Raw genomic sequence first — 72089 nt, 5'->3', positions numbered from 1 at the left:
AATTGTGACTTGAAATGAGTAAGGCCCACGTTGATACAATTGTACGCCCCCTGAAAAACCATGAAAACAACATAGTACCACTGAAAATGTTCAATTTTCATTTTCTCTGATCCCCAAAGATATTGAATATCGAGTTTTTTTTATTACTACCTTGTTTAGTTTCGTCGTGGGTCTGAAAGGGATAAATAGCTGCGAAGTATACACAATTTCATTATATTTTGTAACCATTAGAAGCTATTTTGTGTCATGTGAATTCTTTGTTATGAGGAAATGATTTAGTTCATAATATTTTTCAAATAATTTGTGATGGAATCACATCAAATTTATTAACACGTACGCTTATGTTATTTATAAAAAGAAATTCTAATAGCATTTGTTTAAAGTATTTTTAATTACTCAACGCTAGAAATAAAATTGTCTTTTACAACATTATGGTGCTTTTACGCCCTAAAAATAAAAATTCATAAAAAGCGGCATCTATCGGCACTATGTTAAATCACATCGCCTAACTGCTCGAAAGCATGCTATGCGATAGCACGCGAGGTTGCACTGCCACCTATGAGCGCGCGTCCGAATTAAAATACAGCGTCGTGCTAAATGCATCGGGCGGAGTTTTTAGTTTTGGCTTATGACGAAAGAGTCCGATAGTGCTGCGGTAGGGTGTTGAATTTCAAGTGTTCAATAATTTTTGGAACCAGTTGAGTTGAGAGCCATTTTCAATGGTCGCTGAATCAACAAGATTTCGTAGATGAATTTAGTAGTAATTTCAGTTGAAATTTAATTTTAGCTCTACAAAATAATAATAAGATTTAAATGCAGGATTTTTTTTGAGTTATAGTAGGAGGCCTCGGTAATTAAAATTTTATTTAAATGGTTTTATAACGATATTACATAATTTAATAAAGTTTAGATTTACCACGTCTATGGCATATTTGAATTGAATAAAAAATAAATTAAACACAAAAAATCTTTAAAAAAAAAAACTCTACGAAATGGTTTCTCTTCCGGACCTATCCTTCCACAAGAAGGTGTCCAAATTGATGTTTTGTTTACATTAAAGCAATAAAATAGTTACGACATGTTGAATAATCGTTCCCGTTTGAGTGACCATAAATTTGTATATTTTTAAAGTCGCGCAGTTTGGAGTTAATAAAAATTTAACGACGGCAAGGGACTCCGATGATATTGTTACGTGCTACGGGACTTCTTCATGAGGGTATTTATTGATTTTTTAGTGTCTAACGTTTACGTTTTGGACGAGGTGATGATTGGTACAGGTAGGGGTGAATTGGGGACATACTAATAAAGATGTGTCAATTGAATCGATATTTTATTCTAGTGAAATGTTATAGTAAAATATTCACAGCGGCATTTTAGATCGTATACATCCTGTATAAGAGTATTATTTGCAAAATAAATAGGTACTCTATGTAAACAGAATCCTAAGACTTTATTTTAACGCTAAGGTTGCGGTATTTGTCCATGGTTGAAGATTATAATTAATTATTATCTGGCGATTGGTAGGGTCTACATTTGTTTCGGCCTCGGTCTCTCTCTTTCAGGTGAAAAAACTTAAAGGTTAATCATAATTATTTGTTGACTGCAGTGCTTATTATAATAGTGAATTTGGAAGGTGATGTCCGCCAAAATTTAATAATACCGACTCATTTCGAGTGCAGGTCCGCAATTCGCCGCATGCCCATAAATAGACAATCGCCGAGTTATTCCTGACGTTCGTAATCTATCCGAGGCCTCACCGCAATATCGGTTTCTGAACGATTAACAGAGGGCGTGCGTGCCCTTCTCTTTTACTGCATACTTTTACGAGCTCGTAAACTCCGCGGTAAGGGCCCATAATCTTTTTCCGCGCGTCTCCGCCCGCCGTCGCCAGAGGGCGCTCTACAGAAAACTCGAATCACTGTCACTGGACCAAATGTTAAAGTTTTATTGTTTGTTTCGCTAATATGGTGTGAAATTAATAGGTAATAATGCCTTTATGGGTGCTTCGAATGGTTTATAGTGGCGTAAAGTCGGCAGGTGAATGCGGGTATTTGTTTTAAGTTGACCGCAGGTGTTTTCTACCATTTTATAGTTACGATGGAGTTTATCAAGCGTTTACGATGGAGTTTATAAACTGAAGAATGTCACGTTCACACTTCAAATAACATTAGCAATGAAATTACCTAATACTGAAATGAAAAAGATGTAGAAAAAAAGACAAAATTTTATCGGTATCATTTAACAATTCATAACGGTATTCAAAATCACAACTACAAAACTCCAGTATAAAAAATACCTAAATTCAATGATGAGCGGAGCTATTAAGCTTATTTCGTAGCATTGCGTTTCGTCGTAGCGCATAGCCTCGTAGTCATGGTCTTCTGTATAAAGTCACTTACGCCCGTATTTACAAACGATGTTTGCTTAAATGACGCAGCAAATCGAACGCACAGCATTGAATAGAACTATGTGATTGGTTCGTGTGTGACCCTGTGCATCCACGCGCACTGTGAGATCTCATAGTAATGTTTGTGAATACGGGCGTATGTAACATTGATCTGTAGGCCTAGGATGCGCGCCGCGATAAGCGTTATTCGTCTAAAATTATCGATAAGATTTTATCACGATACGCATCCTAGGCCGGCAGATTGATTTTTTTTTAGGAAAGATTTTCTTTTTTCTAACTATGATTTGCTTTTATTCGTACAATAGGTATGTAATTTAGCATGTAATAATACAAGTCGCATTACAGGCACTTCAGAACTCTATCTCCTGGGTGTCAGGCATATTTATCTATGCAATCAAAAATCTACCCTACACGGGATTAAGCCGTCGAAATTCCTCGCCTCTCTCTACCCACACATCTCACCTCCATAAATTTAAGTAAGCGTAACTTTAAACTGTCATTACAATATATTTTAACCAGGATCGCGCCTGCCATTACGCACTTACAACTTTACCCGTCTAGACTAAAACTATTCTGCATTACCCCCAATGATTACGGTATCTTGCCTCTCTATCTCACTTACAGGAATTTAAAGTGAGAGATAAGGACAACGCGAGCGAGGAAGAGTCGACCGCTGAAATCGGCCGATTTTCCGAGCAATTGAATAAAAGACGTTACGGTGTGTTGACGTCACATGGGATTTTTATAGTCACTTATTCTGGTGCAGTCGGATATGGGTGCGAATATCCGACTGTATAAAATCACAATTGATGCACTTTGAAATTTTAAGCCAAGAATCTTGGGATTTCAGGCCACGAACTGCTAGATATCTATGCAGTAGAAGGAAACTACTCCACACTCCTGCAAATAGTGTATGTCTTTTCTTAGTATAAGTATTACCAGGTATAGTGAAGGAAATTTACTCTCCGCGATTTACAATTGTAAATCGCGGAGAGTAGTTCGTGAAGGAGCAGTCCATCTAATATCCAATCACCAAATTAAAAGTTTGGCTTATGCTGAGATGCACCACCTAACTTTGACCGTAACTATAACAACAGCCGGTGTTTTTTATGGAGTTTGACAGATTTTTGATGTTTGTTCAAGGTAAAGGAAGATGGTGCAACTCAGCCTTAGTTTCTTATGTACCTACTACCTAGGCTTTTTTGTTGCTTAAATTTTAGTATTTAATTATTCTCATTGCTAAAAAAGGTGTTATTACCAGCCTATATAATTGTGTCGTGAATGTAAATACGACATTAGGGCTGGGGCACACGCGCACGTTTCCTGTAATGGCTGAAACGGCTCCGGCGTAAAAAGGCGGGTGTGCATTATCCTGATATTAATGTCGCAGTCGGATTGTATAATCCGCCGTTTTACATTACCACTAGGCATTTTACATTACAGCTCTGTTTTGTAATACGGCGGCTTAACGTTTAGGCGGATTGAATACGGCTGAATGAAAATCCGTCGGAATGTATTCGGCGCCAAACGTTCTTCAATACGGCTAGCCGCTATGTAAAACAGCGTGTCATTACCCGCCGCTTTGACAGTTTTTAGTTCCCATTTTCAATAACGTGGCGCTGTCTGACATAACAACAACAATGGCGTCGGATGCAGAAAATGTGTTGCTAAATTACGGAGTTATTTCTGAATCTAATAAAGAAAACGTTATAAATATGTGTGTCGACAGTGAGTTTAAGAACAATTTTAACTTGCAATTGAATAATTTCTATTCTTCACAATGTGGAACAGTCAGAAAACCGTGGACAAGGGACGGAGTTTTGGAGGTTATCAAAACCGCTAAAGTGGCTATGGATTCTGGTGTTCGGCGGAATCCTACTAAATATTATCGGTGCAAAAAGTCTAAAGCCAGATATTATCATTTCTTAGAATGTTTAGAAAAGTTTAATTGTTTTGAGATATATTTTATTTCAAGATGTTTGTACCTTGTGATTACTCATTATGTTTAATAATAATAAATAAATCTTTAATAAGAAAGTTTAAATGACTAAAGCCAAATATACAGAGTGTTAGGTAAATGGGTATATGAGCCGACACTAGCCCATGTTAACATGGTCATATAAATGGTATGGTTTCAGTCAGAAATTTAATTTCATCATTTTAATTTTTTCAAATTTCATACAAAAAAAAATAATTATAAAATCCGATTTGTATGAAAATTAAAATAATTAAAATGAAGATATCAATTTTCTGACTTCACCATACCATTTATATGACCATGTTAACATGGGTTAGTGTCGGCTCATATACCCATTTACCTAACACCCTGTATAATTTACTTACTTACAGTAACGAAGATAATAATTGTTACTTAATTACTAAGGAATATCGTGAGAAGAAATCTGTCTTATTAAAATTAAAATTTATTTTCATTAAACATTGTTTTATTTTGTAAGTATGGTCACCCTACAATCTAAATAGTAGTACGATGCGGCTAAACGTGGGCCGCCGTATTGAAGAACGTATCGCAATGACAATCCGCCTAAACGTTGAACCGCCGTATTACAAAACAGAGCTGTAATGTAAAATGCCTAGTGGTAATGTAAAACGGCGGATTATACAATCCGACTGCGACATTAATACTTCGTTCCAAAACACCATTGGCGGGATTATTACGGATTTTTCCAAATACACAAAATGCTGATGGGCTAAAAACGCCGCGGGATTTTGGGGATTTGACATTCTTGCTAATTTTGAAATCATTTTAGTCATTTTGAAAACATCGAAGCTTTTCGACGAGGAAGGCTTTTTTCTGTAACACAAATTTCGAGTTAAAAATAATATCTAAAGTAATACTAAACAAGTAGTCATAACTATGTATCTTGTATTCGAATATTATCATAGTTAAGTGTAGGTAATTGCCGTTATGAGTTAAATTTTACGGGACTGTAGCTAAAGTACGCACCTTAGTAAGTTGTAATAAACTAAAAAGGTACAACAGTTTACTGCAATAAGCAATAGTGCTTAAGGGACTACCTACGTGGATACTTATTATCATTACACTATGTAACTAAGAACCTTAAATGTTAACAATTACCAAAGCTCTTGGCAAAACTGCCCTAATATCATTAATTTTCATTAGCAACTCTTCCAATTTGCATTCAAAATGTGCGCTCACGTATTTAGTTCCCTATATAAACACAAACAGCACCCTATAGTAAAGTAAAGAACCGTCCGAAAACGCTGTTATTTTAATACCCTTATCAAAAAACAAGGCACATTACAAAATGGCCGCCATTTTCATGAGTTTGCGCGGGAAAACGCTCGTGAGCCCGCCTGGAAAATTATAACAAAAGGCATCTACCGCTATCTTTCTAATTATAGTAAATCACCTTGCTACAGGCGAGATAAGGCTGGATACGACGCGCGGTAAAAAGCCGTAAGTGCTGATAATGTGTGAGTAGATACGCCCTTTTTGAGTTGGACTGGGAAATTTTCGCCCGGTTTGAAAATGGAAGGTCGTATGTCGCAAGTTAGTGTAAGGGCCCCGAAGCGTTTGTATGCGGAATTGTGCCGGGAACATTTTGGAAGGCGAAACGGTGCTAGTTGGCGTGCGTTTCGGTTGTTTTACGACGTTTTGTTAGTGGGCCCCCAACTCGTTCGATGAACGGACCCTCGCTGTGTACAGTCGCATCGAAATGTCCTCGCGAACGAGATAAGAGCTAGAACAATTTGAATATGTAGCACGCTCATACATTAGAGCGTCGTAAATCAAAATTGGCTGGCGTTTTCAGCTCAAATTTGGACTATTTCAGCTCAGACAGAGAATTTTTCTCGAACATTTTTCAGCATAATCGTTCCAATGCTGTTTGAATTGTAAATTGGTTCGAGATCCTGCTTGATAACAAATAAGTTTTTCGTCATTTTCTTTATAGAACAATAAATAATGGACAGATATGCAAATAATAATGTATTGACGTATCTTTGGATCGTTTCAGCCAAAGGATTTTTATTCTGTCATTTGACTGACACGTTCCACATCTATAAAAAGAAACAATATGGTCTCTATTAGCAAAAAAAGAAAAATGTTTTTCATGAATCTTACGAAAACTTTGCGTTTATTGTTTGTTACTTCTCAAAAAGCCTTTCTGCTGGCAACTATCAAAAATCGATTCATCACAAAGGTTTTTATATCATGTCAAAAACGTTCAAAACCACTGAATGAAGCGTAAATAGGTACGTTCAAATACACTTGGACTTACTTCAGCTCGTAAAGAGCTTTCGACGATAAAATACCTATCTGACCGAGAACTAGGTCAAGGGTGAACCTTAGGTTTAAATATTAAGCTACAGAATATGTTAAGATAGAGAAACTATTTACTTTTAGCTTACTCGTACTATTTAAAGATTCGATAAGCCATTTCTATTCAATTATACTTTGCGATCTATAGCTACGCAGATATTCGACGGTGCACCAAAACACACACATGGAAGTTCACCTGTAGTATTCATTTACACACACATCCTAATATACCCCAACCAGTCAGTCTAGGCCTTTCCATTCCCCCTTTAGCTCTTCAAAATTAGGCGCGCGAGGGGGAGAAAGGTATAAGGTCAAAATGCCAGCTTAGATTGGTTGTACGATTTCTAAGGGAGTGTTTACATAGCTAGATAGCACTTGCTAAAGAGTCGTATTTTAGCAGATGTGTAACTTTGCGATAGGCGTGTGAAAGAGCACTGCAGTCCAATGAACTGATGATTAAAACAGAAAAGCTGCCGCTACTAGAATACTTGAATTTTGGAACAAATTAAAGAGATATACAGGTTGAGACAAAATTGTGTTATGTATGAATAAATCCCAATTTTTCAGCACCTTGCGAGTCGACTTGAAAGCGTCAAAGGTCGAACTCACGGGTCATAACGAGGTGCTCGGGTTAAGACCTTTCTACGGCACGGGAACCGATTTGAATGAAAATTTTATCATGCCTAAGTGTAACCGTTACTTTTAATTTTGCTTGGTTGATTTACTTCTAATCAGGTTTAAATCGTCCTGTAGCGAGAAAGTCAACTTGAAACCGACCCGGGTCGGACGCGCCCCGGGTCAGTTTGAAAGAAAGAAAGAAAGTTTCAAGTCATATTTCAAAACAAGTTGCAATCGTAAATTATGCTTGGATATAAATAACGAGTGAATTCTTAGTTTTTTAAAAACTAATAATTTTCCTATTATTTGAGTCGTTTACACTCTGTGGAGGGCGAATTGGCAGTAAACCGACCCGGGTCGAGTGTGCCCCGGTTCAAAACGAGCTGCTAGTCGTTACTTTGTACGTCATGGACATGAATTTTTTAACGTCTACTTATGACTATTTTCATCAAATTTAGTTTTTGATACTAGCGTAGCTGGTGAGTAGAGAAGAAACCAACCCGGGTCGAACGCACCCCGGTTCAAAACGAGCTGCTAGTTGTTACTTACATGGATAGGTAAGTATGAAGAACGATTAATCATTTTGTCCTTTTTAATGTCAATTACTTTTTTTTATTCATATCTAATTCTTGATACTACCGTAGCGGGCGAGTAGAGTAGAAACCGACCCGGGTCGAACGCGCCCCGGTTCAAAACGAGCTGCTAGTCGTAACTTGTGCCCGGATAGTTAACCGTACGAATAACGCCCGATATTGCGCCGCGGCTCACTCTACGATCTGGTACGTAACACGATCCAATTAAATTGGTACGAATTTATGGGTGTACAACACCCGCGGGAGGTGTCTCTAATTTCGTTTGTTTTAGAATTGATGGCACCGTAATTGTGTATTTTTGTCTTTTTAATCGTTTTCGACACGATAGAAAGTTTTAGATTGGCCCGGGTTTGAGCGGTCCCCCGACTTTTTTGTTTGGAGGGCTTTTAAATGGAATTTCACAGATCTGATTTTACTAGTATTTCCTAATGTACTCTCGCCCTCTCTATTTAGAAATGTAGAACAGTTCGTTAAAGGATTGGTATCCACTGTGATTTTTGTCACAATTTTTATCAACCTTGATAAATATGTTATGAGTTGAATTTAAAAATTCAATGGATTTTTGATTAGTTAAAATGAAGTTAAAAACAAAATGTTATTAGAACAGACTTTAATATAACAAGAACCAAATACATAATTATAATAAGTACTTTCCTCGTTTCCCAATTAGAATCAATCTGAATTTTCGTATAGGAAAAGCGTCGTAAAGGAAAATGTGGTCATCCATTTCAAAGACCCTTTGATCGTGGCATATATAAAATTACAAAAGTCCTCCTAATCTTATTAAAGAGCAATATCACTTCCAATTTCCTTATTTCCCGTATAAAAGGCAGTCGACCGAGGACAGTAATATTTCCTTTTTGTGATACAATAACGGTTTTCCTTCCGAATGACAATTCGTCGTCATCGAGCGTAAAGTACGAACGGTGGAAAAACGAACATAGGTAATAATATTATAGTTATTGTTATACCTACCCCGTAACCTAGCGTCGGTACCAAAATCTCTCAAAATTTGCGTTGACTCTGCAATGTTACCTATCCATCGCTCGCCAAGAACGTGCAGTCAAAATTGGTAGCGGCATTCTATAAGCAATGTATACTGAGTTCCTCGATTTGGTACGTTGATTGTGGACTCCCGGAAAGGCAGTAGGTTTGCACGCTCCGACCTGCCTTCTATCTGCAAAATCAATGTGACTATTAGCAGGTTTTCGCGCAGTCGCAAACCGTTCGTGAACAGCTACTGGTCAGAAGTTAAAGTTCGGACGTTTCATGCAGATTTGGTAATGGATTCTGTGGAATTACGTTCGCAGAGCTCTCGTGTTTCGCGGTACGTTTATGGTATGGGTACTTGCGAAGTATATGAGGGCCGTACGCGTATTTTAGGGTTAATATATTGAAATGTTAGGATTGATTCCAAATACCTATTGCTGCTGCGTTTGAATTAATCAAACATTTATACAATTCAGTATTCTGATTCATTACTGGATTTGAAACATTATTGAAATAAAAAAAGAAAGCTTATTTTGATAAAGAAAAACTTTTTATTACTTACGTTATGTTTAAGTTACGTAACTTAGTACAGACAGGAAATGTTATACATATTATTATTATCAATTACATTATGTAACTAGCACATAATTATTCCAAATCAACTAGAAATTAATCCGCTTCGTAATTCGATAACTAATAAATAATTTAAACAACAAATTAAGTGACATAAAGGAAATGCTAATGCTTATTTAAATTTGTTAATCAAAATGAGATTGTTAATGTTCTAATAAGACATAAATAAATGAATGACAATGATTTATTTGCATGTTACGTGTATTAATGATTCAATGTTGTGTTAATATTCGGATAATATGACGGATAAGATTTATAAAATAATTATTAAATGAATAAGATTTTATCTTGTGTTCACAATTTAAGAAATCTACATGAAATTTTAAAAATTGTTAATGTATCTATGACTTAACGTAGTGAATTAAATATTTATTATAACAAACCCATTGTACCATTTGAAAAAGCGAAACATTAAGGAAGAACCAAATTCTTATGGACCCATTTCCAAGCAATAGGGGGATTTTCTTCAATATGTTTTAGCGACTCGTCAATCTTAAATTTTCAAGTAACATGAAGCTTGTTAGAATAAAAAGCATACATTTTCTCGATTTTGACCAACATGAAGCTCAAGTCCCGACTTTCCAAATCTGCGTTTCAATTTCAACCTGATCTACTTAAATATCAGCTACTGAAATACCAACTTCACCAAGGCACCTTGCTAAAAATCCAGCGAGTTTCACAGCCCCTTTCTTGAACTGCTGAATGTTTAAAGGCACTTTTATAAGTAGTTATGTACAGAGAGGGAGAGCGATAACCGCTGTCCAAATCGATACTGCATCGGCGCGTCGGAAGCTACCTTCCCCAAATCCTCTGTTTTAAGGATAATTGTATAGGTTTACGATGGAAAGGTGTTTTGCAAAGGTATTTTTAAAGTTGAATGTGATGAGGCATTTATTTGTATGTTATGATGTGTATCTTTTAACTAGAGGAGAGGGTTCTTTTTACATTCACAAAAATATTTCATTGACAAGTTTAATATGGTTTTGGAGCTTCTGTAGCGGGGAAAAGATGAATATAGTATAAGTATGGAACTAAATAAAAAAGGACTGCTAGAATCCGTGCTGAAACTTCGCTGACTTCCTGAAGCTCCTGAATCTAAGGAAAAGCTTTGAATTATTAGGCCTTTATTCAGAACCTTCGAAGCCATTCTATTCGAAGTATGGCTTTAATTTCATTTTACTGAACGACAATGTAATACGATGATGTGATAATTACGATTGTGATTGTGATAATTGGGGCTAATACCACAGATGATAGATATCATGATTCAGAAAATAATATAATCTCGGATCGTCTTGCTACTATAATATCAGACGTATTACTGGAATGGTCTTCTGTCGCTGTCAACCAATAAGAGAAGACCTAAATTAGTGTTCTTTTTATACCAGCATAATTATTAGCTTCGGCTTCACCATTCGTCTGTAAGACTGTAGTATAATCGCAGAAAAAGCCCCAACTTCTCATGGACTCGTAAAATAGAACATTGATGTGTAAAACATGTAAGTTTCGCTTGGCCGATGTTATAAGCAAACCATTTCAGTAAGCACTAACTTGTTGATCGTAAAAATTTATTACAACGAGAACGTTGCCGATCGCTCTTGTAGTTAGCCCGGACTATTTAGTTTTACTGATTTTCTGAACTTGTTGTTGCTTAAAAAGTGAAAACTATAAAATAAAAAGTTATTGCGCATGCAACAATGTTAACGGTGAATAACTCGCAACGACGAGCTCGGAGTTATAGTAGAAAGATTTCTTTTTATTTAGAAGAAAACTGCCTAAGCCATGTACTAGGTATTTAGGCATAACCTTTCATTGCATAGTGTAATAGGGTGCGAAGAGTCTGCTGGTGGTTCTCCGCGTGTGTCGTCAGCCAGGAGTTTGGTAGAGTTGAAGACTCCCCGAGGGACAAAGATTGAGGTGCTGGTGGTAAACGCCACCTCGATAATATGAACAATTTGACCTTGCTCTTGATTCTTGTCATCATCAGTATTTGTAACAAGAGATTGTATGGATACTCTTTTTGATCACTAAGAAAAACGGTCTTGGAGTAACCAAGCCTTAGTAGCTATTGCAATGGTACTAGATGGGACCTAAAGTAGGGATAAGTGAAATAAATACTGTAGACCTAATTAAAGAGAGTAAATATCCCTTCATTCGAGACAGTGTGGTCTTGTTCAATAATCTTGCAATTCTGTGATTAGCGTGAATTTTAGTTAAGTAAGAAATTATTACTCATATCGATACGATACGAAATATCTCTACATATACTATACTAGATTCCGATTCCATACCAGGTGCAAATCGAATAACATAGCAATAAACAAAAATCCAATTTCCACGCAAGCACAAAGCCTAGCTTCTAAACATTCCAAAACTATCACGTTGTAACATTGTATTCGGTAGTTCTTCGTGTTTATGAAATCGGCTGAAACGCTCGCCCTTCAGCTATTAGCGCGGATGCGTTACCGGTATGGGCTGGCCAATTTCATGGTCTAACGCTCCCTCCCTGCACTGAGGGCCAAATACGTGTGCTCGCGACAACTGTAGGTACACAGATAGAGCCCTTTCACATTTAGGCGATTTAGCAGCGCGACAAACGCGCGACCGACGTGCTGCCGAAAATTTCATACTACATATATGACAGCGGATGCATGCCTTCACATTATAAAAACGCCGCTGCCGCGCTGCAGTCGCGCTACTAACGCCCTAATGTGAAAGCGCTCTAACACACCTAGTTGTTAGGACAACAGACTACAGTTTTGTTACGAAAGTAGCAAGTGCTATAACTACCAAATAATACGTGTTCAGTTCGATATACTGCGTCTGCATATCATTTCCTGCATTCTTCCTGAGATATTAACATTTTAGAAATATCAAAATAGTGAAACTGAATTCCCAACAAAAACAACAGGACTTGAATTGACTGTTTTTACCATGCCTTACTCATGCCTTCTGTGGACTTCTCTAATGAAAATAGCTAGAAATATTCTGCTGAAGGGTTTCGTAGCTTTTTGGTTGTAAAATGCGCCATTATTTGTCGGCCGTTTGGTGTAGTGGTTTGAAACGGACTACTATTCCGGAGGTAGCGGGTTCGATTCCCGCACAGTACAACCATTTGTGTGCATGAACATAATTTTGTTTGTATTGGACTGGGTGTTTTCTATGTATAATAAGTATGTAGGTATTTACAAAAAAAAAGTATTTAAGTATGTTTATATCCGTTGTCTAGTACCCATAGTACAAGCTTTGCTTAGTTTGGGACTAGAAGCGCAGTGTAAAATGTCCAAGGATATTTATTTATTTATTATTATCAGTTAGATCGACCAAATAGAAAAGTTGGCCAATTGTGGTCCACACCAATGATGAACTAACAGCACCAAAAACAATTGAATGTTAATTGAATAGCCTAGCCTATATAGCCTATAACTTCCATTGAGACCATTTCAAAAAGGGATTTCAAACCCTACACGTAATACAGACCCTTCGAATTGAACATGGCGACTGCGATCCGCTTGCAAACTATTCCGGATACGATAGAAAACTCAATTCTTTTATTTTATTTCGATTTTGTTTTTATTCTATTGGAAAAACTGTTTCGTTTCACTCTGTAAAGTTCGATTGGAAAATTAGAGAGGGAAATAGAGTTTTCTGTTTTTGGTGGCGTTTCGAGAAGATCCTTAGAACATTATGCTTTAGGAGGACATTTTGTACGACAATTTGGCGACTTAATTATAGGCAAACCTTCATAAGAACTACGAAACAAAGTTTCTGAGCTTCTGTGCCAAATATTTCTGGGCAAGGTTGAAAGATGGCGCCGGACCAAACACTTAACCACTAACTTGCTATTTTACATAAAACTCTAAAAATTATAGCATCAAACATATGTATAAGTACTAAATGAAATGTGCTCGACATATGATAGAAACAATAGGTACTTGACGAACATCATTACTACTAAAGTCAAAATTAAATATTTGCTCTTAGAAAACATTAAAAACCATTAACTCGAGGTATTAAATTCACACTTACGAAACCAATATTTACCATCGAAATTAATTTTCCAAGCAATAACCTATGGGGTCAAAGCCATACACTTCCCATTACCGTTAATCCAATGGCAACTGAATTGGTTTTGGTTGTAACAAGCGACTCTAGCCACTTCTAACAGCCATTAGAATTTGCCATGATCACTCTCAGAGATATCAGGCGCCATTAAGGTAATGTCTTAGATAGGGGTAGTCGAAAAAACCATCAACAAAAACTATAAACGCACTGTAACAGATGAAAGGTCGACACAAAAAATTGTCTGCTGATTAAGTCCAAACTCGCTTGCACATCGCCAACGTATTTCACATGTTTTGTTTCGGAAAAAGGTCGAACTGTCACACGATTTTAGATTTACCGTGGCACGGTCCCACCTATTGTGAATTCTGTAGGTCTGATATTTATTTGACAGCAGCGAAGTCTGTGGAGAATGGAAAATGGCGGAATGGCAGAATAAATTGCATTATGGATATAACTCACGGTTAGTTTTTGGCGGGGATCCGACAAACGTTATTGGTATTTAAGCCCGTTCGTCTATTAGGGTGTTGTTTTTTTCTTTTCTTTATCGTGAAATATGTGACACCGTTTGCAGTAAGAATAGGTTGCCGACAGAGCAGTTGTTGGTTACGGTGGGAATTAATATTGTTTTAAGTATGTTGAGGTAGAAAAAGTCAAGTGGGCGGGTGTGCAAGCGGCTAATGTTTCAAATTAATGGTGTTTTTACCGACATCAACTTTCTACTTTGAACAAGAGCGTAACAATGCGAGATTATATACCTTGACGGTGTTTTTTAATTTTATACACAATGTTACTGGGGTTCTTGGAGTGGACCGACGATCTGGTGAAGGTCACCGGAGGTGCCTGGATGCGGGCGGCGCAGGACCGGTCGTTTTGGAAATACTTTGGGGAGGCCTTTTTTCCAGCAGTGGACATCATTTGGGTGAAACGAACTAACTGGGGTTCTTTCACCATTAAGTTGAAAAAAAAAATCTTTTTTTTCCATTTTACACAATTATCATTAAATATGTTCTAAACCTCAACGCAAAACACGTTCTTAATGGTAAAACTGTTTAACGCCAACCTAAATGACAGTTCTATGGTCACCTCATGCTTTACCACATGCTTCCCCATAGCAAAGCAGAAACATTGTCTCTTAGGTCACAGCTGTCGAGTTATAACGGTGTACGATAGGGCAAACCTTCCATGGTTTTCATATGATCAGAGTAAACGTTTTAGTCAGTATACTTCATTAAACTACTTGATTTTCAAGATTCAAAGTTATAAGTAAGTCTGAATCATAATGGACTTTTATAAAGTGGGCCGAGATTTTGTGCCAAAAAAACATGTAAAAAATCGACTTTTTGAAATTGAGCTCTTTCAGTGGTCTCAATATAAGTAGGTACCTATTTCAGTACCTTACTAAAGTAAAAACACGATGTCTTCCAATCCTCTTTGTCGATGTATTACTTTTAAATCATTAAATAATTTCTCGTAATTCAATGGATAGACCTTGAACGATGATTCCATAAGCAAATGATGAATTAGAAATCTCCTCTTGTGACATAAAGTTTTTTATTTCTGACTTATCAAAAACATATTATTTCAATTTAAGCACTTCTTTAGTACCTTACTGGTTTATTCAACCAAAAGTTGCAACTTGTTTTTTTTCCATAACACATTTTTGTATATCTTTCTCTAATTAATGTATTTGATTTTCAGTAATTAATATTAGGTAACTATTTCAATTTTTCGGATAATTGAACAAGCACATTTTTATTTTCACCTGAATAACAAAGTCAGCCTTCTAAAAACCCTTACTCAAATTTCCTGAATTGTTTTTATTCAATTTTGAACAAAATTTGGCACTTAAGATAAATGATCATTATTTTCAGTTCGGCCACCACCGCATTGAACCCATAATTCAACATGATTTTCTAAAAATAAGAAATCAGAATAATTAAGGTGATTGTCTCACGTGAGTTTAAGGGTGACGTAACTATGTATTTTCGTGAAGTAAAAGTAACGTCTCTACATTACTCTTAATGCAATACATTATCAAACTTCACATGACTATGAAATCTTTTACAATAAGGTTAAAATTAAAGCCTTTTACTATCAAGATAGAATTTTCCAATTTACGATGAACACTTATTAATTAATATTCACTATACGTACTTTGAAGTACCTATGTATAGGACGTAATTCAGTTCCCAGTTATTTATATAAAGAACAACAACGTTATGTAAAAAGGAAGGGTTTGTGAAAAATGACATAAAAAGAAATAACCTTGTATTTTTATTAACTCTTTATTCTCTTGAATTTTTGAAATTAATATTACAATATTCAATGTGGGCTTCATATACAATCACCCAACTATTTGCTTATATACCACGACACAGTCACGTTGAGTCGTACATTACGTTGCACTTGGCCAAGCAAACTTGAATCTTAGAATTAATGCGACAGAACCTTCATTCGTCTGTTTTTCAAAACGATACTACATAGTTCAGCATAGTGAAGGTAACCGTATTCATAAATCTGACCAAATATTGACCAGATGACGTTTTTTACTTTTATGTGATTTTGAGTTATAAATTGAATGCAGTCATAAATGCAGAAGTTTTATTCATAATAGATCTTTATTAACTCACTATTACGAATAATATTACGCTTCATGTATGACCACTTATATTGTTCTTAGTCCATGACATAAAATATTTTACTGCTTTTGATATTCGCCGACAAATGCGGCTTTCAAGTACCTATAAGAAAATTCAAGGGTTCGTTCGCAATGCTGAACAGTAAGGTTCTGATGTTAATTCAAATTACTATGACCAAGTGTAAATACGACACAAATCCCATTACATAAATACATAACATAAACAAAAAATATGAACAAAAAATAATGCGCCACATAAAACTTTCACGACTATTTACAGTTACTTAACTTTAAGACGATCTCTAATTACTATATTCAAAAATATAGATATAGGTACATACATACATAGCTACAATTATATTAAGATAAAAATGATTATTTTAATACATAAAAACTAAAAACGGAAGTCTTAACATGTTCACAATAAGTGTTAAAATTTAACGTGTAAACATAAAATAATCGAACAATGAATTGTATCGAAAAGGGAAAGGTATAAAAATAAATACTGTAGTAAATGATCAAGTTAGGTATATAATAATACCACGACTACAAAAACACTAGCATTATGGCAAGACAGCAATACGGATGGAGGACGTATGTATATAACTATTTAGTAAATTGCTCATTGTTTCACATGAATTACAGTTCTTTACGAGGCAGAAACAATAAAGAGAATTGTCGTAAATCAATGGACATAGCTACATGCATTATCTTTACTATGTCGACCGCTATTGTCGGTAACTCCACCGACCTAGCGTCCACAACAACTTGCACAGTCCCACGAAAAATAACGATTAAAAGCAAATAATCACAACGGAAAAACAACTATCTTATAGGGTCCATCAAATGCAGAAACAACAATTTATTCGTATACACAAATTGTGTCAAATTCAACGTCATTGCAAAACTGTGTCCCATTTCAAAAGCATCCTGTTCACGACGCGTGTAATATTAAATAATTTTAAGCGTTTTCAAATACTAAACATCGGATTCATTACGCTTATTTATATGTGTCTACGATATTTACTATGCATCTTTATAATTTATAAAGCCTACTTATATCAAAGTTACTTAAGTACATTTTGTTCGATTTTCATTCTCGATTTCATAGTTAAAAATAAGATGGGATAAATCTCTATGCTAACGACAACCTTATTTCGTAATGTTAAAAGGGTTTTATGTCCGCGATGGCTGAAATAAATAAAGTATTTGGAAGGTTTAGGCCCGTACTTTATGCGATACTCAAGTACGAGTATGAATCTGCACTGAAGAATAAATGTATTGTATGCTTCAGTGTGATTGAATTTTGAGTACCGATTAAGAATACGGGGCCTAAACTCAAGCTTAAAATCCTAATTATCTCATGATTATTTGAAAAAAGATGATGGAACTAATGACAAAGAGCCACATCAAGTTGAATGTTTGTTGGATGGTCTCTGACTTTAACTGATTCAAAAATATCAATTACGGCTTTCGCGAATCTCTTACAAACTACCGAAAACTTTACCTTCACTAATGATATCACGACATTGATTCACTATTTACCAATAACACAGTGGACAGATATTCAGAGGTGATTTATCAAAATTAAGCGAAGAATCCAATTTTAATACAGATAATTCTATTAATTTATTTCTTTTAATTCTACCCTGACATTAATTTACGTATAATGGTGACTATAAACACTAATTTTAAATTTCTAATTTTTGTTCAGTTATTACGTATCGAGGAAGAAATGAAAGTTCACAATATTTTTGTTTGGACGCGGTAGAGACAGTGTTTTACGCTAAGGATAAATTACATTTTGGCACAATACGGAATTAGAAATAAAATTACAAGGGAGAAGTGAATCTATGATAGCTCGTCGAATGTAAGGCATAGTTCATACAACCTTAGCTCCAGCGTTATTCATAGATGAAATTATATAAGGTAAGGTAAAAGTCTAAGAAGTAAGGTCTTGATGCTTCACGCCTGATGCTTAGTGACATCAGTAATTAGCAAATGAACAGTTAAACGAAGATCAAGTGAATGTAATAGCGGCCACTGTTAACACTACCATACAGGAGTTTACGTAACCTAATAATCTTAGCAATACTTCATACAAAGTCGAACCTATTTAAACCTATCATATAATACACTTACGCTATTCAACTTTAAAATTAGGTGTAAAATTTATATTTAGTCACATTATTGTAATATTATATGTATCATCGTTACGTATATAATTTTGAACATCAGATGACTCGGGAATAGGGACGATACCGCTTACACACGGTATAAGTCCACCTTTTTTGTTCATGGTACTATTTCGATAAACTGGACATGGTATTTTTTAACTAGAAATATCAAAAAATACCGTCTAATTTTATATTTAATTGTCACGACGACAAAATATAAAACATAACGTTTCGTAATGACGAAGACCTATTTATTTGCAATTGTACTTCCATACGTATTTTGTTATAAATACCTACATAATTTAAGTTCTTACGGAATTAGCTACGCAGGTAATAATTAATATTTCTCGATAATTATTACTATCAGAACTGGGATCAAATCATACAACAATTCACGGGCCTTAACTACTGAAGTGAATCACAATCTGGTCAAATAAAAGCAACACTTTTGAAATCAACTGATAAAATACAACAAATTTTACAATTATAAAAAAAATGTGTCCGTAAAACATAACCAGTCCACTAGTAGCGGACAAATAATAAAATATACATCAAAATGTACATAATATAATAATATCTATTAATTAAAAAAATATAACATAATGCATTAGAGTAAGTGGTAGCAATAAATACTATGAGATTCACAGATTTAAAATCTTATCTAACAATACCGAAGTTCACTCGGGCTTCTATGTAAACCTTAGAGCGATCTAACTCTTTTGTAAATTTTAGTAAAATATTATTGCAATAAGGTGTGGTTATGGCAACAAAATAAATGCTTAAAGCACATCACCAGCCCGTCCACCCAGCGACACCGAGGCAACTCCTTGCACTAAAGGAACATAATTAAAATAAAGTCACTGCCTCCACAAGAGGCGCTCCTAAACCAGCCGCAAATAAAACTAGTGGATACGAATCGACTAACGCTGCCCGCAGTCCCCGTGGACGCAACACTTCCCTCATGTATTCACACTATATGATACAGAATCAGTCAGGAAAATTTCCTATGAGGTGGCCCGGGCACCTTACGTGGGGACTTTGTTCACTTTGAGGAGGTCATTGGAGCCTTTGTCGATAGGCATCTTCATGGGGTCGTGGTGGTGGGTCACGTGGTGCCCGTGGTGCTGGCCCTCCAGCTTTGCCTGCTTCTCCTGTTGCTGCTGCTTCATCCGGTCCTGCTCCTCTCTCTCCCGGCGCGCCTGCTCATTGATCTCCTTCACCGCGCGCAACTCCTTCTTTAACTTCATGCGTCGATTCTGGAACCAGATCTTGATTTGTCTCTCTGTGAGGCAAAGCGCGTGCGCTATCTCTATCCTGCGCCGGCGTGTCAGGTAATGATTGAAGTGGAATTCCTTTTCTAGCTCTAACGTCTGGAACCTCGTGTAAGTTTGCCGACCCCGCCTCCTTGGGCAGCCGTTCGGTCCTGGAAAGAAATTAAAACCAATTTAGTTCATGAACGTCGCATAAGACGCGAGACATCAACGAAGCAGTTCAACAGCGAGAGTTACAGTTATAGTCGCGTTATAGGGATTTTAAATCGATTTATTGCATCGTATATCACAATCGTACGCTCGCGTTCGGATTCGCAGCGCGAACACTGCGGGCCGAACCCATTAAATTTCACTCTTATACCATCTTAGATTTTAATGGCTCATTAAAATTTTATTGCCGCAATAAAGTTAATTTTAGAGTTATCCGCTACTGAGACCAACCTCAATGTAGATTAATCACCACATTTTATATGTGGAGGTGAGTGAAGAACTAAATGTTCCGACTTATGTACGCGAGTTCAAAGGATCCGCCCGAACGAGCGGATCGCCGGAGCAACGATTGTATCTGCAGTAAAAATAAGTAAAAACAATCTCTTCGAAGCAAAAAAGTAACGGAAAGGGTTAGGAGCAAACGGTCCGCGAACTAACAATAGAGTATATTCTATAGAGGTACTGCTACAAAAAACTCAGGGATGCGTAAAGAAGGGTTGCGCAACTTTCTAATGCTATGTAAGGTGTCTCTTTATTCGTTCGTTCTTAGAATCCGAGAAAGTCGGTTGTGATAAAATATGTGACTTCGAAATTGTTGTTTGTTGACTCTACATTAATTATTGCTGGTGGCTTTATCACATAATTTCTCACGTACGCCCCACATAAGGTCGGCACACATAGAATGTGGTCGGAGCGAGGCTCTGACTGGTTTCGGAGTCAGCCAATAAATAAGGTAAGATAAATGACGTTCCCATCTAGTATAAAATTGATAGCGGACCAACGTCGAGGAATGTCCGCCGGTGTAGGCCGGCCTTAGTACCTGCGCTGGTAACTTATAGACATGAATGACCGATGGATTTATTTGTAATTTAAATCAGTATAATCTTAGGTTAAAGTAGCGTTTATTAATGGTTGGAGTTATTTTATGCTAATGAGTTTGAGCATTATTAACTGACGACTCTAATCGCATTTGGTATGCATTATTAATAATAAATTAATTATTCTTAAGTTTTGACTACGGAATTATTTTCAGCCTTAATAGAAAATACCCTGAATAAAATATTTATTTCAAAAGTGTCTTAATAACATTCGAATAAAATAACCAGATCAATCAAGACAGACGTTTATTATGTCTAGCAATTTTTATTGCTAACCTATAAAAATTACCTGGTCAAACCAGCGTGGGCCGACATAGTACCGTTATAGTAAATACGTCACTACAACCATAATTTTATAGTTCCACAATCCAAAATTTACTAAATCATATTAATTTTTATACCACATAAAACGATATTCATATTCGTATTCCGTGACAGTTTTTACGTCGTAAAAAATGCGCGACAATATAAATCATTTACTCGCCCAAAAGTAGTATGCCGCATTTACATCAGCCATAAATTACAAAAACTGCATTTTTACTGCCTTAATAACGTTTACGGCCTATGCTTACTTCAACAAAAACTTAAAATCTGTTTAAAATGTCATAAATAGAGAATGGAATAATTATACAAGTGTGGTTAGAGCAGATAAGCTGTCCAACTTAACGGGCGCGACAGAGATAGAGACAGCCATTCTAATTTTAAAAAGCAAAGATGGAACCCAAAACACGATACACGCGTCCAAATAATGCTATTAAGGAGAAAGATCGTAAGTGTTGTTTGATGACGCGTGAAAGGGATCCTTCTGGTTTATGGGGTAGAGTCCAAAATCTGTGCGATGGGGGTGAGTTCGGCCGTTTTTTGTTGGGGTCGGTGATATGTTAGCAGGGCAGGTTGGCCACCCTTCACGGTTGCCATGACTACGGGCGTTAAGGCACCTCCCGTCAGCTGGCTTCCATTATTCTCTCCGGTATTGTAGTCTGAGAGGAGGTTGGATGTATTGTGTACCTGTAGTTTCTTTTTAATGGGATCGGCCGTCCGTTTCCCATGGACTGATAAAGATCTGATTGAAAATCGCACAGGATATGCAGTTTAATTTGCATTTTTTAATTATTTCTGATCCGTTCGGATGTGTATTTTTATCGTAGGCCACGGTAAATCGTTCCTATCTTTCTATGTTGACATTCTATAGCGGCTTTTACTCGTAAGCAACGCGTTTGTAACTTAATATGAGTACAATCCGAGCGTGTCAACCGTCGCCATAATTCAAGTGCGCGGCTTTGTTTTGTTCCAAATTTAAATTGAATAAGTCACGATAAGCGTGGAGTTTATTCGTTAGGAAAGAAGTCGCCGAGCTGAGACGCAATAGAGGCGCATTAATTAGGTACATCTGAGACGACACAGGGACCGCTATAAACACATTGCGACAGGACCTGGCTCTTACTTCGCCTCCCTTTTTCTTCATATAAATCTCACGGAATGCCGCTCCTTAGGTGTATTTTATTTAACTTTGTACAGGCCCGGCCTTTGTGGAAACCTGTTTCGTGTAGTTTGATTAATACGCGCTCTCTGCATCGGAATATTAAATGTCCAGTGGTGAATTATAAGAGTTTTTGTTTGGTAAGATCGTTATTTATCGCGCGGTTTTGTACCTGGAAAGTTATTACGAACGAAAGTATACGAAAGAGATACGACAATGTCGGTATTAAACAGCAACATAGTAGATCTGCGTTATTAAATTGTATTGCGAAATGATTGTATGCGGACCTTGATCTGGATTTAGTATGAATTTATGGTTAGATTGAAATTACAAGATATTAATTTATTGTGTCCTTTTGTAATATTATCATAGAATTTATTGCTTACTATTAATATTAGACGTCTCTACATTACATCTTCTTTGGCTAGATTATTTGTTGTTTCCTGCGAAAACGAGATAAATTTATGCGACGATGAAAAAATGAATAAACAAGTTGATGGTATTCATTTAGCATTGACAATCGATAATGATGGGTTATTATCAATTAATAGGTAGTTAAGGAGTTACGACGAGACGACACCGCTCTTTATAGGCCATAACTAGCGAATCGTAAATTGTCGGCTGTTTGGGACGCGCGCCTTAATAGATCATGTTCGGTATAAAATAGTGGTGTCGAATTCGAGATCGAGTCATGTTAAAAACAATTGATGGGATGCGATTGGATAGTCATTTGTTTTTTTTGGACATTAATAGTGCGCGCCTCGCGACTGGCGATTGTTTTTTTCTTTCATTTCGTTCTGAATTCGAAATTTGAAGCTGCGTCGAAAAATTTAAAAAGTTTTGCTATTTAATGGTCAATTTCGATAGACTTTTCAATTGATTTTCGAACATAATATTTGATGCCCTTTTCAGCGCAAAATAAAACAAGAGAAGGAAGTTGGAAGTTAACTGCAAAAAATGCTTCAACAGCTAATTTACTAAAGGTCGGTTGCCGTGATTCATCACGATAAGAAGACCGAACGTTGGTGTGAACAGGGAAAACAACTTTGATGGACTTAACAAAAACAAAAACGAGTTTTCGTACCTTAAGGTTTACCCTTAAAAGTTTTACGTAATTAATCCTTGTTTAAAAAAGTAGGATTTTGCTTTTTCTCTTGAAAATTTTGCAGTGCACAGCGCGCATTCATGAAATTTAAAACGATTCATTATAACAATCTGATAGAAAGAACTATTGCGTGTTCAATGAAATGCGTGCCGCATGCCACTAAGGCATTGTTTTTTTAAATAAGCCATTAAAGTATCACGGACATACTTCAAATATCTTCCGAGAATGTTTTGGTATGTTAAAAGCGTCACTGTGTCAGAATTTAGAATACATTTTCTAAATAAAATTCTCCGCTCTAAAAAGAGTACGATGATAATGTCACTCATTCATGCCAATTTTGTTTGATTCACACTAAAATGGTTATTTTTGTAAGAAAAAGTCAATTTTTTCATAATAATATTAAATATCTTTTAGCTTCAACGCAGAATTATTATAAATATCTATTATGATTTCAACAATGGTATTACTGTAAAAAAATATCCTCATCAAATTACATAGTGAAGTGTTCGATTTCATCACCAAATGTAACTAAACAACTGTTTCATTCAAGTTTGATAATAAATAATTTATTAATACTTTTATCAAGTGCCCTACCACTTGTCGGCCTCACGCCATTAGAATTAGAAAAAAAAAGTGCTGTCAATTTGTCTGATACTTGTAATAAAAATAATTGAAACCCGAGTTGTAAATTCAAATAATTATACGGCCTTATGCCATTCGAAATAGAAGAAAAAGTTAGTACTGCAACTGTGAACTTGTCTGATATTAGCTACAAAAACAATCGAAAACCAGTTCCAAATTCAAATAATTCAAGAAGTGTTTGCGGCCAGTTTTATGAATCGTAATACACGCATACTCGAGTAAAGACAAAAATCTCTATTAACAACGCGTATTAAAATTGTTTCGGTCGAATTTAATGTTGGGCACGTTTATTATTCGGCATCACGGAGCCCCACCGCTTAACCGGCAGTTAATATTAAAGTAACAGTGTTTGTGATACCCGTAAAAACGTTTTAAGATGATTAATTGATAAGCCACATTTCAAGAGGCTTTTTCATTGTTTAAAATGGGATCAAAAAGTGTTTTACGTTGAGAAAACATTTGTTAGAGACTCAACAACATTTACTTATGTAAAGCATGCTTTGTGAAATCTACATCCATAATAATAAAGTTAAACAAAGTCATCTGTAATACCTGAAAAGATTTTTCCCACGTCAATTAGATAAACGCTACAATGTTTCAGGAAAATATGCGGATTGTACTCGTATTTTTTTTAATAAGATCGTATATTTATTTACTTATTTAAGCCATTTAATTGGTATATAAGGTCTTAAAACATTTTTTGCCAGTTATCCTTGTCGCTATGGTCACCAAATGAAGAATTTTTAACATGGCTGACGACGTCCAAAAAAATATTTCTTCCTTGAAAACCTAAAATGTATTGATTTATTTTTCAAAATAATTTTCAGTGCTGGATGCTCTAAAAGCTATTTCCCATCCCAACAAGTTAACTACGAAAAAGGGCGTAGGAGCGTAAAATATAGGCTGCATTAGCACAAAGCCAATATCTCAGCGGTCGGGAAGGACTATTTTCGCTCGTCGCGGGAACGTGTTAAATCATCGCGCTCTGCCTGCGCGCGGGCAAAGGACATTGGCTCGGGGCAGGGCTGGCGAGAGAATATACGGCCTGAATGTTTTGCTTAGGCACTTTGGGCATGTTTTCCAGGGTAGACAACTTTGAACAGAATTTCTGCAAATTCGGTTAATTTTGAAATAAACATTTATGCACTACATACCTAATATAACGTACCTTAAAGGATGGTTTTAAAAGTTCCTGCTTTTTTTGGAGGATAATTATTGGGGATGATTGAAACTAAAATCAATTATAAGAGTGTGGGAACGATGAATGCAACCATAATTTTTAAACAAACCATACGTTTGTTAAAATTTATTAAATAACAAAAATTTAGAAAGATGAGGTAGACGACGTCACATCAAGTTAGACATTGTGGGGCCTTATTATATTTGTAATAGGGGGGTACAATTATTTTTAGCAATAGGATTGAATAACTTATGAGACTCAGTCTCTACCATGCTCTTTGAGCTATGATGACCATGCCCCATCTGAATAAAGTAGTAAAGAAAACACGTATTTTTTGCACCACCATAATTATGGTCAATTTTCACATACACTTGTTTTCAGTAAACACCCGAAGGTAAGTTTCGATGACGATTTTTAGAAGGTAAGGTAGAGTAAAATTAGAAAAAGTAAGTTTTGATGAAAAGTAAAGTTTTTCTTCCTTAATAACATTATTAATGATGGAAAAATTAAAATCATAGAATGTACGAGTACGTATTCAACAACCCTGCCAGCAAGTACAGTCGCACACAGTAAATAGTTGAAGCGAAACGATCTTTGATCCAGGACGGCGCGCCTCGCTGACGTCACGATTTATTCATCCCGATTTCATACTGTACACTCATCGAAAAATTGCTTTCGGATATTGCAATTAAGCAAACGTTCTAATATGCGACTTTACACCAAGTTATAAATAAATAAATCTTTACATCAATCTTTTATTGCATCCATCAAATACTTAACATAAAAAAATATGGGTTTTGTAGGGCATGACAATTAGAAGAGAGGACCACCTTAGATCAGCTGGGTTGCATATCTCTTTTTTTTTCTTTTTCTCTTAAAAAATTTTGGTCAGTTTTGACCCAAGCACTACCCAAATTAAGGTAACAGTGAACAATATTCGACCACCCACCATTAAGGACTTGATTTTTAAGAAATCAATATGTAGTGCTGTAAAGGTAATAGAAGAATCTCTTAAGGTGATAATAGATATGAGGTATCAGGTAATCGACTGAGAACTCAAGTACGATAACTTGAGTACCTACACTTAAAGTAATTAAGCTAACATATTGAGCAGGCGTGTTCTTAAATGGAAACTTACTTTGTAGAACATAGCCAAAGAATACTTCAGTGTATCAGTGATGAATTGAAGCACAGTAATTGTGATAGTATCATAACATACACAAGTGATTCAAGAATAAGACTTAACGAACTAAGTGGTGCGCATTCTTTACTGACGAATTTTCATTTTAAACCGGTTATAAAATAGGCGATGAAAGTTATTTTCCTACAAATCTAAATAACCTGTTTCATTGACAATCAGCTTGGTATTTTACACTTACATCGTATTATAGATTTGTAGGGTCATTTTGGCTGAAACTGAACGTTACCTTATAAAAAGCTCAGTCTGTTTTGAAATCCTATGAGTCATTTAAATTACAAGAAACCACCAATGATACCATCATCATCAGAACCCTGTAGATTCTTAGAAGAAACAACATGCAAGTTGCAAAATGCAATAAGTACAAAAAACGCTTTTTTCCCTGAACATACCCTCTAAATGCCTAACAACTCCGTATACATCAGAGAGGGACAAACGGACGCACGATCAACCGCAGACAACCTGATTTAAACGGGGTCGATGACCCCTCACATGGACCTAAATTACCTATGGTTATGTCAATAGGGCTCAAATTATTTTTAAAGGGCTGGTTTTTAACTTGGACCATGGATTTTCCCACGAAAAAAGCTCTATGTGGAATTTTTTTTTAGAAGAGTTGACCAGTGATGGAAATTATCTACTGAAAATTTGTTTAGAATTGGAAGCCTACATGACTGTATTTTATCTAGCATTTCAAAATTAATGATAAATATGTTTCACAGGATTTGTAGCAGTTAAAACGAGAAGTGGGAAAAGTGCATGTAAAGTATGGTCAGCACAAAACATAGTAACACCGCCAATATTGGCAAGCGCATCGTGGCTTCAGCAGAATTTTGTGGTTGATAGCCTTCGCTATAGAATAGTAGAGGATTGAATACAGTATCTTACAGTTATAAGTATCCAAAACAGTCAAGTTATAATAAAGCTATTTCTGTATGTTAAGAAAACGTTTTGATAAGTAATCCTCTGCTAACTGTACCTCGTATAGCTATTTAATGTTTCTGCGAATCACCTTAGTCTTTGGAAAACAAAATACCAATATATTGCCGGTAAATTAGTGATCCTTTGTTATGTCTAAGTAGCATTAGGTTTAATTATTTTGTCATACGGCTGACGATATTTACGTTTTTATATTTATTGCTCATAGTCATGTACCTAAAGAGTTTTCATTTGGATTTTCCAATAGCGTCATTTGTAAGAGGTTAAGGGGGATACAGATTAGTTATCTAAAGCTAGGCACATAAAAAAACTATGCACTAAGTTTAATTTAACGAAGATTCATTCAAATTCATCTCTCTAAATATTCCAAATAACATTACTATGTATATACCTTTCAATAATGGGTCAAATGGGGTAGGTAATCAAATGGGTAAAAGCGTCAATTTCAGTATCTATGTCCATTAAATTAGGTGCGAATGTATAAAAAAACTGTTATTTACATAATGTACTTTTAAAGCGTAGTCACAGATATGACATAAGTAATTTCTATCACTCAGTCTCCGTTTCTACATTTCCAATGTTCAACATAAATAACAAGCAGAACAACTATCTCATACAATATAAGAGTCCTTTATAACCAATGGCTATATAACTGTCCACATAAAACTCTTTTAGACTATGACTCAATTAATACAAACACACACTGACTTAAGATCAGTGCACATTCACTGTGGCCATAAAAGCTATTTATTGCAAACATATACATTGTGGATATTATGACAACATTTATTGAAATTGATGACTTTATCCAAGATATAGGTCAGCCGATATCACAAATGGCACATAACGTTCGATTTAATTAGTTTGAATGTATCCATTATCTCCGTAACATACACTTAACATATAAATATGTCGTATTAAAGTTACGTAACTCCAAGTTGAAGATAAAAATGTTAAATTAATACTTACTGCGTTCATCGAGCACTATCTATTCGTGATTTTTTATTAATAAACACCATAAATAATTTAATTTTTCGTCTGCCATTGATCAAATCAGCGTGTGTTTATCCTTCTAAGGATTAAAAATGACGTTATTGTTTTGTTTTTTTTGTTTATCTTTAAAGGTCACATATAAGGTCAAAGCAGGTAGCTTTTGAGATAATAGGCGCGTTAATAATTTTTATTTAAAAAACTGGTATCTTTATGTGCGAAATCCAATACATTGTAGTACAATAGCCAATAATTCGGTAGCCTATATGTAAAGCTCAAACTATTTACCAAGTTAAGGCTTTTAAACTTATTTTTAACCAAGTAATTACACTTTTTAAAGTAAACTGGGTAGCGTTGTGTAAACCGCTCAAAGGGGGCCACTAAACGGCTCGAGCTGAGAGCTTTCTGGTGAATTTTCATTTTAATGCCTCGGTTATCTCAAAAACCTCCATAGATCACTGTCTTGGGTCGTAAACGCGTTCGCGGTAGCCGGCCGAACCGGTTGCTGCATAGGCCACGGCACATAATGCACGTCGAATGTGCAATGAGCCAACGCGCAGGTCTGAGCTGTTGTTCCAGTGAGAGAAACGCTTGCCAAACAACGTCCGAGTGGAAAAATGCCTAAAAATTTAGCACAAACGTACTGAACGTCTGAGACAGAAAAATGCCTCTAAAGGGTTAAAGAACTGGTATAGAGAAAATATTTTTGATTGGTTTTTAACCTTATGGTATCTAACTAAAGTTCAAAATATGGTGGCATCATTCTACTAACGTGATGAAGAAGATGAATGTTTAAGCCCAAAGCCCAAATACTGGCAACGTTATGCGTAGATACGAAGACCGGTCGATCTTTGCAGTAACTAACTAAAGTAACTGAAAATTGTTGGGAAATCTCTTCAGCTCTGCAAATATTTAGATCATATCCCATCTTTATGATTATTTATTTTCAAAAGTAATTTAACGCAACTTAGGGAAACGGTCTTCTAACAGCAAACCACCAGCATCTAACAGCATCAGGATGTCCCGAATCCCCAATCAACCCTGAGCTTGTGTCTTTTATTGTCTTTTTTGTCAAAATTTCAGGAAAAAATGTTGATATACAACAATGATAAAGCGAATTTGTAGCCTAGCTTTACCTGAGCACAGACCTAGCAACGATGCATCGTAGAGCATATAAAACTGATTGTGGCGCCATCTGTTTGTGGCAGATAAAAAAATTGCGCTTTGTATAATATTTGAATAAGGGAAGCAATATAGATGTCTGCATTTGCATCTGTATTCTCATAAGGATTTAGTATTATATTACTTTTTGAATAATTCCTTAAGTGATGTCAGGTTAGATGCATAGGTTAAAGTACAACATTTACGCCCTTATTCACAAACATTACTATGAGGTCTCACAGTGCACGTGGACGCACAGGGTCACACACGAACCAATCACAGAGCTCTATTTATCGCTGTGCATTCGATTTGCTGCTTTACTTAAGCAAGCATCGTTTGTGAATACGGACGGTAAAGTCTTATACAATACTAGCTTTTGCCCGCGGTTTCACCCGCGTGAAATTTAGTATGTCACAGATCGTCATAAATTATAGCCTATATGTTAATCTGGGTTATAAACAGTAATACTGTAAAGTTTCAACAAAATCCGTTCAGTAGTTTTTGCGTGAAAGAGTAACAAACATCCAGACATCCAGACATCCAAACATCCAGACATCATGACATCCAAACTTTCGCATTTATAATATTAAGTAGGATAGTAGGATTAGTAGGATTTTACAGTAAAGTAAAAGAGAGTTCTTGTGATCACCATGAGTTTACGTTAGATGAGCTCTTTAGCGAGTGTGTTAAAAATTATATGAAGATTTTATTTCTTGATAGTAGGCGCTAGAGGTGCTGTACAATTTGTCATACATTAATGTCTTTTTTCACGCAGTCGTATCGAAGGAGAGAATCTGGCAGAGACAGCGTTTTAAAAATGATGTTTTCGTGATGTTATTTCTTCGTGATAGAGTTCTTTCAATAGGCATATTATTGATTTGAAAGAGATAACATGCTGCAACGATTTACAATAATGCTTTTTTAAATAATAGAGTTCATTTACTTTAATATTGATCGTAAGTAGGTAGACTTCAGTAATTTGCATCTAAAAGTACCCACACAGGTCAATTATCTAAGTCCAAATCTCGTTTGTATCCAAGCCATTATAATTAATTAAACTATCCCAGTTCCATTGTAATTTAATTTAATTAACATTTTCAACTCGACTCTACCTCTAAGTTTTAGCTGTAACTGTTCTTGGAGGTGTTTGAAGTCGACTTTTAGTTTAAAATGGTTTAAAGAGTTGTTGTTGTTAACGCAAGGTTAATAATAATTTTAAAGTTAAGAATTATTGGACTAGTGGTTCTCACCAATGAAAGCTTAGTAAGATTATGTGGATGTATTTGAATGGAGTAAATGAATTCAATACTTTACCAAAAGAAACATTTCACTTAAGTCCTTTAGGTGCCAATTAATGAATGGAATTTAAACAACGAAGAGATGTATTTCATTTGTTTAAAAAATTACGTGACACATTAAAACTCTGTCATCGATGTTTGTAGTAATTTAACAACGAATTTTAACACCTTTCGTTTACCAATTCCAGTAACAAACCGCTAAAACGTAGACAGTCGTATGAGAAAGTTGTAATAACATGGCGTCCCGAATCCCAACACGCGCAATTACGAGTCTGCGCGGGATGCATTCCCTTGAAAACACTATGACATGCAAAAATCGACCATAGCATCCACGCACTAGGTTGCTTTTAGACTGCAATCGGTAAAGCCGGCTGAGTAATAATTGCATGGGAGATACAGTTTGGTTTTTAACCCTAAACCTGTATAGCTAAGGTTGATATTTCCACGGTGGTTGTATAGAGAATTTCCAGTGAGGATTTCCCCTATCTCCAAAAGTCGGAATGGACAACGAGAGCAAAATAAGCGCATGCTGCATTCGTCCGCCCACCGCAGTGCAGGGATTAATTCGCTCTGCCTTTGTGATGTTTTAATTAAAAACTTTGCAATTTAACCTTTTTTGTCGAGTAGTGTGGGCTTTAAATTTATTTAGGCTTACCGGTAGCAAAAATCAAGGTGAAAATTATCAACAATAAAAGAATTTTCAAAAGCGTAGAGGCAATGGGATTTTAAGAATCGACTAATATAAAAGAAAACCTATTTAATTATGGCTCATGAAATCAAAAGAGTAAAGCTACGAGATGTTTGATTAAAGCTGAATACTTAATAACAAACGCAAATACATCAAAAGGTGTTTATAATAGGGCCTTGTTACTCAGAAGTCATATATCGGCTCTATTTCGGCTATCCGGATACAATTGGCTTACAGAGCTTTAATTTTTCCCTTTGTAATTATTTACACAAGAACCCCACGTGTGAGTACTGAAGCAGGATGTTTGTAACACCAAATTCCCCTGCTTAGTACATACTTTATTTCCTATAAGACATTATGGGTGTATTGGTGAGATAAGAGGCCGCTCACAGCGTTATTTTGATAATATATTAATGTGAAGTGGTCGTATATTCTCTTAGCAAGGGCCGTTTTATTTTTGAAAATGACTCCATCAGTCACAGATAATGCGTTGGGGCGTCAGAAAAAACTGTTATGGTACGAGTAACTCGTGTTTCGAGCTCTCGACTAAGGCCGGGTCCTCATTGGTTGATGCGTTAGAGATGCACCATCTGTCGCGTCTGCGCTTTACCGATATCGATCTCATATTCATCATAGAGACAAGTAGGTAGAAATTCTGAACATATTACTTAGTGTCAGTTGTTGATTATTGCAATGGCATCTTAAGTTTAAACACCATGTTCGCATATACCTATAACAAAGAAGTAAAAGTGTCAAAAATTGTTTTCAGTTGTGATCGAGACACAGTTTTCAGCTGTGCTTCAGTTGCAAAAGATTGGCAGGGTCTTATTTGTTATCGTTTGTACCTATTACAGCTACAGATTTTCACACTTTAAAAAGATGGGAGGTTAAATGTCTCTTTCTATGTGCATAAACACGACATCGGCATGTTGCATCGCAATGCCGCAACCAATGAAGAATCATCGTAAAAAATATTGTTTAGAACTCCGTAGATATTTCACTGACGCTTTGGTTGGAAGCCATTCACCTAATTTACTCAAAGCAACATCTTCTTAATTGTATTTCAAAAGATCAGAGAATTTATGTGTTGTTACTAGGGATTCCGCTGTAATCTGTGCCAATGAAAAGAAATATACTGCCAACTTTTACAGATTTTCACGAGTAAATTGTGGTATCTTTGAACCCTTGGGTGCGTAATTTTTCATGCGAATCTATAACCGACCCTACTAAGGAAATTGAACCGATCCTTTCTGAATCGTATATTAGGAAGGTTATGTTTAAAACTGTATCGTGGATTTCGAAATACTTTTCCGCCGGCCAAGTTCTTTTACTTCACAAAGAAAACGATATTTCAAATATCGCGTTTGATCTAAGACGTCTAACATCCAATTAGTTTTAATTTTTTTGGGAAAGATATATTTAAAATCACGATGATTCTTTTCTTAATGAAATGTCAGGAAAAATAATAATCTACAGAACCTGTAGACTGATATTTTAACAAGACTTAATGATTGCATTATTTATAATCTTAGGCATAAATTAAGTATGTCTTTAAAAATGTTTTTTATTGTAGAAACTATTATGCTTTATCATGTTAGTAAATCTAGTAGCATATTTTTTTATTAATTTTGATTGTTCCTTGAAGGGTTTTATTCCTGAAAACGGCAACCCTGCAACGGAACTATACACACCGGTCGCACAATAAAAGAGCTTTTAAAAACATCGTGCTATCACAGCGGCCATTGAAGCACTCGTGTTACGTTGTTTTCAAAGCGCATACCCTATTCCTATTACGTTTCGACGAAGTGACGACTTCGGGTTACGTTTTATATCGACATTTGAATCTCGCGCTCGGATGTTTGGTCCGAAACGCTCGTTCATTACCATTTTATGACTGATACGACCGATAAAAGTGTAATAAGACGCATTCAGCGGTTCATATCATGTGATAGACCGTCCCGGCCCGCCACGCAGAGGAAGTTGGCACTACGTTATTGGCCTATACTCATTCGGATCGACGCATTCTGATTCTTTGAATGGGAATTATTGTGCCTTTCAGATGTTCAGTTGTCTCATTGTTTGTGCTCACGAGCTTTATGAGTCATAAGGTGGTTTCGTTTTGCTCCGCACTGATTTCGAATATGCCTATTCTTACAGAGATACGCGTGTAAGACGTTTAAATTGTTTGTGTGCGTGTGCCAGCGTTGGCCAAATTTTAGGAACGTTACGCATTGCCATTTTATTGGTTGTTAAATTGCGATAAGTGTCTCAAAAACGGTGCAATTAATTTAGTAAGGATGTATTTCTTTATAAGGCATATTGGGATATAGTCACGTATATTGAGTGAGTCAGTGACAGATTTGTTGGAGGCCGCGAGTATCAAAACATGTCGAATTCAAACGGTGTTTCGCAACGAAATAATTTACCCGCGTACACAAATATGAGTTTTAATTTAGTATGATATCATACTCTTTGCGGGAGCGTTCGCGTCATAATTGCTTCATCGATGCACTCCTCATGAACGAAACATTTATAAACACGCTTTCGGTATTTTGGGCATTGATTTAGGTATTCCTTTAAGCCGAGAAAGTTTGATTAAGTTGTTATTATAAGCTCTATAATTTGCAATTTATCATGTATAAACTTGTTTGACAACCTTTTCTTCGCGTTAAAAAGTTTGATTCAGTTTATTCTAATACTATTTTTATTAGCATATAAAATTCGTGCTCAGACTTAGTCAATGAATAATAAATTTGGCATTGAACTAGAAACATCTGGTAGGTATTGAGAATCCGTTTCTATGCCTTCATACAGATGGTACTTAGACGGCGCGAAATCTATTTTTAATCCTAGCGCGAGTGGTCTAACAGAGTTCTCATTCAAAACGCCATCGTAAATGTCAATGCGTGTTTTGAAATCAAATTTTAGAATGAGTTAACCCCTGCAGGTGAGGTCTGGGAGCCGTGGCCCATCTGTCCCAGCAGCGATTGTCCACGCAGCCCCACTCCACCCCATGACATAAACCAACATAAACCAAGCAGACCAGGGGCGCTCCGTCGTAAACTTTTTTCAGACCGTCTCTCGACAAAATGCGAATCATAAAAGTAATTGGAACCCATTCATATTAATAGACATTTACGATGCCTCCTCCATAAAACAGAGATTGTCATCGCGCCTTACGCAATGATCGTGCCTCTAAGCTATAACGCGCTATTAATTCGTGTTTTGTACGCTAGTTTTGTTAACTGTAAATCAAGTTTACGTTTTAGCTTTGGTTCGCGACTGCTTTCGATGACACACTGTGTAATAACACGAGGAATTCGGGGTGGCGATTATGACATTAATCGCTATTATATCACCGCATCTGCTCGAGTCTAACGGCGTCGTATGGGGAATGTAATATCACAGACGATATGCCCGTAATATCTACGTTTTCCCGATCACAGATAAATAGAAAGGACATTAGGCTTCGCAGCTGTCGCTCACCTCCTCCTTGGGGACTCTCGCAATTTTCCTACCCTTAGTTTAATTCGAATCCCGAAAGGTTTTCCCGGGATATTTATTATTATATCTTTATTAACGTTCCCGTTTCGTTTCGTCTCGTTTATTGCGAACAAGATTTGTGTTTGGGACTCGCGAGCCGAGTGATAGTTTTTATGTGTTGTTTTATGTCCGAAAGCTAATAAAATATGCACCTGTCTAATAAATATCAGTGCGAAACGTGTTGCGATAACAGGGTTCCGCTCTCAAAGTTGTAAATTAAGCCGGTGGGTGGAAGAGTTTGAGTGTTCCTAAATCTCAAATCCGAACTTTTGAAACATTATAAGCGCAGTAAACCGGTTGTGTAATAAGAAATAAAGCAATTCTGCGGCAGTTGTTTATTAGCCATTGCGAAATCAAGATTACCCGCGATTCAGGGCATAGCTGAAACAGAAAACCGCAACTATCAAAGCAAAATCATTTCACAATGTGATTCTAGATTGGATGTTTCTACACGCCTCACCTTGAAGGCTAAGGTAACTTTACGATCGCATTTTATGAAAAATATTGATCAAATTAACTAACAATAGAGGCACTTGTAAATGGTTGGTAAGCTACTAACCAGACATAAGTACGTACCAATTTATTTGTCTTACGAAAATTAGGGAAATTTTATAAGTAGTATTCTAAGTCAAAAAGGCATTCACAAAGAGGTTGTACACAGTCACATTGAATGTAACTTATAAGTCCTTCACACGAATCAGTCTTTGTTTACTACGTCTATGACATAACAAAGGTAATTGCAATTTTAGAGAGGATTATGTACGCATTGTTTAAATCCAAACATATTTCGATATTAATCACGAAACGTGCGGGCGTGTCTAATAGATAATCTAATTGCGAGAACCTGAGTCTGTAATATTTTATCCCAACCCTCTCTCGTCTGTTTATATCGGCTATATTTTAACTCGAAACGCAATATCGTAACGTAATTTAAAACGAATTAGTTTCCCCTGCTGGATTTGAATATTGTATGTGCGCGCCCTATCAGTTACCTTTTAAAAAACAAAGGGCGCGCGATGTTGTTATATTTTATAATTTCGCCCCGCCCGAGTCGACGGGATGCGAGCGAATGCTTCCAGAATAGACCCCTAATGTATGAAAATGTCTAGGTAGAGAGCTTCAGCGGAAAAATGGGCGCTTTTATCAGCAAGAAAATTGCTGTTTCGCCTGATAGTGTTATGAAATGCAAATGGATTTTATTCTTTACTAACTCCAGTTACTTAGATACCTGGCAATATACAATTTAGGGTAACAAATCCTTTCAGCGCTTTTGCTACAATAAAGGTTGTATATTTTTGTGTTACAAAACGGATTTAAATTTAATTTTGAGTAGCAAACAACTAAAGCTGCAGCCGAAAATTTACATTTTAACCCCGAAACACCTTTAATATTTGATACGGAAATCATTCTAATAAATTACATAGAAACCGCAAGTCACCCCATTTTCCCCTCGGTCAAGTCGTTTAAAAATGGCCAATGCTAATAACTCGCACATGGGGGGAGACGGGGTAAAAGGGGATAGGAGGGGTGTAACATGCAAATTTAATTTGTCCATGTGTATGGGCCTCCAGCTGAGCTCGTTAGGTCCTCTATTGTGCACTTATTAATTCAAGTATATAATTTATGGGTTTTACACTCGGCCGTTGGATATCTGACGCATAAATTGTTATAATTGAAACTTAATGCGGGTATGCATGCTCAGAGTCCGATGTGGCAGATAAGTTTAGATTCTGTATCCATTTAAAATGATAACGAGATTGTTTCACAGTGGCTGTCCTATCGTAAAGAGATAAAGGACACGTACCTATTTATTTACTATCATTATGTACTGTTTGAATTCATTAATGGACTTATAAAATCAATTCTGCAGTTCATTGAGTACAAGTAAACTGACAACTACTTCATATTTATAATTATAAAAGGATGGGTTATTTATTAGAAATAAACTTTTATTTTGTTGTATATGTTTTTATACCAATGCAATTTCTTCAATATTTTAGCAGCCAAAACATACATTTAGTCTTTATAGAGATAAAGGTGGTTTTACAACTCGAAATTATCAGTAAAAAGTCATTTAAGAAAATCAAGAACATTATTATGCAAATTAATAGAGTCCAAGCTGTCTAAATACCAATTTGTATTTGGATCATATGTGTAAATTGAAACTGAATATTTATTTATATTTAAATCATAAACAGTTCTGATTTAGTATAGCAAACGTTTTGTGAAAAAACATTTTTCATTAAAGTATTAGTACAAATAAAATAATGGTTTTAAACAACCCTTATTATGACAAAGTTAAGTTTTATAATCGTATACGCACGTTTTACCTGAAGGACCATGCGCCCGACGGTTGTTCATACTTAATAATTGTAAGTTTACAGCGTTTTAATTACGGAGGGCCTATTCTGCCCTCGGAATAGGCCCTAAAGCGGCAAACGGGCCTGGGCCCGGCATGTAAACTATGATAGGACCACGTAAGGTGCTTAGTTACGTTTAATACTGTTGACTTTATTGTGTTAATAGTTAGTTTATTATACTTAAAAGCTTGCTGCTCGTTACAGTAATTGGAGCTGTCATAGTAACGTAATTTATCACTGGGCCTTGATGACACATTCGAGCGCTAGGATTTGACATTGAATGAAGCATTTGTTCATCAAAATTCAAGGCATTTTTAGCTCAAATTTAGATGAACGAAAACAGAAAAGAAGCTGCATTTTTTCTCAGTTTCTAATTATAGAGTCTGGACTACTCAGGGACCTATTGTGTACTCTCGTCACGCCAGCAATTCCACTCATTTAAACAGGTCCATACAAATTGCGGGCATTAAAATACAGGAGTGCCCATCTAGGCACAATTAAGGGGCTCTTATAACTAAGGAATGTGTTTAATATTCCCCGCTCTCCCCTATTTATGGCCAAGTGATTAAATTGCGTCACTCACGCGTTTGAACTGGAGCCTTTTTCTATGGCTCGGTTATAATTAAGAATTAATCCAGCCCCTAAGAAGAGATTTATTAAAACGTTTTGTGGTTAATTTTCAGAAGCGAAATTAGTAATGAAAAACGTTTTTCTAATTGCACCAAAGAATGTAAATGTGACATATGCTTGAACTTTCTCAGGTATTTAAGCTATTAAGTCTATAACGAAGTTATTTTGAATTATGTGGATAAACTTATTAATATTACGATCTTACTTTCATTCCGCAAAAAAGAATATTGTCAAAATGTTAACGTAAAGGTGAACGTAAAACAAAGGTACACATTTCTCGTAATTTACAAATGTTTTTATAAAACAAAAGGGAAAATACTCTTATTGCCAGGTTATACGAGCGAGTTATAAGGGTGGATATTTTTTTCACAAAATGTGCCCGCGAGGAGCGTTCCAAACGTAAAAGTTCGAGAGCACCGCACGCGGTTGCGTACGCTTATATTCATAAAGCTACACGGCGAATTGCCTACATACAGTTATGTTAATGTCGGACCTCCCTCACCGGGCCAAATAGATAGGATTGCAAATTTGCGGGCAACAATTTATGACAGCGTTGCCATACCTCCCCTCTACAAGGAATAGGCCTATTGGCATTTCGGGGAGCTGGCCACGATCGTTGTCGGCGAAAATGACCCTAAACATTTTATTTGGTAGCATCGCATCCGCGCGGTGGCGTAGCCCGACTAATCTTGGGCCTCCATTTGGGGGAGTTTTCGCGCCGTTTCCGTATAAATATAGCCGAAGATTACACACGTCTGCATCGTGTGTGAAATGTTCTTAATGAAAATTGTGCGGGGTAACGTCACCTTTACTGCGACGCAACACGGTTCGTAATGGCTTCTAATGGGTACGCACTGAAATGCGTGTTCCCGCGGCGCGTTATCTGAAACTGCCTTGTATTCGCAGGGTGCATGGTAATATGCAGTAGCTACACCAATCCCTATTTATGGTCAATCAATTAGCACCATACGGGAGGCGCTTTGTTTAATTGGATCGAACCGATAATTGGATTAGCTTGCATCAACTGTATAGATACCAACATAACGGCCGTACTTGATGAATTAGAAAAATACAAACACTCTGATGCTAACGTGTGGTCTTTTTTACCCTACATCCTTTTCTATGTAGATAAGATGTTGAGTTATGTATACGGTGCGCTCAAATTGGGATTGGGAAGAATAGGAACATATTGTCCACAAAAATAAGTACTTATCTGTATTCCCACGTCGATATCTTTCCGAATGTAAATATGACACCCCATAAACTGAATGTTTTATCGGCTGCCACCGCTACACCAATTTATTCTGGTCATTTTTGTCTACTTCGAGGGTGACCAGTTTTTAGGGGAGAATTTATTGCTCCTATTATGGCGCTAATACCGCCTTAAAACCTGATAGATGCTCCTTGTAAAGTTGTTATTTTGTGACTTTTTGGTAGCAAACACGTTTATTTGATCCCAATACGCCATAGCATGAATGAAACGAGAGTAAACTTAAGAACTTTCAAAACTTCTTTCTCTTTCTTGTTTATAAATAAAATATCATAATATTTAGGTCTAGGTATTTCTTTAATTGAAAATAAAATGTAACATCCTGACATCAATGGAATCGTGAGTAACGCTTAAAATATTTTCTTCTTCCACTCGTGACCACCGCATTAAAATGATTTGCTATCAATATTTTGTTTACTCAACCATTGTTCTATTACCGTAAATTATAGCACGTGTATTGACACCCACACTTTAGGTACAGCTCACACGTAAGTTCCATAAATTTTGTACAGCTTTACAATTTATCAAGTAGACACAGATCAGTATCGTTCTGAGCTCGCCTTCCCGCATTGTAATCCGTTGTTTAGGACACGGTTCGTACCAGCAAAATATTCCGATCTCGTACTATAGTAACGCCCTCTGCCGGCGGCCCCCGCTATTTATACCCCAGTTATTGGCACTTCTTCAATGTCAGACGCACCCTGCGTTGTCCCCTTATCCACCAAACCCCGCGTTACCCCACATATTACAGAACATCGCTCGAATGCTAAGGGCCTGAATGGCTATATAAAATTATATCAATTGCATGGATTTTATTGTCGAATTACAATTTCGGATTTGGCACCTCGTTTGTTGTTATGCAGTTGAAGGGTTAGGCTGTAAGAATAGATAAGAAGCAGGCGGTCATTCTTGTCCCCAATATTACGTCCTTAGGGTCCCTATGCAAAGGATAAATTCTTCTAAAACCTAACATTACTACTAATTTTATAAATTTTTCCTTGCGTATAAAATTAAGTTCCACTTGGCATAACTTGGCAATACCAAGTGGAGTTCAAAGACAAAACCGTAGACAACTCAGAACGGGGCAAAAAGTCAACACGCTGACAGCCGACAAGTTATGTACACACATAAGTTGTAAATTATGTAAATAAAGTTATTTACTAACCGTCCGGTCGGCAAATACTAAGAAACATGGTAATGAGTAAAAAGCTATGTGCAAACATTATTTTAATTGGAGGGCTAGGTTTAATTACGCACGCTTTTGAATTAAAAATTCGTATCTCGTATCTGCTAAATAGACGTTTATTTTGTGTTTGCGATTAGAAGAAACACTAAAAATTGTGAATTTTGTGGATATAAAAACATTTTAATAGCCACTGGAAATCACGTCAACTGTGCACGAAAAATTGACTCTTAGTTATTATTTTTACACTAATTATTTACTTAAAAGATATTTTACTCAAAGATTTATTAGCAATGTTTTCTTTGTATGATATATTAATTATTATATATTATATGGTTTAAAATTCCATCTCTACATTTTTATTAGCAAAGTACCTAAAGTCACCTTACATATTAGTTTTGTTTTAATTAGCCAAGCTCGTGGGTGGTACAGACAGGCTAGTAATTAACAATTCCCAATCACTATTCCACAGTTCATTTCCATAAAACCTAGGCTATACGAGTAAAGACCACATTATATTCATAATTCATGCTCCCAAGGCAAAGTACGAATGCCTTTTTGATAGAGTCATTTAAATACAATTTAATGTTGTGCTGATAGATACTCTATAGCATTGCTGTTTGAAAATCGTTTATATTGAACCTTAACGTGTTAATTTTAAGTCACAAGTTTTTAAATAAAGCCTTCAGCGTGCAAAACTGTACAACTCGAGAAATTTAATTTCTGTTCAATAAAATCGCGTTTTAATTACACATTATTGGCAATTATTATATTTAAATCTGGCCTTAATTGGTACGGCTGAGTCAATTTTCTTAGGCCTCTATAAATGAAACAAAGTAATGGGTTTTTGAATTCAATCTCTGTTTACGTGTTAATCGTGATTCATAAGAGGATATAACTTATCGATTATTGTTCCATTCTGATTATAAAATTGTCCAAGATTTAGCCTAGGCGAAGACCACCGATTTTTATTCGGCCGATAGTTGGGCCTGATTCTAATTTTTATGAAGAATCAATCGGTGTAATTTGCGCACTTTCTTACATGCCCATACTGATTAACTAATCGACTAAACTATCAGCCGACGAAAATCGGTGGTCTGCGACTTGGCTTACCTACTAAAAATGATTCTTAACTTGACCCAATAATTTAAAGAATTTAAACTGTGTTTTCACACCAGTTAATTTCTCTACATCGACGATTTGTGTTATCAAAAGACCTCTAGATAATAAACGATGACTTTTAAACTATGTTTATTGTTTATTCATGAATATGCAGACTCTACGTATTTATTTTACATCTGATAATTCTTTTAACTTTTGAAAGTGAAGACATTGCATCAAGATACGGGTTTCTTATTTAAACGCTACTTTGTAAGGCAACTGTTCACCTCGAGTGTTTTTTTGCGTACAATTTAACAATTGATAAGTATATTTTCAATATTATTATTCAATATCCTTTCGGCGCAGTTGAGTAAAAAGTAGTTAAGAATCTCTGGAATGCACCATCTTACTTTGACTATAACAAACCTCCAAAGTCTGTCAATCTCGATACAAAAACACCGGTTATAGTTATGGTTAAAGGTGGTACAACTGAAGCTAAGAAGCTAGTAGCTATAAGTATTAATCAAACAGAGTCCAATTGAATCGACTTTCTCTTTAAAATTGGGATTAATTCCCAATGCCTTTCTAAACGCCACAAAATACAAACAAAAAATATTGCTCCAAGTAACCCGTAATAAATACTTAGCCGCCATTCTTAATGTGTGTTTATTTGACTAAGGCGTATTCCAACAATACCAGAACTTGAGGCGTTGCCCCAAGCAAAGCAGGGATGTTATGGATATCCGTAACCGTAACCGAAACTTTCGGATATCCGAAATAAAAAAATATCCGTAACCATAACCGATTTAAAGGTTTCGGGTAGTTTCGGATGTAGGCAGAGTCAAGCAAGTCCCTACGCTGATTTAATGATTGCATTTTGAAGTACAGTCACGGAATGAAAAGGTTCGTCAGTTTTCAAATTGATTCCTTCAACGAATCGCGAGCACATAATACCTTTTGAAACTATGTTACAGAATAATCTCGAGTTAGAGAAAATAATCTTTAACTGTTCGTCAGTAAAGTTCAAAATTATTCAGATCAAAGTGGTTTGACAATTTATCTTGTCAAGAAGATTATTATGATTGATAAACTAAAACCTTGTTGGTTCAACCTGCCATTATTATTTCTATTAAACAAAAAAAAACTATTGTCAATTGCTCAATGTAATCATTGCATTGCACTGATGGGATAGAAAAATAAACAAGCAAAACCTTATTCGTTAGCAAACGTCATATTTATTTAAATGTTAGCAGCACTGTTTCTTGCACTGTTATGTTGGCAGGTTTGACTCTTACAATACCCAGTGCAAGCGAAAACCGACACTAAGGTGACGAACCTTTTCATTCCGCGACTGTACATGAGTTTTTTACATAAGATAAAAGCTTTTTTGTGAGACCAAAAGAAGTTGATTAGGTACCAGGATGCCAAAGAAATCTCTTCTGTACCCATTTTATTCGTAAGGCATGAACTGTGTTGGACAACTATTGGAATTTACATTCTATACTTAGCACAGATATCCGTAACCGTAATCGAAACTTTCGGATATCCGTAACCGTACCATAACCGAAACTACATATCCATAACATCCCTAAAGCAAAGGTCCTTCGAAGGTGAAATGTCCCTTTATGTACCGAGATGTATATCAGAGATTTACGTCGCAAGCGCCGATTGTATCGGATTTATGCGCTGGAGTCGCGTAGAACGAGGTAAAGGAAAGCGGGGTTTACACGGCACGATTAATGGAAAATTATTTTGTCTTATTATTTAGTACCGTCAGAAAAACAAATGCAATCGATGTGACAAATCAGTAGTGTTGGTCAGAGCCTCCCGGAACATGGAAGTTGTAATGTTTTAAAAGTCTCGTGTAGGGTAGAATGCTTAATATCTCTAGAAATTGCGACTCTACCTACGTACATGTGTTTCTATTTAATACAAAAATGCTATTGGTTATCACAACAATAAATCGTTAATAAGAATGCTGAGTCTAGTTCATCAATGCCTTACTTAAATCACTCTTGGAAATTACCTCAAGCGATAATATGTATTATTGTGTCAGTTTTCTTTGCAAATTTCAATAATATTGTTTTAATCATAAACTGTAGCATTTTTACCTGCTCTCCAATTAAGGCTACATTAATCGACATAATGACTTATCGGATCGTGTAAACCGCACTAGAATGCAACCAGCTGCTTTAACGTGTACGTAAGTACTTTATTTACTTTACCTTGTCCAGATTTTGATAGTCAAGAGGAATTTCTACGAGTTTGTGAACAACAGCAATGAATAGTTTTAATTGTTTTGTTAATTAACACAACATTCGAGCTTATTTTATGTGTAATTCTGAACTTTGAATGTTGAGGTGTTTAATTGCCCTTAACTTTATACAGTTTAATTACGTAATCAGTTTTCTTTTTTATTACTTAGTCACTGGCTTATGTAGAAAAATGAAAAATTAGAACTAGTAGCGAACAAAAAAAAAAACAGATCATTAGTCAGTCAGAGTATTTTATTTATAAATTAACTGTTTTCTTTTATTTTGATTACTTAATTACAAAAAATAACTCAATCTGAAAGTGTAAATGTCATAGTCCACTCGCATACATTCTTAGCGAGCAAAATGGCAATAAATCACCTTCGGCGTGTCGTTGGTTTCCTTGTACGTGTGCAAGTGCGAAAATCTGGTCAGCCAGCCAATTTATTTTTATTGAGACTACCCCCGAGTTATGCAAACTGGTAGGAAAACGCTGAGCCGAGTGTAAACAAACAAAATGACCACTCATGCTTGACCCCTCTACGCAACAGCTACTTATACTCCGGTGGGTCTAGTTACATTGGATCCGCCTACCACCTTTAATCTCGGTGTTTTCACAAAGCCAGAGGCCGTGGTCAGTGTGTATAAACAATACTAAACGCTAATAGAGATATAAATTGTAAGCATTCCATTTAATCCCTTTGAAAGCGATCGACACTTATTATGAAATCTGTTATCGGGTGGAACAGACGCGTTTATGCTATAACCCGTGCGGTTTACTGTATTTACACGTAGCAAAAGTCACTTACAAAGGATCCTAAGTAAACACGGTACAAGCTGTAAGCAGGTTATCAATAATTTGCCGCTTGCGCATTGAATCGTGAAGTCTGACTGTATCGGCCGTGAGCGAACTACTCCAGCACCTAAATATTTAATTTATTGGGTCTGTTCGTGACGTTGGATTATGAAACTAGCAGTTCTATCACATCATTGATTCGATAGTATTTTTTATCATTTTTGTAATGATTTAAAAGTAAATGATTTCTTTTCCTCTGGTCTCTACAAAAAGGACATAATTATTATTGGTAGTTTGGTGTCAAATGAACTCGCAAATTTCAGATTACAGATTTTTAAAAAAAAAAATTATCCACAACGAGGAAGCTCTTGGCCTGTATCTCACCTGATGGATGATTACTTTTAAATGGAAACTAGCAGACATACTACCTTCTACATGCAACTGAAACTGTTTTTTTCTACCTACAAGTCTAGAGAGAGTCAAGTAAAAGAGAGCGTCGAGCTCTAATAGATAGATATGTTAGTCTATCTATATGAATAGCTATAGTCTATACTCATGATCGAACGGGTGATAAAGTCTCAAAGATTGAAACCTCAGATCTCAACACTTATCTTAGATGCCAACAGAAGCACATCTCATCGAAAACAACTGACAAGCGATTCGAAACACAAGAATGTCATCTAGATACGATGTAGAGTTCGTTACACATGTCTAACTACTTAATAGTCCGAGCAGCTCTGTAGGTATTGTTGGTCACGTAGCCGTGTAACTGGCAGAAATAATGGAATAAAATAACACGTTTAAGAAAATAAATAAGCAGATTTTCTGCTACAAAAATAAAAAGATCAAACCAGAAATTACTGAACGAATCAAAACTATATGTATATGGATATAAAAATACTATTTACGAACTGATTCATCTATCTTGTCGTGTTTTACGTTTTAAAGTAACAGGCACGTAACAGGAGTCCGCCACAGTTCAATAATAATGCAAAAAGTTTAAATAAAAAGTCTAATTAAGTATACCACTGTATACACACTCCATATTATTAGTCAATTAAAAAAAAAAAACAAAAAGAAAACAGAAATTAATCCAAATCTGTTTTTGTAATTTGTATTTAAATATAACGACAAATTCCACATTGGGAAATCTCAAAATTTCAAAATTCTTTCAAACTAGAGACAGATCAATAGGAAAGTCGAACATAATCTTTCAGTCTCTAGTATTATGTTATGTATAACATAGTCGGCTAATTTATGTAACGTCTAGGCATTAGCATCGGGCTTCTCAGACGAATAAAATGGATTGCCAATCGCAGACTTCACAATATTAACATATCGCACTAAGCTTTCTTGGGTTCGATGCTCCGGGGGAATAATGATGCTAGCTTGAGTCACTTTGAGGAATTAATAGTCTATGCCGATGTTTATATAAATGGGGAACATTTAATAAGATTCCATTTCGTTGAATGAGTGGCCTCTTCTTAGTAATTAGAAAACATCATAGAAGTCTAATGCCCGTATTCACAAACATTACTATAAGGTCTCACAGTGCGCGTGTACGCACAGGGTGACACATGACCAAATCACAAAGCTCTATTCAACGCTGTGCGTTCGATTTGTTGCTTCACTTAAGCAAGTATCGTTTATGAATACGGGCGTAAATATTTTAAGAAAACGTTAGTGTTAAGAGGATGACTTAAAAAGAGAAGTAGAAAAGTTCAAAATCACATAACAGTTTAAACGAAGAACTAAAAACATCTGAATAAACCAAGCCTTTTATCAGAAGTAAATTAAATTAAAATTCAGCCAGGTTTGAATCAAACCTCGAACATTGTTAATGAAACAGAAAAAAAAAATTATTCTCCAATAAACGATTCGAAATTCAAAATTGAAAATCGAACAAATCACCCATTTGCCTTCAGCGACTGAGCTTTCTCGCAGTTCAACGGTCTGAGAGAGCATCGTGAACAATGCCTCTCGTGTTGAGTCACGTACAGTCAGGGGATTAATAAATTATGGAGTTGACAAACTTTGCGAGATTTCTTCTGAACGTCTGTTTTTCTTTTCGACTGTAGCACATACTTTGGGGGACTTAAGAGTAAGACAAAAATAAGAAAAAATAAAACTTTGGCGCGAGTGCTTGTGATGTTGTACGTTACTATGGCATTAGTCATTAACACGATACTGAATTATCTAAAATGCATAGAAATCCTTTCATATTATGTGATTTTCAGAGCCAGTAATATTAAAATATTTTAAATCCCAGTAAAATTATTTCGTCCAGATGTACGATTCCTCGAATTTTGAATAAATAGTTAAAATTATTCGAATCACGTACAAGTTCTTTCCGTAGTATTGTTATCTACTAAATTATAATGGCTCCTGCTTTTCTGGAATCGGATACTTCGTACAGAATAATTCATTTTTGAATGCATAATGTTTTAATCAAGTCAGCGTATTGGATGGAATTTTTAATTCTTCTGTTAAAAAACTTAAGAAATTAACATGCTTCGTAGGAAAGGAATGTTTTCACTCCGCAGGCGTTGAAATAAATTGTTTTGTGGAATATTATGATGTGAGACAAATGTACGTCATCCATTATGGTAATTAATTACGTTTGTCTACTTTCAGTTGATGTGTTGTTGTTTACCTTTCCAATCAAAATACATATGTATGTGTAAGTAGTTGAAACAGACTTTAGTATTCGTATACAAAGTCAATGGGAGATGCTGTTTATGCTCTAAGAAATTTGGAAGAACCTTCTTTCATAGGAAAATGAACTGAAAGAAAAATGCCAGTTTTCAGTCATTTCGCTCAGATTTTTGGACTTTATTACTAACTGACTGTTAATTACAATATTTAGTTTATCTTTATCAAAGCTTTGACCACTTCAACATATTGTACTTTAAGTTGTTCATACTCAGCCACGTGTTAAAACGCGTTAAAACAATACAACTTAATCCTATAACATATCCGCAACGCATTTCACATGAAATGTGTTCTTTAGCGTAACTTACATGCTTTAAACAATACTCTGCACGATCTATGGGCAATAAAGTTTAACTTTTATGTCAACAGGATGCAAATTAAAATTGCAAAGCGACATTCGTGTTTTCCCATTAATACAATATTTACTTAAACGGTCAACTGGCCATGCGAATATAGCTTCTATGTTAATCCTAGTAAGAGTTAGGTAAGAAGAAAACTTATAAACTTTTTCTTAGAAATCTTGTTAACATCGATTCATAGAAAACTCCGTTCCGTTCGACGCAAAATACGTTTTCATTAAGTTTATTATTTCTCAAAGTAATTTAATTTAAAACATTATTATCATCATTGCTTTACTTTTATAGTTACGATAATTTAATTTTAATTGGTAATAAAGATAATTTTGCACATTATAAAAATATCGTTAGGTTTATCGTAAAGTGACATAATCTGTTGAAATAAAATGTTTTCGTGTGTTTTAGTTGGTTAACATTTGTTTTATTGCTTTTAATAGGTATTTTATGTTCCTCTTCTATTTTATATGTTAATATGAGTCACACGGGGCAAAGGCGGCATAAAAACTCTCACGATTCTGAATAAAAATACATAATACGTGAGTCGATTACGGTAACAGCAATCGATACATAGCTCTACCGATGTGCCGATAAATTAATACGAAGTTAGTTTAGATAGATAATAAGACAGTTTATGTCTTGATAATTGAAAATGTACTTTTTAGTTGCTTTTGTTTAAAAATATTTTGCATCATTAAAAAAAATGAAAGTAAAAAAAAATGGGTTGCAACAATGTTGTCCTAGTACGTACATACATAGGTACTCCATTATCGTCTCTACATAAATGTAAACTATTATTTATTATCTTCTATAAATACCTACTTAATTATCACAAAAGAAAGTCAGAGGACACAATAGTAATACTAAAACTGCACTTCTCATATTTTACTATGAAATACAGTTTTACCGCGAAAAGCGTGCTGCAAAAATCGGCAGCGCCCGCGACGCGTCGTCAAACGCACGACTTTAAAGGTCGACAAACTAAACTTTTTTCGTCATCTAAATATAGGCCTTACGTAACCAGCGAAATAGCAATAACAAGTGCAGCCTTGAACGAGTGAGTAGGAGTATGTGCGTGCATTGTCTTGTATGTATCTAACACACAGCCATCTTGTGACTAAGCGTACTACGCGAATAAAACGGCATTGACATTTTACTTTACCCTACACTGAAAGTAAGACGTTTGTTATCTCTCGCACGTAACGAAAAATGATAAGCTGCAAAATATGAACACATTCAAGTGTTCAAGTTGCAAATACGCGTTCAGTCAACTGCGCCATTTGGAATTCTGGCCAGTAACAAATGACCATCGTCGCCTCAAAAAAAGAACCATTAAAATTTAAATAAAACAAAAAACGAACGCAATAAATCACGTCATCTCTGTCCGCATTAACTCTTTACTTTTTAACTCTTTTTAAAAGCCTCAAAACGTGGGTCGCGGCGATGCAGATGTCGAAACAGCTGTTCCTATGACCGTCACGTTCACGAATCTGGCTGTGTTTGTACTACGGGCTTTGCTCGTTAAATTTTTATTGCCACAAGGTCGCCACTTTATGGTCTATTCTTAACAGTTATTGTTCGCGTACAAACTTTTTTACAACTAACACCAATCACTTTACAACGGTAGAGTTACGATTGACAGTGATTAGGCCTTAATTGTTAATGATACTATAAAACGTCTTTATAAGCTCGGAAAGTGTTATTATAATCTGTTTTGTTTGGATGCTTACTCAGTGTGTAATGTTCGGATGATACAGGTTTATTAAAGCTGTTACACACGTTGATCACATGCGTTTTATGTGTTATAAATTCATTTTCAAACAAATCCAGCTTACAATGCGGGTAAGGCGTGGTTTACATTTGCGATAAGATTTCACTGTTAGATAAATAACGATACCGGTAATTTATGTATCGAACTATCGACTCGTCTAAAAGTATTGGACGAGACGCCTTATCACAGATAGATGAAAAAATCGAAAGAACGTTTCTTGATAAAATAGATACGACTAATCATTGATTTTGAAAAATGTTGACAGAAACATGAACAAGATACAGCAGAAAATATAAAACCAGATTTATCGAGCTAATTGAGACTAACCTTGTTGATCAGGAAAGCCGGTTAGAACCAGAAATATGTGGGTATCATCTTTCATTGCGTAGTCCTTGTGGGCCTATCAGTCAGCTAAGAGCACGCATCCATTTCAACCTATTTAGTGCTCTGGCTAAAGCAGAATGTGCAGAGTTATAAATAACGAAATGCGATGCAAACACATGTAAAGAGGCCCTTTATCAACAAGAATAAACCACTGAGAATGATATTCTTCAGCTTAGAGACGTCGACGAAGAAGATACTGTTGGTTTAGATGTCATAGCACATGTAGACTATTTTTGTATCAAAATCGCACTTACTTTTGCAAAAGTAACCATAGCATTACTATGTATTTAAAATTTTAGCTAGATGTGCGTGTCTGTAGATTTAAATATCATCTTTAGGGTGGATTCTACCAAACAAGAGTAAATATTAATCTCAGAATAAATCGTCAGTTTTGACATATTTCCCATACTGAAACTGTCAATATACCAGTTATACCATTAGTTATTCTCGGATAAAAGTTGGGTTGAATCGGGCCTTATTCAAGACTATAATTAAGAACTACTACTAACTACTTTCAGGAGCATGCTTAATAACACATTTTAGACAGTGCTATAGTAATAGCTAATACTGTTACAGTTTTGACTTGACACATTCTGAGATAGTTGATTTGGCTGTAATTAAAGAGACAGTGTTTTAGTCAAAACAGTTTTATAGGACAGGTTTGTTGATTACAGTTTCGGCAAGCGATAAGATTTGTAAAAGATTGGGACTATCGTCTGTATGTTCTTTTGATATACGGCTTTCTTCCGCTCTAATTATTATTATTAGGCCTTATTCAAGACTATAATTAAGAACTACTACTAACTACTTTCAGGAGCATGCTTAATAACACATTTTAGACAGCGCTATAGTAATAGCTAATACTGTTACAGTTTTGACTTGACACATTCTGAGATAGTTGATTTGGCTGTAATTAAAGAGACAGTGTTTTAGTCAAAACAGTTTTATAGGACAGGTTTGTTGATTACAGTTTCGGCAAGCGATAAGATTTGTAAAAGATTGGGACTATCGTCTGTATGTTCTTTTGATATACGGCTTTCTTCCGCTCTAATGTCGCTTATCTCTACTCTGCAGAATGTACTCCAAGCCGCCCATTCCTTGATGTTTTGATGTAGTCCAAGCTACATCAGCTAGAAAACAATCTTCACCATCGTACTGCCAAATCAGACCCGGTCATTTGGTCGCCCGAATGACAACAAACGTTGTTATGACTGCGATTTCGGCAGTATCGGCTTTCTTAGAACGGTCGAACGTAATAAAGTAATTTAAGGTTTGCAAAACAATGGCAGCGTTCTGAGCTTGTTTAAAAGCTCAAAAGCTTTCGACGCTTGATTTAAAACCCTTTGACGTACCGTATTTAATTTTGTAAACAACGGGCACAAAGGGACGTTGTTACGAAAAAGGATTTGCACAACCATTGCCGTGTGCCTTTGTTTGTGACGTTTTGGGAATCACGCAAATGTGAAAGTTGATTGGCAGTTTTTAGTGATCTTTCAGTCACAGAAAGGCCATTAAAAAACCTTATCGTAAGTTTTACCCTTTTAAAAGAAGTTACACCCTAATTTAGCCTGATGAGTACCTATAACATAATACGAACAATATGATTGTAGTATTTGCAGTAGTTATTCTTAAACTCTGCTGAAACTTTATAAATTAAAATAGGTTTTTATCTTATGATGATGCAAAATAGTCGTCAAACGAGGTTTTTGCATCGATTGTGATTTTAAAATTACAAATGAAGTAGTAATAAAGTTTTAATTCTCATTCCTTACATCATATAGTAGCATCAATAAAGAATCAACATAAGTGTTAGAATCAGAAAAATAAATTAAAAAATGAAATAAAATTTTGTACAGAACCTTTAAAAGTGTTGTACAAACTTTGCAATTTTTTTTTACCTTAATGTCATTGGTTTCGTGACATTGACCCAAAATTCCTTTTGTGTTAGAGAAAGTTTGTGTTCATTGCGAATTTTAAACCCTTTTCGCTACTTTTTGCAGATAAAGAAACTCAAAGGCCATTGAGTGTTTTGTTTTTATTGTCATTTTGTTTTTTGCAATAAACAAGTTTGCAAAAAAGTGACGAACAATTTCGACAGGTAGCATTGTTTTGTTTGTGATTTCAACGCCATTTTTTTCTAAGATGGTAATAGAGTGTTTTAACAAATTCTTTTTACTCTTTCTTTATGGAGATAAAGAACGTACGTTTGAGATAAAAATAAGTAAATCCATTTAACTCTTTCTAAATATTTTGGGTTATTTTCTAACGTTATTTAGTTAGTTACTTTGTATGTAGATTCTTACAAGAATCGACTAAAAATGGAAGTAAAGTAAGTATGAATTAAAATGGATTGACTTACTTTATAATAAAATTTTGTTTGCAAGTTTTCAACAAAGCAATGTCAAAGGAACCATTGCAACAAAACCGTAGGAAGGCCTTATTCATAATCATAATCTATGTTTTACACACATCCTGTTATTTTTTCTTTTACCAATCTTATTTTGGTGTAAAATAAAAAAAAGTTCTTAATAAGAGGATGTATGTAAGTTTTTTAAATATACTTAAAACTAAAAGAAAATAAACTTGAAACGATAAATACCATTGAACTCACCGCAGACCACGCGGTCGAAGGGGCTCATCCAATCTGGAAACGGAAAATCTATTATCAATCGTATTGAAAGTTCTTTCAATCGGCCGGGGCATGCACACAAGTAAAAACATATCTTATCTACTGATAAATAGCGTACATTTTCACAATCTAAGTGTAGTCAACTGTGAAACCAAACATCGTTCTAAAATCAAAGCTATTGTTTGAAGTTGAAAGACAGCAGATAGATGTCGTCTCTCTTTAGATGAATTTCAAAACTTGTATCAATTTTGTAACAGTGATGTACCACGTTCTTATAACACTGCAATTGTTATAAAAACGACCTTATATGTTACAAATTCGTTACGAACTTAAGTTTGTGGGAGTGAACTACATTATAGTGAGGGTTCTTTGTGCATAACAATTCAACAACTTCTAAAAGTAGTGTGACTCTAAGATAGTAATTTCATCTTTTAAAACCAAAATAGGTATATGGTGATTGGTGGTACTATTAAAGTATTTTTTACTAATTAACTGCTAAGCTAAAAAAATAGTGTTTTAACTGTTTTAACCATTAAATAAGTTGCGGTTGTGGGTGGACGATTTTACCGCAAAAAGAAACTATGTATGTAGATAAGCTAGTTAAAATAATGAGTTAAAATACATGCATAAGTAGAAACAGAACAATAATTGTTTAACTAAAACACAGTACAATTGAAATACAATGTAAACACAATAAAGAAACAATAAAAGCTAATGCATGCAAGCTAGAGATCTTCTCACAGGCAGTATGTAGACCCGTATTACAAAACGATACCCAGCTTGATGATTTACATTGTTGTATTGGAGTTAGGATTGGATTTGTGCTGTTTTAAGGTTATTTATTATTAAGGTTACCTACTATGGATTTCACATCTAGCTCAAATTATCAAAATTAAAGATTTTTTCAATAAATATAGCTCTAAAATAGGTAGAGTTCTTCAACTTCAAACTTATATTTAAAAATCAAATAGTATCTGCCCGCTATGTATTTTCTTTTTCAGAAACAAAAATGCTATTGTGAATTTCAAAGTATTCAGTAATTTTTAAATGCCAATGATGATTGCCAATGATTTACTAAGTAAATAAATATTTTTCTTATAAAAAGGCTCTACTTTTTATAATTTACAAAAGTAACAATCGATCATTGACATTATTTTTAGGATTATAAATGTCATTCTCATGAGTTCCATTCCACGACTAGAATTAAAAGTCATCCAGAGTTTTTCAGATGACTGGGTAATGTGTAGTGATACGGGCCTGAGAAATGTTTCGAATGCAATCGGCGGTTAATTACCTTTTATAGTCATTATGTCAGTTTTACGAGCACAGCATCTTAACTGCATTTATCAATTAAAAATCGATTTCAGTTTTTGCCATTCATTAGAACAATGTGAGTAAGTCTTATTCGTGTCTTGGTTGGAGTTAGTTTTGTTGTAAAGGTATATTCACATTAGTATGAGCCGCGCTCAGGTCATAATTGTTGTGTGGGGCATAAGACATTTGTATGGGACAGCGTGGAAGAGGTTCGAACGCACCGGCTTGTGATACCCCACGTACGCTAAGTACGTTTATTTAAAAAATAAAAAGTCTTTGTTCAGATTTTTCGGCTCTTATGCCTAAAGAAGCATTCTTGAGGCTTGAGGTTGCTTTGCACCAACTTACTTGAACCGTATAATACAATCATACCGTACAATAACCGGTGTTTTTTTAATGGAATTTGACAAATTTTTGACGTTTGTTAAAGTTAAAGTAAGATGGTGCAACTCAGCCTAAGTACTTAAAACAGGTATGATTACTTGTGCATTGCAGTACACTTTAGGAGTATATTTATCACTAGCTGACCCGGCGAACTTCGTACCGCCTTAGCGTAGAGATTTTCTTTATATTTTTTTCCGTAAAAACCTTGTACAGAGTATTAGAAAACTACAAAAAAAATCAGCCAAATCGGTCAAGCCTTTTTCATGTTATGTCGTGACAACGGAAAACGGGTTTCATTTTTATATTATAGATTAAAAAGAGAAACATACGTGATAAAGCCGTTGCTCTGAATGTTTTATGCTTGAGAACTGATAAAAATAAAACAACGTCGATTCGAATCCGCGACGAGATAAAAAAAATACATCAAAGTACAGGTTACGTTCCGAAATAAATTATGTAGAGACTATATCGATATTTTTAATTGATTCAATTTTTTGTTTGTTACAAATGAGTGAGGCAAAAACTGCCTACTGTTAATAATATTTTATTGTGGTACTTTATTAAAAAGTTGTACTATTAGTATCACTTTTAACTTTAAGATGTTCAATATAAAATATCTTTAATCAAATGAGTTATTGAAGAGATTAGTATTTTGGATATATTTTAGTTAAAAGATCTACTTATTAATCAAATGAAAGTAAGAAAAGTTGTGAGAAAGGTGTATTCAAACATGTGGTAACACATACCTACCTACTATTATACTTAGTAAGACAATGGAAATAACGTCTCGATTTAGTAGATCATAAATACATCTGTAACTTTCTCAGTTTGTGTCTTTTTAAACAAAAAATATCACCGAATTCTCTTTATGTAGGTACGAATTTATCAAAAAACATTCATTATAAACGAAACGATCAATTAAAATGTATCAGTTACTCCAGTTTTTACCAGGCCCTAATGACTTTTACCGATCGGAAACATTTAAGCTGTCTTATTCGAGTGCAATCGTTAATTACACGGAAATCGATTCGAACATAAATTCGATTATCGAATAAGGTACAATATATCGAAGCGTTCGAAGTTCGAACGGCGGGAAGATAAATACAGTTAGAAAAGAAAAAAATCAAATGTAATTTAACCCTCAAATGGAAAGGTTGAGTTTTGTTTTATCAACCTCGTATGTCACCAAGATAATGTTATTTTTGAGCCTGATTTTTTTATTTTTCAAATGAAACAATCTATCTTTTTAGCGCTATATACTCGTACCTACGTGCATTTGTAGTTAAATGTAAAATAAACTGTTTTACTTTTAAATATCAGTTTTAAAATATCTTTTAATTTACTCAATAAGTATAATGTAAGTAAACTAATGTCATGTTTATATATTTTTTTATTTATTATTTTGATAATAATTAATTACTTAGACTGATTTAAATGTTTACCAGCTTAAATCCAAGGCCAACATTTGATTAATTAGCCCAATAATCATAAATATCAAATACACATTAACGGACTAATTAATAAAGCACTACAATCGATAGGCAGAGCCAGAGGCGAGTAAGTCCAAAGAGCGCGCTCTCTGATTGGCTGCACGCGCCGCCATGTTTGTTTGGCGCATGCGCGCGGCGCACACATGTGCCCGCGTGTACACAATACACACGTGAATGGCATTATACAAGCGTAACAACAACATCAAACATATCTAACTACCCACAAGTTAAACTATTTTTAATTACAACTCTCAAGTAAAACTCTACCTAGAGATGCAATACCCTGTTTGTTTACATAACCAATAGAATGTTTTAAAGTTTTGTCTGTTAAAAATCAAAAAGCACTCGATGCCTTGTAATGATATTGTGGAGTATCAATAAACCATTTCGCGCCAAACGCTATATTGTATTTATTTTTCCAACCGATACTGAAAAGCAAGTGAAAACAAAACAGTTTATACCGAACTATTTTAGTTTGAAGCTAGCGTATCGCGTTCCTTTCTTTATATCTTAGTAATACTAAAAACATCCATTGAATCGGAGCAAACTTCATTCAAACTAACTTTTTAGTGGTGTTTGAACGTAATACGCTGTTATACTGTCAAATTGTAGTAGAATGTAGCGCGTTACGGCGTATAAATGTCTGCTTACTGACAAGTCCGCCATTTTAATTTTGGTTGCGCTCGCGCAGCACCTGCCGCGATATTTCTGTCTCGCCCGAGACGGATTCCTGTCTCGATCGACCCGGACATTTTTATAACCGTACATTAGCAACAAATCACGGGAATGGCCGGTTTTTAAATAAAAACAAGCCGGTTATAGGCCATTTTATATAATTTTACTGAGCTACGACACTGTTAAGAGGCTCACGGCTTTGATTATGAACGTTTTTTACATGTCAACGTAATTGATTGCGGGCATGTGCCAGCGGGGCCGGCGTAGTCTAAAATCATTTTGATTCATTCTCTTGTTCAATGTGGCTCCAGAGTTATTTTTGTAAACATGACATTTGTCTATTTTCTGCTACAGTCCCACAACATTGATTCACATGCCTAAATTCCGGTTGATAACATAGTTACTTCTGTGTATTAGTTATACTCAAATAAACTGCATCTTTATTTATCTAATATGCTAATGTACCTAATTTCATTATGTAGTACATGAATACTTATCAGTTTAGCCTTGATCAAAATAGGTAATTTAACACATAATAAAATTATTTTTATTTTATAAATAACATAGTAAGTAAATACATATTGTTAAAGCGTTGTATTGATGGTACATAAAAGAAAGATTTTCTAGGTATAGAAAAGATAGAAATAATAGACCGAATTTAAAGCCCCTAATAAGCATAGAATTATTCATTAACACGAGGAAAAAAATTGATGTATGTTTCTATTTGACATTCAAAGTGGTTTTCAATGTGACATTAATTAAGATTATTATTGTCTTTTTAACGTTTTGTTCATTAAAATATGTGTCGAATATGAGGAAGCAATTTGTTATTCTTAAATCATTTAAAATGTAAAAGGGTTAATTTTAAATTACCTTTTGCTTTATAACTACTCTACATTTACAGGTGCCTACGAGTATATCGATTCCTTTTAAAATAATTATGTGAATAAAGGTTTTTTTCTATTAAATTTAAATGTACTAAAGTGAAACTCTTAGATAAAATATAGGTAATTGGTAATTTATTTTTGTATGAAATAACTACATACTTTAGTAACCAAAAGCTTACACATCTGCTAATAGTATTGTACTTGAAATTTTAATTGATATTTACAATACAATAAAATATTTACATAATAATTAGTCAATAAACTTCTAACCATTAAAACTGTAGTAAACAGTATGTATAAATTTTTAATACATAATAATATTTATTTGAAACTCATTTGACTTTATGCTGGTTAAAGTTATTTACTTAGTTAAAGGTAAATAAATAAGTAGGTAATGTAGAGTACGTGTTTTACTAATTACATAGAATGTTTACACAAAGTTTGGGTGAATCTATTTCGGTCTTTAAATAATAAACTGTAGCAACTCAAAAAATCAGTTTTTCTAGCTCTTATTTTAATAAATCTTATCAATATTATTTTATTAATTATGTCGGTTTATAATAGAATCTTAAAGAGTTGTATCAACAAAGACCAGAGACAAGTGCTTGCCAATGAGACAGCTAATATAAAAATTATCGTGCCATTGTATTCAAGGCGTATACAGGCTGTTTGAGTTTTATGGTTGCCGTATTTGGGTACTAAGTGGACCTCACAACAAGACTATAATGTTATCTAGGCGATCTAGGTCTAGGAAATGTAGTTGTTGGCCTAGGTTAGGATTTGCATAACAAAAATATTTATATTCCAAAAGAAATTAGTTAAATTGAAGTGTTTATAGTCCTTTACCATTGGTAGGCGTGGCACAATGCCAAAAAAGTATTTAGAAACATAATTACATCTGTAATTGATTTATTTAATTATTTTAAAATTTGATGTAATTATCACAATTAAATAATTAGCTTTCGTTATGTATTATAATTATTTTAATGATCCATAGCAAATAAATTACCAATATAAATTGTTCTAATGGTCGCAGTAAATTAAAATTAATTGTTTTAGTTGTATTGAAATTGCAAAATTAATATTTATTGTTTTAATTACTCAAATGTCGCGGTTCCATACATTATAGTAATAAAAGAGTAATTAAGCAGTTTATTAAACATTTGATTGCGTTATAATTACTATAGTAATTAGTTTTTATGCGTATAATTATTTTTAGTTGGTATTAAATTTTTAAAATATTTTTTTTTTGATAAATGTTGATAGTTGAAGCTTTTAAAATTGGAGACGTCTATAAATATTGGAAAAAGAATCTGTTATGATCTTTATTATTGTCAATTAACCATTTTAATATAAAGCTGTGCACCTCATAAAACACTTTATAAAAAAGTCTCAAATAAAATAATATATTTTTCAGTTAATAAATACTAAAAAATGTGTATTCTTGTAAAATAATACATAGGCTCTACTATTGAATACAAAACGACATTGTAAACGGCATATAATGACACAATGTCAATAAAAATAATAATGGCCAGTTTTATTGCATTTATACTGCCCCAGCTGAAATATTTTATTGTTATATAAATGATTGACGGTCATTAAACGAGTTTAATTAGCAATAAACGTGTTGATGAACAGTTCTGATTGGAATATTTTCGGAAATGATCATCTTTTCAATTATGTACTTACGTGTACATAAATGTATTTTTGAAACATTGAACAAAATTTGTTACTACTTATTCAAGCACGTTTTCTACATAATAAACAAAAGCCGAAATAAAAAATGCGTGACACAAAATTTAATCGCGTCTTGTAATTAGCAAAATCATTGTCAACGTATTAAGAGGACAAAGTCTAACTAAACTAAAAGCTAATGGGGCGAAATAATATCACGATAGGCACTAAAATAATCAAAAAAGTATTCAAGCGACATTTTTTTCGCAGATCGGAATGGCGGCATGCAAGGAGTGGAGCATTTACCAGTGATTGACATCCACGGGTAGCGGGGAATGTCTGGCAGCGGCTGCGCTGGAGGCTGGGAGCAGGCGGCGCCCATCGCGTCCACGGTGGCCGCCGACGCTGCTGAAGCCGCCGCAGCTTGCTGGTAGAACTGGGCAGCCGCTGCCATGCTTGCGGAAGCCGCTGACACTGCCGCTCCTCCATTGTGCTGGCCCAAAGCGTAGTTCACCATCGGGTCCGCGCCCATCGCAGCAGGGTAGCGGCAGCTCTTGTCATCCGCCGCCGACAATCCTCCGCCCGAGAACGGCACCGAGCCTCCGAACTGCTGGTGGTGCGACACGTAGGGGTACATCCTTGCCGGCGCCCCCGGCGACGCGGATGATGAAGATGATGACCGCTGCGGGCTGCCAGCGCCCGGCGAGCCCGCGCCCAGCGCCGCCGCTCCCAGCCCGCCCGACAGCGACGACGACAGCGACGTCGACAGCGACGACGACAGCGACGACGACAACGACGCCTCTATCGGCGACGCCCCAGCACCCGCGAACAAATTCTGATGGTGGAACTGCTGGTGGTACTTTGGGAGCATGCTATCGATGATGAACTTGGAACTCATCGCTCGGCGACGCGGCGCGCGACGGTCGCCTCGCGGGAGATGCGTTTATCGCCGGCGATTCGGATCGATTCTCGCGCGTGCACCTCTACTATGGCCGCGGATCGTTTATGGCCCGCGTATGAGGCTCTACGACTCCGAATTCCCCGTCGTGGCGAGCGTTACCGCTGCCGCGCGCCGATCGCGAGACGGCGAAACCAACCACGTGCGTGCGAGCGGGACGCACGCAACGCGAGGGGCCACCCGCCGGAACCCTCTCCGTCTCATTAATTCCTACCTGCGTGGCTTATATTAGAAAGAGATAAAAGCTATTCGCTAACGACCATTCCGACGGCCATTGTTTGTAATGGCGCCGAGCCCCGCGCCCCCCGCGGCCTCCTCGTCTACGCCAATAGTGATCCGGTGCAGAACATTCACCGCCAATCACAAACCATTCCGGCATTTCTAGCTGTCAAAGTGAATGGCTTTAAGCGAAATTGCAGCATTAGTTAACATTAAATTTGTGATTCCGTATTGTTTCGTATTAATTTCGAAACGCATGTAATGAAATTAAAATAAGCCTAAAGCCTTGTAATTTACTACAATATGGTAGTTAACGTTTGGCATGGACGTTTTATGTTTTATATTTTCACAATAACAATATTGTTTTGAAGTAACAACAATATCACTTAAATATTGGTCAACTAAAATTATTTTTGTTGAATGTTTGAAATATTTTTATATTTTTTTATTCAAAACATATTTGATTACCAGTTGGTCGAATTGCTGACTATTAATTTAAATGAGTGACTATTATTTTCACATAGTACTCAAGTCTAAAAAAATTATAAATAATAAATCTCACTATGGATTATCATAAAAGGTTGCAATTTAGATTAAATCACGAACATTTTATAAAAAAATGCTTTATGGATTTTCGAAAATCTTTGTTTCTCAATGCAATTTTATCAAACACAGAAGAATATTGTAAATAGATTGGCTAATTTATAAATAAAGGAATCACACATAAATATATGTACGTACCTACATATTGTTTTTTTTATTATTATTCCTGTTAATAATGTCATGAATAAATATAAGCTTTTTCAACACTGCAAATCAGATTTTAATTGGAATGATAATATAGCCAAAGCTTTAAATAATAATCATGTATTTTGAATTGTTATTCAAGTATAAAATGAAATATTAAAGTCCAAAAGATAGTATGTGTGTATTAAAATTATTTAATTTCCCATGAACTTTCATATGAAAATAATGGTTTGTTTATCATGCATTTTCACTCGCAAGTAACAAGTAATAAAACCAATTTTATGAATTGCACCAGTTTGTGTTACGCCGGCCACGTGGACCGACTGAGATCTGCGCGCCCTCTCGCACAGTAAATGCCATCTCTCTCGCCCGTTTCATTCATCTTTACAAGTCGTAACCGCAGCGAGCACATGTGCAATAACAATCTTTACAGCTATAAAAATAAAACCGTTTATTGCGTGAGAAGTTTGTTTATTTATTACGTTTATGATTGCTACCTGCTTTTAGTGCATGGTTTTTATAGAGTTTAGTTGCCTTTTCAGCTTTATCAGGTCGGTGGTACGACTGTGTGACACTGGAGCATTGCATAAGTATAGGGTTTATGTTGTTATTGCAATGTTTATGTCGTAAACGTATGGAATTCCGATATGGACAGTAAGGGGTCATTTATTTTACGATAGAGGTATTTTTTATTGTTTTATAATTGATTTTTGGCCGTTAACCGGGGTCAGCGGAGCATCCAATCTTAATAATTGAGATGAACTCTACTGTAATATCGAGACAATGTTTTAAAAACATTAATCTATTTTTTTTTCATTTTTTTTTGTCATTATCTTGACCATTTGGAAATTTTCATATTTTATCTATAGTAAATAAATAAAAATTGAATAAGTCGAGTAATAAAATAATATTCAAACATAAATAATTTATCGATGAAATAAGAATGTCTTAGTAAGTCTATAATTTTTTTTTTAATTCTAATAAGACGAAAATATGGTACACATCTCCAAGCAAGTTTTATTTTATCCTATTGGAATATAATTTTTAGTATTCCGGTGAATATTGGAATGTGACTCTACATTTTTATTATTGGTTAGATATTGAATTAAGTATTGACACTTTTCAATAATGTAATATTTTAAAATGTTTACATAAATTGAATGATTTCGTATACGTATACAATAAAAATATGGCACCTAACGCATTTAAATTACTAAATAGAGTGATATTAATTAACAAATAATTAAAATTTTATTTAAATGAACTGTTTAACATGACCTGTTTTTGTCAATTAATATAAATTAGAACTTAAATCTTATAAGATACATTCCAACCAATAGGAAAAATAAATTATACGTCATAGAGAGAAAAGACATTAGATGTCAGTTATTAAAAACATAACAGGAAACCTGTTTCTGAATTTTCCTTATTGGTAGAGTCATTTAAATGTCATTTTATTGAAAAGTTATGGCAATTAAATGTAAATAATTTAATTTTAAATTTTTTAAAACATTAAAATTATTTGAAAATTTCATATGAATTTGATTTCATTACATTCTTATAGGAACAATCCTACAAATTAGATAAAACAAACTTGATTTTAAAGTGTAAACTGGTTGACCAGTTTTCCTGTTCACACAAACATTTTAAGTGCTTCTTTCACCACTTACTGATAAAGCTATCTGCAGCTGAAATGGTTGATAAATCGTTACATGAGCTGACTTTTTTATGATTTTGTCATACATTGTTACATGCCAAAGATTTAGGACTAAAGCCCGTATTCACAAACCTCATAGTAAAAGTCTCACAGTGCGCGTGGACGCACAGGATGACACACAAACCAATCATCATCATTATCATCATCTCAGCCATAGGACGTCCACTGCTGAACATAGGCCTCCCTCAATGCTTTCCATGTTGCCCGGTTGGTAGCGGCCTGCGTCCAGTGCCTTCCTGCTACCTTTATGATGTCGTCGGTCCACCTTGTGGGTATCACGAACCAATCACAGAGCTCTATTCAACGCTGTGCGTTCGATTTGCTCCTTACTTAAGCAAGCATAGTTTGTGAATACGGGCGTTAGGACTTAAAGTCTGAAGGCTTTCGCGCCATAAGTAAATTAAGGCTGCTTATTAACTACGTGTAATATTTACCATGTAGTCCCATTGGGGTTACACAAAGGCCTACAGCTCTCTGGTGGGTGGAGTTAGCAGCCTCGTAAGAGTTCCCACAAAATTTACAACTATCCAAGGAGATTTAACGACCAGTTTATGGATCGGGCGCTTTAAAATTCGATATAAACTTGCTTTGTCTCAATAGGTGTAAGCTAACCACACGTTTTTAGTTGGCTCTTATTTGCATGGCTGTAAAGGCGTATTCGTCGATTAAGGTAACTACGAGTTGTGACGTGAGAAGTTAAGGCTGCAGTCACACTACGAGACCGTCTAAACGGAGTTTTGAGTCTTATTTCTATGGAGACGAGAGATGTTGGGTAAGATTGGTATAATAGTAGGTGGTTCAGTGAGTGTTGTTACAATAATGTTGTGCATAAACCACACCTATTTAAATTCCTTTAAACAAATACTTCTTTTATGCACATTGACGGAGTGTCCAGTTAGCGGAAGAAAAATATTTCAAAAGTCTATCTGTCCATTGAAACCCTGGGCCCAGTTAAAAAAGGGTACCTACAATCGACGAAAGACTCGTATGGACAGAAATCATGCAAATGTTATTTCAGGTTTTTTTCTTTGTAAAATAATTAAAAACCATTGCAAGGTTATTCATTTTAATTTACTATCTATGACACTTTTTTTCACGATTTTCATTCTTCAGGAACGTCAATGTTTTCAGCACGTCTAAGACAGTGGAAACAGGCCCTAAGCTGATTATTTTAGCAGTGTTTTAACGTAAAGAGTTTAGTTTGACTCATCGCACTGTTCGGTGTTCATCTGGTAAATTATATTAGACCACTACTGTCGACTTAAAACTGTAATTAATTTTATTGATCTTTAAATTACTTCAATGATGGCCATTGGACATCATGAATCACTATTACGTCATTCATCAGTATAACATAAAAAATCAATTAAAGGTAGATTACGTTAAGTCAATAATTCGTCATACCCACGTAGGTAAATTATGTCATATTATTGTTTTCAGGACGTATTAAGAATCTAATATCAAAACTTTTTTACTTCCTGTTAAACAGTCCTGATTTAAAAGAAATGTATTAACCACTACACTTTGGATCTAGAGAAACGCACGTGATTTCTTAGTCGACTAGACAAGGTGCCTTTCAAAAAGAATAAAGTCACAAGAGTTATCAATAGTAAGATGTGAAGTTTAGTTACCACAACAATGTAAATAAATTGACACCTATTGTACAGTTTCCAGAGCGTTGACATGAGTCGAAGGTGTCATGACATTTTGTTTTGAATGGCAGGTTAATAATTTACTCCGCCACGCCGACAGAGATGTAGATTTGGATTAGACAAAAATACCGATTTGTGCGCCAATAGAAACTGACACTAGGGTTTATGCGAAACACTTTTCTTTAAAAACACATTTAAAAGCTCTAAAAACAGATTTTCAGTATGTAATTTGATTTTGGTACCAAAGTACCTTTTAAATCAATGAACTGTTTGTAAACTGGTTCATGAATGTTGATGTCATAGTTCGGTTTTCCATACAAAATCTATGGGATAGTCACGTTTGACAGCTCATAAAAAGTATGTCAATGGACTGGTGAAAAGCTCATAAAAAGTATGTCAAGTAGCCTATTTGTCCTACTAATAAAACCAAAAAACTTTATCACCAAACTATGTATCTGGTGGTTTAAATAATCTATCTATGATTGCTAAGTTTTTCAGAATTACCAATTTCTATGGGCTAACAGATGCAAGAACAATGACGCATCTAATTTTGCGATGTGAACTTGATGTTAGTTAAACGTTTTCTATTTTCTAAAACGCATATTTTCGCTTTTTTATGTATACCTTTGTAGTATCTGTAGTAAATGCATACTTATGTAGAGATGCCACCACACAGGTACAATATTTTTTAAAGTAGGTATCATTGAAAAAGTTGCTTAAGTTCGATTGTTGATTTATCTAAAGTATGTCAAATCGACATGTCTATTTTGTACAGACTGAAAGAATGATGATGTAAAGGTAATTTAATATTTTTAATTCATGTGATCTTTTCACTTCACTGTCTCATTTATTTTTATTGACTAAATAAGTATAAAAACATATATTTTTTTAATAAATACATACTTAGCTTGTATTAGGTATGATATTGGTGAAATAGGTAGCATGATTTATTAATAACTGCAATAGAGAAAGCTCATAGTTATTTGTATTATCTTTTCTTCATATCAATGGAAGTCCCGCCACCATAGTTTAAAGTTCATAATAAATACGAACATACCTCATTTCCATTGAGCACCTGAAACAAACGAAACTGTAATTAGTTAAGTATTACTTTACATTAAAATAAAGAAACAATACCAAAATCATAACTAAAATGCTAGAATATGAAAATAAAAGTTAACTAAAACACGTCCACTGCTGGAAAAAGGCTTCCTTCAAGGATTTCTGCAACGATCAGTCTACTGTCCGCATCCAGGCGCTTCCGTGACCTTCACAAGATCATCGGTACACCGAGTAGGGGGCCTACCTATACCTACTACTTCTTCTTCCGGTGCTTGGTCGCTTGCCATTGTTATTAACTCAAAGTGGTCTAAAATCTGATAAAATTTTAAAACTAATTAACATTACGGGCTAAACTGTCTTTTTTCAGATTTTCCTTTGTTTATTAATTTCGTTAGTAATTAAATTTATTTTCGTAAGAATTAGAAACATGAGTAAATTTTCTTTTCTATTAGATAAACGTTCTTCTGTATCTGAATCTGCCTTGATGTAAAATATGTTATTGAATATCGAAAGATCACCCAAGTAGCCGGGATGAAGCGCGGATATGGTCTGTAAATCTCAATAAATATCAGGGTAGTCCATATTTTTGGAGTGGGTAAATATGCATGGGAGCAGGTCGGTAAGTAGCAATATTTATTTAGCAATTCCAGCCGTATCGCAGGGGGGTAAGTGGGAAATTTTAATTTCACGTCTAGGGCGGGCGGCGCGGAAATTTGTGTGGCATAATAAGTGAGATTGTTGCGAAATTTGCTACAAGAAAAGAAAGAGGGCCCGCACCGCTCGCGGCGGTATGTTAGTGTGGATATACCGGAATATTGAAATATTTGAGATGGGATAGTTTTGACCGGGCACGCCGTGATAAATTCTTATCGATGATTTTAAGTCTGATTTTTTAATCGTCGAATAACTATTAATGAAGATAAATGCCACATTGATAATATTGTTTCAATATGGGAAATATTTCAAAATGACAAGTTTATTCTTCATATAAAAGATATCTGACGATTGAAAAATCAGCTCTTAGATGACAATATAATATCGTGTCGTGTAAAATCTTATCGTGTAAAATCTATAAAATGCCTCTTTAAAAATTTATTGTAGAGCACTTGCTAGAGTGAGAGTAAATCAAAACAGTTTCATGAACTAACGCGCCTTTTATACAAAATTGATAACATAAACATAAAGTAGAAAGTCATGTGAGAATAAGATTATGTACTTAGGACATGTTCTACTCGGGAGAGATTAGATATCTCTGTATTGAAATAAAAGAGATCATGCAGCTGAGCTGGCACGAAATAATTTTATCGCGGCGTTATATTAAATTTTGCATAAGCCGTCATATCCTCTATCGATACAATCTTTATCGATTACGTTTCTATGCTTTCTCTTAATTAGTTTAGTTAATTTTCAAACCGATTACTTTACGTGGTTCATTAATGTAATATTTTTTTATTGGATGCAATTTTTTTCTTTATAATATAACGATATAAAGTAGGTACGTAGGTAATTTGATACTACTTAGGCATACATTAAATTAGGAAATTAATTCTCATTATTTTGCGAGTTTACAAATTACCTACCTCCTAAATACCACACTGAGATAGATAGTTTCCAAAACAAATAAATTTGCAAACATTTAATGTTTTTTTTAATATTAAAAAAAAAAAACTTTTTTTTCCATTCCTTAAAATCATGCCCCCTGGTATACCGGTTTGACCGGGAGAGGCCTCGTCCTGGCTGGGTCGGCACTATCGTATCGTATCGTAAAAAATCTGTTTTTTTTCTTGTCATATCCACACTGTCCCGCGCAGTCCCGGGCGCACGTGTAACTGGCAGCTACAATATTTATGCGCAATTTTTCCAGCGCCCCCGCCCCCGCCCCGAAAGGATGCAACCCCTGGAATTGCGTAACAATGATCAATTTTCATAATGTTATAATTTTTGCATTATTGACGATGTTATGGCGATGCTCAGACGTGTTTCGATAGGGTTTCACAGTCGATGTCTAATAGTCATAGATCTAGCAGAACCAGGTCTTTTCGGATTTGATCTCACCTTAAAAAAACCATTCAAAACATTCATTTTCATGTTCATCTTCTGGAAATGGTTTTGAAAATTGAAAAATCTGGATTATCACAGTGTTTCGATATCACATAGTCACTCTGTTAAATACATACGATACGATTTAGGCTGAGTTGCACCACCTAACTTTGACCGTAACTATGACGATAACCGGTGTTTTTTGTAAGGGGTTTGACAGATTTTTGTCAAAGTTAAAGTCAAATACTGCGATTGCGGTCAAATACCTGCCTTGTCTAGCATAAAAAAAAAAGTAAGCTGGTGCAACCCAGCCTTATAAATTCTATCGTCCTAATTACCCCATATAGAGTTTGTGCTAAAAATAAATACTTACATAATTATTAAATGTAATAAAACATTTGCTCCCAGTGGGAATCGAACTGGCAACCACATCGGCTGTTGTTGTCCAGTACTCGTCCCTCAAGACCAATAATTTAAGACGCTCTACGACCTCAAAAGGTCAAACATTACAATTAAAGTTACTCGCCAAATTACACTTTGTAAAATCTACGAGAATTTTCGCAAGAAAACTAGCGTAAATACTTCAAATAACTACAGTTACAAGTAACATACGAGTGTGCTAATATTATGGCAAAAGTATGTATCAGGAGGTCATAATTTACCAAAGTTCTGGCGTTTTCTTTTCTTATTTTATAAAGAAAACCTCTATAGTCAATGAGTTTCAATAAGTTGGAATGTCTCCTCCCATTTTTACTTTGTCTTATAACAACGTAGTACTCACTTAGCTAAATTGTCTTGTGGTAATTTTGTATCCATACACACGTATTTTAGATTTTCTTTTACAGCGGAGAAGTTGAAAACTTTAAATGAATAAATACACTTTTCGGATAGTATGTTTTCAGTTTTTTGTTTAAATGTTATTGTGTTTTTTATTTGTATTCACTTAATATGTAAGTTATAGGTGATAGTTTTCAATCAAACTACAATTTTGATGTATTTTCTAAAATGCAGCCAACAGCAAAAATAATTGATCAGTGATTGCATTTTAATACAAGTTAATGTAATTTCATACAAATAGTGCAATAACATTGTTCAAACTATCTCTCCATTGACGAGTCCCAAAACAATCCGAGCTGTTACAGCAGCGACTGAATATCAAAGTATACATAACCACAGATAAAACAATGCCAATTCGCTCAAAACCGTGTAAATCACACAATAACCGGCGGTCTGAATCCGGCCGCAATATTATTCAAATAAAAACAATTTCAATTTGTTCCCAAATTGAAACAGAGAGCAGGCGGCATGTTATTACACTTGGGCGGAGGTTAGCGGCGGTAGAGCGTGTAAACTGCCTATAGAGGCTATAGAGGCTCCCTCCGGTCCTCAAAGGCTATAACCACAGCATCGGGCTTTCCTCAAAGCCGCCACGAGCGCCTCAAATTTAGCGACTTTTGCTCTCAATACTTTTACGCGACATTTACACGGTAACAGAGTGTATAAGTCATTTTTCTTCTTTTGTTGAGAAAAATGCCCCTTTTGTATGAAAGCGACGTCGCGAGCGTAAGACGGTATAGGTATTTCTTATTTAGCGGTCGCGATCAGAGGGTGTTACGGGAAATTTTGTTTGTTACTTTTATAAAACGTTACGCGGGAATGATCTGAAATTGTGAAGGAAGTCGGTATTTTCGCCAAAACCGCGACATGATAGATTTTTTCGCTTTTGGTGTATCAATGGCATATTTCAGGTTTACTGAAAATATATTTTGGTTAATGCTAATTATTGTATTTTGTATATTTGTTATGCCTCTGGTATCAACCCCTTTTGCAAATAAAGAAACAATAAAATTAGAAACTTATTGCAAAGATAGAAAATATCAAAATAAATACTTAACTATAAGCTTCACAATGAAATCACATTTTATTTAATAACCAAAATTTAACGGTCTCTACATTTTCAAACTGAATGAAACTTCTGCAATTTATATCTCATTATTTAAAATTATTGTTGTAAACGCGCCAATCTAGACGTTTAAGACGTAATCAACCCAAAAATGGTCACTCGCTTCAAAGTTGTTCTAATATTTCATCTCGTCGGCCAATTATGCAAATAAAACTTTAACTATAACAATTTATGCATACTTCTGTCAACAGACTCTTAGCTAAAACTGTAATAAAATTATGTTCCTGTATTCTAATGCTTGATAAAATACCACACAAATGAATGGCGGACATTTCTTGGTTGCTGAAATGGACAATTTAATGTCATGTAAATGTCATGATAATATCGACTTTACGTATCCACAAAAATGCGCTAAAAATATTTTCTGGATGAGATTATTTTTGTAGCAAGAATCTGAGCTGCTGTGATAGTGACATCTGTGGGTGAATCGTGACATTATTATCTCAGGGACTTGCTGTAAAAAGAGACCCAAATAATATGAATCAAATTTATTTTTAAGTCTTTATTGATTTGGCTTTAACTTTAGAATTTGAAATAAAAATTATGAAAGTTTTATTATGAGCTAATATTAAAGCGAATATTCAAAATTACCCTTGAATGAAATAAATCTACGGTAGCGCCTAGCGCCATCTCTCGAGGGGTGCACGCACAAAATTTCTGAAAGGGCACGTACGTGCTTGCGGTGCAAGGACAGTTGCGTTTTGCAAAATGCAACTCGCGAACAGAAAGGGTTAAACTATCGATCCCTAGCGAGCAAGTCTGTAACTAAATGTAGAGTCTAGTTTTGATTTTGGTCGCATCACCTGCCAGCATACTGATGCTTTTCATCCATTATGAAAGTATTTTTTGTACCAATACATGCAATATGATTTGCAGGGTTAATTTTTTTTTGATTTTTTTTATAAGTAAATCAATATTCATGTCTAGGACCTTGTATGTCTTATTAATATTTACAGCAAAACGACAGAACGATTCTAAAATCAAATTAAAAACCCAGACAAGTAAGTTATTCCAGCAAGAATCGCTCGGCAAAAATGCAAATTCTTTTATCCCCATTACTCATTCCGCGAATCCCGTACGCCGGAACGTAACCCCCTAGATAATGAACCCATCCTCACGTTCTCCACTGATTTACGACCCCGCCATAAGACTCCATAATGATACCTACCACAGCCACTTTATTTTTGGACCTCAATTTTTTCACACGCAACGATTTAGAATGTTTATCACGTAAATTTTCCAGCTCGGAAGGGAAATCCTATTGTCATTCGACGCGTATCGCCCGTTTCCTCGCGAACACGTGTTCCTATATTATATAAATATAAGTGCGTATATAAACAGAGTATTTATTTAAGTCACGCAATATTGGTGCGCGCACAATTTTTTCCTTTATTCAAACGGTGCGAGTTACAATCAAAAGTGGCTCAATTACGGCAATTTATTACTGAACAACACGACATTAGTTGCACGTAGTTTTGTATACTACAGTTTTAATGTAATTTATTCGGTCCCTAAATGAATTGAAGGTGTAAAATTACCTACTTAGTGACGATATTGTGGAAGTTTTTTTGCGCGAAATCATTTAGCCAAACATTTTTAATATTTACCTGTCGAAGTTTCCGGTATTTTATTAGTCAGAATTTTGTCTGTTAAAACCTTGTTTTTATTCAGTAGGTAAGTACAATTTGTTCCTTTGGTTTAGAGACAAATAAATACGGCTAACGTTATACGATATGCATTAGCGTAAGCTACAATCACGAATTTTAACTCATTAATCAGGTTTTACTGCTTTCAAAAACAGTATAATTAGTCAAATAACTAACACGATTTACTACCAGACCTTTCTACTAAACACGACCTATTTTAGATCGTAACAGACTCTATATTATGTTACATATTTATTGATTTAGGAAATAGTTAATTTATGTTTAAGTTTTTAATTGATTCAGCAGTGTTGGAGTTAATTACATTCTCCGATTTTACGATCTCGATACTAACACGTCGTGCAGAAAAGGTGTCAATTACGTGTCATGTCTTTTGTGTTTGGATGAAATATAATTTCCTTGTGTCATTTAATGCGTTTAAGCCAACAGTGAAAGTTGTATCATACGACAGAGTCCACTGAGTTGGAGGCATGCACACTCTACGTCTTCCGGACCGTGGGTGCCATTCTAGAACTGTTTTGTCTTAACGGCCATCTGTCTATCTGGTGAAGGTCTTGGATGCGAGCAGGCTGGACTGATCGTTGTTGTATATAGCCTAATAACATTGGGCGTATTTTGATTGAAAGGAACGAATTGTATGATTCGATGTAGAAAATTGAATTATTATGTCATATCAAGTTTCAGGTTTTAGATTCACCTTCTCGAAAGACTGATACATTGCAAAGATACTATCTAAGGATGAAGGCAAACGCTTTATGTAAAAAAGGCTATTCAATACTTGCAGTTCTTTGTAATCTAAAACGATGATTCAAAGTAGAATTGTTGATAAACGCAGTTTTAATTAACCTTCAAGCGGGCGCGCGGCGTCGAATCGACCGCGCCTAACACATTTTCGTTCATAACTTTTTTTTAACTTGTTACACATATTTTTCATTTTCAGTAGCCTGTCGCTTGCTCATTGTGAGTGAAATAAAGAGTTTACCTCAGCTCTCCGCGCTTTTCCCACCCCATGGCTTGCTATTGTTTTAGTCGCGGCGCCGGCGTCGAAAGCACGCCACGCGCCTGACGTCGAAAAGGTTACGCGCGACTCTCTATGCGATATAACATTTCTTCGGCTATCACTCAATATTATTGAATTAAGCTTGCAATACTGTTTTTTCTTATTTAATAAGTCGTAGACTGCTAGTACAAA

At 35.2% G+C, this 72089-nt stretch overlaps 1 protein-coding gene across 2 annotated transcripts; it reads right to left on the bottom strand.

The window, feature by feature from the left end:
* Positions 1–15875: 15875 nt before the first annotated feature.
* LOC135076926 (homeobox protein abdominal-A homolog) lies at positions 15876–59905 on the bottom strand. Of its 2 annotated transcripts, none has more exons than XM_063971443.1 (3): positions 59182–59905; positions 52419–52478; positions 15876–19847 (listed from the first exon to the last, which is right to left on the bottom strand). In XM_063971443.1, the coding sequence occupies exons 1-3, from the start codon at positions 59771–59773 to the stop codon at positions 19450–19452; spliced, it is 1050 nt and encodes a 349-aa protein (XP_063827513.1). In that variant the 5' UTR covers positions 59774–59905; the 3' UTR covers positions 15876–19449. The 2 variants fall into 2 exon arrangements, with proteins under 2 accessions (XP_063827513.1, XP_063827514.1); XM_063971444.1 differs by having other exon boundaries at positions 52419–52463.
* Between the last annotated feature and the right edge of the window lie 12184 nt (positions 59906–72089).

This window comes from Ostrinia nubilalis, chromosome 12 (assembly GCF_963855985.1).
Source record: "Ostrinia nubilalis chromosome 12, ilOstNubi1.1, whole genome shotgun sequence".
NCBI lineage: Eukaryota > Metazoa > Arthropoda > Insecta > Lepidoptera > Crambidae > Ostrinia > Ostrinia nubilalis.
The sequence above is the reverse complement of the archived record's forward strand: the minus strand, read 5'-3'. Positions and strand labels throughout refer to the sequence as shown.

Excerpts from the sequence above, each read along its gene's own strand:
- LOC135076926 (XM_063971443.1), bottom strand. The coding sequence starts at position 59,773 with ATGAGTTCCAAGTTCATCATCGATAGCATGCTCCCAAAGTACCACCAG. Across the intron at positions 52,479-59,181 it reads CCCGTGGATGTCAATCACTG|ATTTTCCGTTTCCAGATTGG; the intron begins GTAAATGCTCCA and ends GATTGATAATAG. Across the intron at positions 19,848-52,418 it reads GGTCTGCGGTGAGTTCAATG|GACCGAACGGCTGCCCAAGG; the intron begins GTATTTATCGTT and ends ATTTCTTTCCAG.